The 72,089-nt window shown below is 37.2% G+C and overlaps 1 protein-coding gene and 1 long non-coding RNA gene across 2 annotated transcripts; both read left to right on the top strand.

Annotated features, from left to right (window-relative positions):
• Positions 1 to 42,677: 42,677 nt before the first annotated feature.
• On the top strand, positions 42,678 to 71,143 carry LOC145677622 (putative SERF-like protein). Its single transcript, XM_081748077.1, has 3 exons — positions 42,678 to 42,834; positions 57,807 to 57,930; positions 70,632 to 71,143. The coding sequence occupies exons 1-3, from the start codon at positions 42,828 to 42,830 to the stop codon at positions 70,696 to 70,698; spliced, it is 198 nt and encodes a 65-aa protein (XP_081604203.1). The 5' UTR covers positions 42,678 to 42,827; the 3' UTR covers positions 70,699 to 71,143.
• Positions 42,847 to 57,693, top strand: LOC145677631 (uncharacterized). Its single transcript, XR_014129910.1, has 2 exons — positions 42,847 to 44,145; positions 48,123 to 57,693. It is a non-coding gene; the product is annotated as an uncharacterized LOC145677631 (long non-coding RNA).
• Positions 71,144 to 72,089: the final 946 nt, after the last annotated feature.

The following is a 72,089-nucleotide window of genomic DNA, read 5'->3' as shown; positions in this document are numbered from 1 at the left end:
TTTCTATATTCTATTTGGTAATAGCTATTTAGATTGAAACCAGTGCTCTTCAAACTTCCCACATTTTATACTTATTTAATAAAGGGAATTAGCTACTCCAAAACAGAGACTGTAAAAAAATAATAAGCTGTTCCGAAGTTGTTTATAGGACAAGATAATAACAATATTATTATACAATTATAATAGAAAAAATGGAGACAACAAAATTCCAAAGACAAGAAACGAAACAAAAATATACAGCGCCTTGTCACTCACTCTCTTCATCTAACCCACTGGCCGGCCGACATTATCGGCCACATGTGCATCCAATCATTAGAAAACATTGCCACCGACAAAATCGGTGTCGGCGATACCGCCGACATTATCTGGGGCTTGGCCGATAGCATCTGCGTGTCGGAGGATCGGCCGATAATATCGATGGCGTGTGTAAGCTACGATTTGAGTACATTGAAGTCGATTTCACCGCCGACATTATCGATGCTTCCACCGATATTATCGTTGCCGTGTGCAAACGCACTAAGACTTCTCTTTGATCTGTATGTAAACTTTTGTCAGTTGATGCAAAAAATAAGTGAGTTTGTTCTACGCTCTACATTTCGAAACTGATTTTATAAGATGAACAGACTCCCCACACTTGAAAACAACATAGACAGATTTTTTGAAACTTTCGTACGTTGTTAGCTGCAATATTCCTGTACAGGTAATTATTCGCGGAGATGTTTACATAGAATCAAGGAAATCTTTACGATCTATGAAGAGAAAGAAAACAGACTTTGTTCTTATTTGCTGTCAATCTGCATTCCATCGGTTTCTTTTTCTCCGCGGACAATCCTAAGTTCACGCACGTGACCTAGCGAGGGAAGAAAGAGAAAGAAATCTACCTGGTTAGATTCCTATCTGCTGTTCTGCATTGTTGCAAAATGCAGCCAATATCTTAAACAGCTTTTAAATGGAAGAAAATTAATTTTTAATTAGCGCGCTATAATAATACCTTAGCAAGAAAAAGTAAAAGTGAACATGCAATATTAATACTAATAAACATTTGGCCGAATTTTGAACTCTATAAAATAAATAGTTTTTATAAAATTTTGGAAAGAAATATGCTATGTTATTATATATATTAGGGATGGCCAAAAATTTTCGGATCCGGATATCCCGGATCCAGTGAGATCCGGATCCGGATCTTGCCGGATCCGGACCTAGATCCGGATCTCGGATCCGAACCTAGATCCGGATCTCGGATCCGAATCGCAGATCCGGATCTCAGATCTTGGTCCGGATCTCGGATCTGGATTGAAATTCGAATCTCAGATCTTGATTCGTATCCAAACCTACATATGAAATTGTGATCTTATAAAATTGAATATCTAAAATTCGTTAAAACTTTTTTCGGATTCACTGATATAGTAGGTTGCTGTGCTTTTAAATGTTTCCGTAACACGTTTGTGCTACCTTTGTTCTTTATTTTATTTTAACCTTGCAATATTTACATGTTGCACTTTCTGTCGAAGTCGCTTTAGTAAAATGTTTCCAAGTTTGATTTCTTCCCATTTCAGAGTATAGTGAACTGTCTGAAAACTGATGTAAATGGTAACAAATTCTTCTGTTTAGCTCCTCTTCGAAACTTAATGTTAACTTCCCATTGATAATATTTATTTTATTCTTAGAAAATAAACTTTCTCCTTTTCTCAGATACAAATGAAATATCTTTTAGATAAGGCCCTTTTAATCGCAGGAATACTAGACAAAACAAACTCTTTATTAATAGTAGTTTCTGACTCACTAGAATCCAACCATCAACAAATGTAATAATGAATATCTTTCACTTCGAAGGTATATACAACAAAAAATATAGACTGGTTGGCGTGAGAATTTCAGGAGAGCGACGATATGGTTGTGTTCGTTGTATGACTTTATTACCTAACTTATGGCTTGCCCTTCTGAGGTCGGTCGTTTGTTGAAGGAGTAAATATAAAAGAGATTTCTATTATTTTTTCTTCACCCTCCATGTTTCTTTAAACATACATTGCAGGAGGTAACCAAAACATATCCATGCGTCGTATCATTGAAGCGTTTTGTGTTTTGTATATTAAAGTGTTCAAAAATATTTAACATATTCGCATTCGTTCATGTGATCTCAGGTTCAATTCTCGGTGGAAACATACATGAGAAAATTGAAAGCTGAAACAATATGAAAATAGTATTTAAAAGTCAGGAAATTGATATTAAAACTTTAGCTATATATTGGGACTGTAAGGCTGTAGTTAAATTAACCCACACGTTTCGTGAAGATATATTACGTCGTTATTGTTTTTTCACTATAAGCTACCAGATACATCCTCAGAGGCTACTTTACACTGTAGTAATCAACAGATGAAAACATTGGAAAAGGAATGGAAGGAAGGTTTCCAGTGCCTTAGATCAAGGCACTAACCTAGCATTTGCCGAGTATAACTGAGAAACAACCCTGGAAAATCCTTAGTCAGGATGGCTGGTCTCCGAATTCGAATCCGGTATTACCCAATTGCGAAGCAAGAATCATAACAAGTAGCCTGAGCTCGCTCCGTATTATTATTATTATTTAATTAATGTAATGTTTTAAAATTAGTGCAAATTAAACCGTACTTTATTTATTGCTGATGTTATAGTTAATAAGTCTACATGAGACATCAGTCCGCTATCAAGAAAGAATACTAGAACTGGAATTCAGGAAGCGGGGGTAAAGAGATTAATGAGGATGAGGAAACTATGCACGATGCAAAAACTTAATAATTATGACTTCGTCACAGATATATTCACTTACATACGTCAATTAATATTTCTCTGATACAGTGCACTCTTACTTTCTATAGTGGCAGGAAAATGGCCCGCTTTTGTAAACGAACACACTAAGCACGTGGGTATATGTGCAATGTCCGTGCAAAGAAATATAGGTAAAACTAGAAAAAAAATAGGGAAAGCGAGGGGAAATGATAAACCGCCCTTCAACTTAAAAAAAAAAACTAAAAATAACTAAACTTAGAGCTACGAAAGACGCGAGACGAATTTTATTGAAAAGATTGTTTCTCCTTAGTGATTAGTTCTTCTAACTATGAACATGAATTAAAAAGAAAAGAAGTAGCTAGCTCCGAGTTTCGCAAACTAGTTGAAAAGAAAATATTGGATAAAATTTAATAATAAAGAAGGCATTTATGATAATTAAAACAAACTAAATTCTTGGCACGACAGTCCTTTGGTTTCTACCAGCGGCCTTACGTTCAAAGTGGAGATGTGTAGTCAACGCATCGACACCCGAAGTCCTTATGCCGGCTTTCTAGACTGGAGTCCGCTACCTCTTACTTAAGATAACTCCCCCACGATGCTGGGTCAACATCGAAATTGTTGAGTGCCTCTCCGGAAATTGAACCCATGACCACGGGCACCGAAGGCAGGCTTTCAGTCTTCTATAGACGAAAAGCTATAGTTACCCACATTATCTAATACAGAAATAAGTTCTGATTCTCTAATAGCTGCTGATGGTGATAGTCAAGGTTCACCGAAGCATGAACCCAAACCCAAACTGAGATATTGATGTCACTGGAACGCCTGAAAAGTCATTGTGGGTAAGTGAATTGCCCGGATGTCCGGAATTGTCAGGATGAAGGGCGATGGTGATGTGAAATGCGGGGCTGTCAGAGGTACTACTTATGATAATTGGATTTATAATCTATGTTGCCATAAACCCTCTTCAAGAACATAACTGTTAATCTTAGCTTTGAAAACGTTACATAAGGAGTTTTATTGCTATTATTAGGTTGCATTAGGAATTATCGGATTTATTTTAACGCTTAATTTTTACATCTGTTCTAATTTACGAGTATTTAAATCGCAATTATACCCTTAAGGTCAATTAGTGATATTTTAAATCATGAAATGAAATGAAATCTTTAAGTTTAACGTCCCGCGGTTATGCCGGTTAGGCTAAAGGAGACGGTGATAATGAGAAATGAGTGAAATGGTGGAATGAAGGAAGTGGGAGGAAACGGGAGAAACCCGAGAATACCCACGAGCACGATGTTTGTCCACCACAAAGTCCACACGGCGCGTGCTGTGATCGAACCAGGAACCCCAATCACCGGAGGTGAACGCTCTACCACGGAGCCACCGCACCCTTCATTTTAAATCATTTCGAACCAACTTTATATACGGTTAGTCTTACTATATTTGAATAATTGAGACCAGAAGCAGTCTACACGCTAAGTCCAAAAGAATCTTGGCCGATCTCCTGATAAACCACATCTTTCAGAAAGGTGAATTGTGGCAATCCGATACCCACATGAGGAAATCTTCGGTTCAGTGTAAAAGCTTCCATAAGAACCAGCACTCTCATCAGTGAAATGTGCTTTGGTAATTTTTATTCAATGTGAAAGTACCTAACTTTATTGCTAAAAAAAATGGCATTTATTTCAAGCAAGTCGCCATTACAGTTTTCGTATTTAAACACAACACTCATGAAAAGTCATGTTAAAGCGCGACTTGCCCCTGAAAAAGAATATATATCTGTTTTTAGTTTCTCGTGTTCCCCAAAGTACACCCGGACTTAGTGCAAGTGCCTTCCGCTCGCACTACCTAGGTACAAACGGCTACGATCTTGGTACTAGCACTTGTTTCGGTTTCCAGATCTCAAATATTTATCTTTCAGCCTGATTCTATGTATGAATCCGAAATTTCAAATCTAGATAAGGGGCACCAAAATTCATAGTTTATTCTCGGTGCTCATATTGTGATTTATTAAATAATTATTAAATCTAATTGTAAGTTATACATTTGATATTTTGAGCAGACTGAGCAAGATAAATATACGTAAAAACTAGTCAATACTTATCTTAACTGTTTATGTTTTCTTAACTGTCAATGAAATAGGTGTATTGAGGAATTTTAAATATTCGTGTTTTGTATACCGGTTTCAAATATAAATATGTATGTATTTCATCTCGGTCCTGCAACCGGGTGGACTTAGATTCGACATTCGAACTCTCATCCGGATCAAATCAGATTATTTTTTAGTTAGGCAAGCATTTAATCGTTAGTGTAGATTGAATGAGACAAATAGACTTGCCAGTATTCTTCTTAATTTTCTGTTTTCTTCTTCACTGTCAGGACTTCGTGAAATTTCTTTCGGCGAATTTTTGATACTCAAGTTTATCACAATTTGGGTGGGATGTGGGTTTGGATAAGAATCAAGATCTTAGATCCGAACCCAGATCCGCATTTCAAATCCAGATCCGGATCCAGATCCGAGATTCGAGATCCGGACCCAGATCCGAGATCCGGATCCAGATGCGGATCTTCGAATCCGACCAGATCCGGATCCGGTCATCCCTAATATATATAACGTTACCCTCGCGTTCCCCCTCAGTTTTACCCCTACTATATATGAGAATTAACATTTCCCTTTATACTTATTATGGACATAACAAAATGGATACTCAGAACAGTTTTGGTTTTCAAACACTAATGCCAAGAAGCAAGCATATCTCCATGAAACAAGCATATCGTTTTCTTTCTTTCTTTCTTTCTTTCTTGACTCTTCGATCTAGTCGATCGCCTGAAGGCAAAACATCGCACAGCAAACAAGCTGCTTCGACACGTGCCAACGACAGAACGAAAGTCTTGATTTTGTACTGAAACTACACACAGGCAAAAAAAAAGGAAAATGCCCGCACGCTTCTGTGCCTTGTAACATTGTGTTTAAAAAAAACACAAGGTCAGCTGTCAGACACCTGATAAGACTTTTATACAAATCGTTGTTGTTTGAAGCCTCTTTATTCCTCATAAAAACAATATATCCAGATTCGCGAAAGCCCACAGAGATTGTATTAGAAAGTTAAAAAAATATCTTTATCATTCAGATCATTTATTATTATTATTATTATTATTATTATTATTATTATTATTATTATTAGTAGTAGTAGTAGTAGTAGTAGTAGTAGTAGTAGTAGTAGTAGAATTACCACATAATATTTTTCGTTAGTCCTTACAGCAATTAATACTTAGCAGCAGAGGTAAAAGTGCTTGGGAATGCAGGGGACGCCGTCCCGCACCTCCAAAAAATGTGTACGGCGTCCCCCCAGTTCCTAAGAAATTACAATGGGCAAAGATAGGCATGGGGGACGGCGTGATGTCATGCCGCTACCTACCGTTCCCCTACCTTTTCAGATTCACTTTATCTTTGCTTAGCAGGAAATCGATACAAGAGTTAGTAGGACAGCCACTCTTTATTGATAAAAATCGTAATTTGGCGTTATTAAAAACAAAATTTCTGTGTCTAGAGGTAGAAGAGATGGGACCATGGAAGTTACTATTGCCACGTACAAAAATGAAACCTGTATTCAACACTGACTACGTATAATTCAAGGATTTTTTTTAAAGCAAAATGCTTACACCTTTTCAAAAGTAAAATTAAAATAATTACTAAGAAATACATTCATTGAAAAACTCAGGGGTGGCAAGTCCACCGTTTTAAATCTGCTGCAGAGCGTTCGAGTCCAAATTCAAGTAAAGTTAACGCATGGAAGACTCAGGTTCGATTCCCGGTGGGAGTTCATGTGATTCGGATTCGACGTTAATTAGTAGGTCCACGTTTTATATAGCTTCGCTGCTGAAAGGGACGTTAAGTTCAAAATCAACTCAAGAAAAGTTAAAACAATGAGAATGTTTTCTACTGTTTTGTCGTATGCAATTCTATGTTAAATAAAACTACATACACTATTTGATAATGGAAGCATCGTCAGAAATACAGTATCCAATAAATAAAACTTTTCACGGAGGGTTTATCTGAAGATACATACAAATATTGAAAATAGTTTAAAAAAGTGCATAATGCGGAAATACTATTTTATCGCGTATGAACTTAAGGCTTCTAGAATAGCAAGTTCTGACCAGATATTAACACCGCAGTACCAGAATATGATCAAGGGATGGACTAAACCAGCGTTTCCCAACCGGTGTGCCGCGGAACAGTGGTGTGCCGCGAATGGGTCGCTGGTGTGCCGCGAGGAAATCGGAACAAAATTATTAATTCTATAGCAATCAAATTGCAAGACATACAGAAAAAGGTATATTTGTATTTCAAATTACTACTATGAATCTAAAATTTAAAGTTTCATACTGTGTTACTTTTCTGTAGAACATTTTTCTGTACATTTCTAATTTAAAAAAAAAGTATTTGTTATCATTGTTATGACCATTATTGCTTCTTTATTGTTGCAGACTATTTCGTAACTTGAAATTTTAAAATATTATTCAATCCTTCCGGCAAAGTAAACATGCATACGAATTACCTATATTTGTGTTTTAAAAGTAAAAGAGATTCGTTTGTTCGTTCGTTATTTAGTGATACTCCTTCTTAATGAAAGGTTGGATACAGTTTTCGAAAAAAAAGTGTATTTTTAACAACTTGAGCCCTATATCTGATTGTAATTGTTTCCTATTTTTAAATTAAAATGAAAAATAAGCATAATGATTTACCACGGGGAAAAAACAGTGGTCTAGCTTTCTTCTCTGTGAGAAGGGTGTCAGTAATCAGAAAAAAAATACTACAGTATTTTATATTTTCAAATAATAATAATAATAATAATAATAATAATAATAATAATAATAATAATAATAATAATAATAATAATAATAATAATAATAATCATATCTGTGCCGCGAGAATTCAAGTTACCCTGAAGTGTGCCGCAAGTTGAAAAAGATTGGGAAACGCTGGACTAAACCATAGTTTCCAACTTTACCCAGTGTAAATAAAGTAGGATTGAAACCCACTCTATCCAGTGTACACCTGAGCGTCATGGGGGGAGTGTATCCCTATCCCCTATAAAATTCATCTTGGATCCGCGCCTGTTGAAACCAATTCATATTTCATAACTTTATAAACGGCACGATCAAGCACTGAATCTATTGAAATCTTACTACATAAAATAATTATCGAGTGTCTACACTTTTTCTATTAAAGCTCATAGTATATTCTATCATAATATAAATTGTGACTCATGTAGTGTGTGCTAATATAACTAGGGATGCGCACGAGACAAGATTTGTGGCTGTCTCGTCTCGAAAATGTGCTGTAAAAGTGATGCCTCGACTTGAAAAATGTATATTTCTCTATTGGAAGTGCCATGTCTCGACTCGAATTTTGTCAGGAAAATCCTGTCTCGATTCGTCTCGTGCGCATCCCTAAATGTAACTCATGACAAAAATGTTTTGTTTTAAAACAAAATTAAACGGTTGAAGTGGACTCTGCCGAGTAGAAGACATCCAATTTATTAAACCGCCTCGCAACTCACTTGGCAGCACACTTAGGTTACACTCTTCACCTTTTTCCCATGCTATCTAAAGTATCGGCTAATCTTAAATTCGCATTGCCGATTCGGGTTTTCTAACAAGAATTATTATGTTGCAACTTAATTTGGATGTGAAATCCTGACTTAATTAGCATTTAAGAACTTCGAAGTCTGCATTAAAATCATGACAGAAATATAGTTAAATCTCAGTTCTAAATTTTATGTCTACCTTGCATCTAAATACTTGTGCTGTCATTTCTTTCAATGTTGGTAGGAGCCGAAGTTCCAATTGATCCCAATTTTTCGCTTTAATTCCCTCTATTTGTTCATAAAATTTTAGAGAAATATTATTATTTACAAGCAACACTTCTGAAGTGTAACACTGCGATCTTGATAAAATTTGGAAGGTAGATACTATATATGAAATAAACGAATACGTGTTTCTTATTTTCTGCGGAGAAAAGGGTTTTAAGGGGCAAGAGACCCCACCCACAATTTTGAACGTTGACGCCCCAAAGGCAAAAACCAAGGAAACCGAAGTAAACGAAATTTTACACACATATTGCAGATATAAAATGAGGGAACACGTGTTTCGTATTTTCCTGGAAAAAACGATTAGGTGGGGACCGGATCCCTCCAAAACTTTTATCACGAAATATCGAAAGTGATAATAGCAATATGACAAATGTGTGTAAAGGACACAAAGAATTGCAACGAAACTTTGTGTATGAACAACATACCAAAAAATAAAGGCACACGGTTTTTTTTATTTTGTGCTGAGAAACAATTTCAGGGGGCAAAACCTATCACCCAAAATTTTGAAAGTTAAGGCCCGGAAGGCCAGAGGAAGTGAACCGAACTGAATGAAATTGTGCACAGATATTGTCGACATAAAATGAGGGAATACGTTTTTCTCATTTTCCTGAGAAAAAAAAGAAAACCGTGTAGGTGGGACACACACACCTCCAGAACTTTGATCATGAAATATCAAATCTGCTAATAACAGAAGTGTTTGAAGGACATGACGAATTGGAACGACACATTGTGTAGGGACAATACGCAAAAAATAAACGAATACGGTTTTTCATTTATTTTCTGCGGAAAAACGGTTTTAGGGGGGCAAAAGCCCCCACCCCAAATTTTGAAATTTGAGGCCCAAAATGCAAGAAGAAGTGCACCGAATTAAATGAAATTGTGCGCAGATATTGTAGACGAAAAACCAGATAATTGGGTTTCGTATTTTCCTGGGAAAAGCGGTTGAGTGAGGCACGGACCTTCTAAACCGTTGATTACGGAATATCAAAAGAGCAAATAAGCATACGCAAAAGTTCCTAAAGAATATGGAGAATTGGAACGAAACTTCGTAAAGGGACTATTTGCAAAACAGTATATGAAACGTGTTTTAATTTTTGCGGAAAAACAGTGTTGGGGCCTAGGTCCCATCCCAAAAAAAAAGGAAATATTACCGTAATAGCTCAGAAAGGAGTGGACCCAAGCAAAAAAAATTGTGTGTAGACATTATATGTAAAATAAGGGCTCTCGTGTTTCTCAAGTGTTCCTATCCGTTTTGCTTCAAATTTGGCATACCAATAGCAAACTGGAAATAAATCGACACGTGTTTTTCTTTATGCTGAAAAAACATTGCAAGGGTTAAAGGTGCCTCCTGAAATACTATAAAATACGCTATACTGTTTGTGTTTGCTGTTACTTGATCTGCCAAATTTGTAGAAATCGGATGGAGACACGACACTTGTGAAACACGAGAGGCCATATTTTACATATCCAATATCTACATACAATTGCTTTCGCTTCGGTCCACTTCTCCCGCGACTCAACGTCTCGGTTCACTCACAATTTTTTTTCTTTCAGGAAAATACGAAACACGTATTCCCTCACCTTACCTCTACAATATTAGTGGACATTTCATTCACTTCGGTCCACTTCTTCTTGTCTTTTGGGGTCAAATTCCAAAATTGTAGACGGGGGCCTTTGCCAACCAAAACAGTTTTTAACCAAAATTAAAAAAATGTATTCGTTTATTTTTTGCGTATTGCCCATACTCGCAGAGCTCCTCCGTGGCTAAGCGGTTAGCGTACGCGCCTTTGGCGTGGGAGACCCGGGTTCGATTCCCGGCGGGAGCTCCTGTGGTTCGGATTCCACGTTAATCAGTAGGTCCACGTCTCATATAGCCTCACTGCTGAAAGGGACGCTAAACTAAAATCAACTCAACTCAACCCATACACGCACTTTGATGCAATTCTTCATGTCCGTTACACGCATCTGATATACTGTTACTAGATATTTTGATATTTCGTGATGAAGGGTTTGGAGGGATCCATGCTCCACCTGGCCGTTTTTTCCAGGAAAATAAGGAAACTTATTCCCTAATTTTGTGTCTACAATATCTGTCCATATTTCATTCACTTCAGTTCACTTCTTCTTACCTTTCGCGCGTCAACTTTCAAAATTTTGGTTTTGGGTTCTTTTGCCCCTAAAACCGTCTTTCCGCAAAAAAGAAAAACATATTCTTTATTTTTTGTCCACAGAAAGTTTTGTTGCAATTCTTCATGTCTTTTACACACATCTAACATATTGTTACTAGCATTTTTCATTTTTTGTGATCAAAGCTTTGGAGGGGTCGGTGCCCCGCCCAACCGATTTGTAAAGGAAAATACGAAACCCGTATTCACTCACTTTATGTCTACAATATCTGTGCACAAATTCACTCCCTTCGGTTCACTTCTTTTTGCCTTTCGGGAGTCAACATTCAAAATTTTGTTTGGGAGGTTTTGCCCCCAAAAAACCGTTTTCCCGCAGAACATAACAAAACCCGTATTCATTTACTTTCTGCGTATTGTCCATACACAAAGTTATGTTGCAATTCTTTATTTCCTTTACACACATCTGACATACTGTTATTATTACTTTTGATTTTTCGGGATCAAAGGTTTGGAGGGGTCTGTGCACCACCCTACTGTTTTTCCCAGGAAAGTACGAAACTCGTACCCTCATTTCACGTCTGGAATATCTGTGCACAATTTCATTCACTTCGGCTCACTTCTTCTTGCCTTTAAGGGGCCGCGGTGGCTGAGTGGTAGAGCGTTCACCTCTGGTGCTAGGGGTCCTGGGTTCTATCCCAGCCCCCGCCATGTGGACTTTGTGGTGGACAAACACCGTGTGCGTGGGTTTTCTCGGGGTTCTCCCGTTTTCTCCCACTTTATCCATTCCACTATTTCATTCATTATTCATCATCACCGTCTCCTTTAGCCTAACCGGCATAACCGTGGGACGTAAAACTCAAAGATTTCATTTCAATTCTTCTTGCCTTTCGGACGTCAACTTTCAAAATTTCGGGTGGTGGCTTTTGCCCCTGAAACCGTTTTTCCGCAGAACAAAAAAAATATTCATTTTTCTGCGTATTGTTAATACACAAAGTTATGTTGGAATTCTTCAAGTTGTTTGCACACATCTGACATACTGTTGGTAGCACTTTTAATATTTCGTGATCACAGGTTTGGAGGGGTCCATGCAGCACCCAACCCTGTTTTCCAGGAAAATAGAAAACCGTATTCCCTCATTTTACGTCTACAATATCTGTGTAGAAATTCATTCACTTCGGTTCACTTCTTTTTGCCTTTCGGGCGTCAATTTTCAAAATTTTGTGTGGGAGCTTTTGCCCCCTAATACCATTTTTCAACAGAACATAAAAGAACCCGTATTGCTTTATTTCTGGCGTATTATCCATACAAAAAGTTTCATTGCAATTCTTCATGTCCCTTATACACTTTCTACATACTGTTATTAGCATTTTAATTTTTTGTGATCAAAGGTTTGGAGGGGTCCGTGCACCACACGACTATTTTCTCCAGGAAAATATGAAATCTGTATCCTTATTTTATGTCTACAATATATGTTCACATTTGCACTCACTTCGATTCACTTCTTGGGGCCGCGGTGGCTCAGTGGTAGAGCGTTCACCTCTGGTGCTCTGGGTCCCGGGTTCGATCCCAGCCCCCGCCAAGTGAACTTTGTGGTGGACAAACACCGTGTGCGTGGGTTTTCTCGGGGTTCTCCCGTTTCCTCCCACTTTCTTCATTCCACCATTTCATTCATTACTCATCATCACCGTCTCCTTTAGCCTAACCAGCATAACCGTGGGACGTAAAACTTAAAGATTTCATTTCATTTTTTTCGATTCACTTCTGTTTGCCTTCGAGTTCAACTTTCAAAATTTAGGGTGGGAGCTTTTGCCCCCTAAAACCGTTTTCCCGCAGAACTTAGAAAAACCCGTATTCGTTTACTTTTTGCGTATTGTCCATACACAAAGTTATGTTGCAATTTTTCATGTCCTTGACACACATCTGACATACTAGCACTTTTGATATTTTGTGATCAAACGTTAGGGAGGGTCCGTGCCGCACCCACTCCTTTTTTCCAGGAAAATAGCAAACCAATATTCCCTCATTTTATGTCTACAATGTCCGTGCACAATTTGATTCACTTCGGTTCACTTCTTTTTGCCTTCCCGGCGTCAACTTTCATAATTTTGTGTGAGAGCTTTTGCCCCTAAAACCGTTTTTCCGCAGAAAAACCCTTCTCCATTTTTTTTTTTTTTTTTTTTTGCGTATTGCCCGTACATAAAGTTTCATTGGAATTCTTCATGTCCTTTACACAAATCTGATATACTGTTACTAGCACTTTTGATATTTCCTGAGCAAATGTTTGGAGTGGTCCGTGCCCCACCTAACAGTTTTTTTCAGGAAATACGGAACTAGAATTCCAACGTTTTATTTTCACAATATGTGTGAAAAATTTCATTCACTTCGGTTCACTTCTTCTTGCTTTTTCGGCGTCAAATTTCAAACTTTTGGGGTGGGTTCATTTGCCTCCCTAAAACCGTTTTCCCGCAGAACATTAAGAAAACGTATTCTTTCATTTTTTGCCTATTGTTCATACACAAAGTTTCGTTGCAATTCTTCATGTCCTATACACACATTTGACATATTGTTACAAGAACTTTTATTTTTCGTGGTCAAATGTTTGGAAGGGTCCTTGCCCCACGCGGCCGTTTTTTCCAGGGAAATACGACACTCGTATCCTCATTTTACGTATTCAATATCTGTGAAAATTTTTATTCACTTCGGTTTACTTCTGCTTTTCAGGGGCCGCCGTGGCTCAGTGGTAGAGCATTCACCTCTGGTGCTTGGGGTCCTGGGTTCGATCCCAGCCCCCGCCAAGTGAACTTTGTGGTGGAAAAACACCGTGTGCGTGGGTTTCCTAGGGGTTCTCAGTTTCCTCCCACTTTCTTCATTCCACCATTTCATTCATTACTCATCATCAACGTCTGTCTCCTTTAGCCTAACCGGCATAACCGTGAGACGTAAAACTGAAAGATTTCATTTTTTCTTCTGCCTTTCGGGCGTCAACTTCCAAAATTTTGTGTGGGAATTTTTCCCTCTAAAACCGTTTTTCCGCGGAAAATAAAAAAAACAATATTCATTTATTTTTTTGTCCACACATAAAGTTTCGTTGCAATTCTTCATGTCCTTTACACACATCTCAGATACGGTTACTAGCACTTCCGATATTTCGTCATCAAAGGTTTGGAGGGGTTAGTGCCCCACCGAACCGTTACTTCCAGAAAAATACTAAAACCGTATTCCCCAGTTTTATATCTACAATATCTGTGCACAATTTCATTCACTTCGGTACACTTCCTTTTGCCTTTCGGGCATCAACTTTCAAAATTTTGGGTTTGAGCTTTTTTCCCTTCAAACTGTTTTTTTTTTTTTCACAGAAAATTTAAATAAATATTTTCCTTTATTTTTTGCGTATTGTCCATAGACGCAGTTTGAATAAATTCTTCATGTCCTTTACACACATCTGACATGCTGTTACCAGCACATTTGATTTTCCGTGCCACGTTCCGTGCCCCACCTAACCGTTTTTTCGAGGAAAATACGAAACTCGTATCCTCATGTTACGTTTGCAATATCTGCGCTTAATTTCGTTCACTTCGGTTCACTTCTTGCCTTTCGGACATCAAGTTTCAAAATTTTGGGTGGGAGCTTTTGCCCCTAAATCCGTTTTTCCGCAGAAAATTTAAAAAGGCCGTATTCCTTTAGTTTTTGCGTATTTTCAATACAAAATGTTCCGTTGCAATTATTCATGTCTTTTACACACTTCTGACATACTGTTACTAGCAGTTTTGATATTTCGTGATAAAAGGTTTGGAGGGGTCCGTGCCCCACTCAACCGTTTTTTCCAGGAAAATACGAAACTCGTATTCCCTCCTTTTACGTCTACAATATCTGTGCACAATTTTATTGACTTTGGTTCAGTTGTTCTTGCCTTTCGGGTGTCAACTTTCACAATATAGAGTGGGGCTTTTATATTAAAACTTACGTAACTTTATGTAACTTTTTCTTTTTTATGAGATTCTTTTTTTGGGAGGTGAGGAGAGAAATGTTTTCCTCTTATATGTGTCTTTTGCCATTCATCTTTTTTGAACTGCTTAAGTAAGATCATTTTGTAACTTTTGATGTCATCCATCTCCGTCATGATAATATTATTGTCATTTTTAACAATTTGTTTTATTCCCTCATTTGCAGTCTGCCACACTGATGTATTTATTAGAAAATTGAGGTTTGGTCCAGCGCCTTTCTAATTCGGAACCAACCCAACCGCCGAGCTTTTTGGGTTGCCTGCTATTGCAGGAAAACTAAAATTGCAGGTGGTAATGCACTTTTGGAGTCGTGTATACAACATCCTGCTTTATATTGCCCTTTCCACTAAGACTTTTTTGATCAATATATTTTTTGCATCTTACATATGTATATGCAGATGTTCAAAACTCACGGATTCATTTGGCTCTAGAATTTCTAACTGAAGTCCGGTTTACTTGCGGTTTGTTGCAAATCATCAAGGAAGGATGGGAGATTTATGGGATTATGTTTACTGGTTTAAATTCATCCGGGATAATATCGAGCAGGCCGTAAGAAAAACAGCAAATATTCGCCATTGTACGTTACAGTTCGAATGAAATATTGGATATTTGAAGCGAAATTGAAGAATACAAATTAAGTGTTAGTTAAATGAAATGCAATCTTTAAGTTTTACGTCCCACGGATATGCCGGTTAGGCTAAAGGAGTCGGTGATGATGAGAATTGAGTGAAATGATGGAATGAAGAAAGTGGGAGGAAACGTGAGAACCCCGAGAAAACCAAAGTCCACACGGCGCGATCTGGGATCGAACCAGGGACCCCAAGCATCGGAGATGAACGCTCTACCATTGAGCCACCACGCCTCCCAAAATTAAGTGTTAGTGGTAACACACATAAATCACACGTTGAATAGCCGGTTTCTCGCTACAAATGACAGACGGGTTTCTTGGGTGACTTAAAAGAGTCGGTAACTGACATCTTCCACAACATCCGCCAGCGAGGTCCGATGCTTCCCTGCCTTACTCAGAAGCGATCCCGTTTCCTGCAATTTATTCACTAGCGACCATATTATATTCCTGTTTGGGACAGAACGTAAGGCAAAGTTGCGTGTAACTACCCTTTGCGTAGCAACAACAGATCCCGGTATCCAAAATCTTTTTAACGATAAAATCACTTTGTTCCAAAGAGTACATTATTGCAACTGTGTCCTGATCATATTGGTACAGTAGCACAGCATAATTCTCAATACAACGGCCCAGTTTCCTGTTTCTTATTGGCCGTCGCGAGGTTGCCATCTAACTAAGAAACTCAAATCTCCACACCGCACCTCACCTAATTTCAATTCGGTACAGTGGCGAATATTTGCTGCTTTTCTAGAGGCGTGGCCGATATTACCCCAAATGAATTTAAACCAGTAAACATAGTTCCATAAATCTTCCAACGTTCCTTGATCATTTGCCATAAACCGCATGAAAATCGGACTTCAGTTAGAAATTCTAGACCCAAATGAAATCCATGAGTTTTAAAAGAATCACCTTGTATATGTTCTATGATGTACTATATAGGAAAGGTGTTTTTAGTTGTTCCTATAACTATTCTCTGAACTTGTAATTGTTTTATTTCTGACAAAAATGTCAGCTTCATTGTGTGATGAAAAGTAGTTTATAGTAATATCCAGCAAAAGACATGCAAGAGGTATTGGACTCAAGGCAGAAAAATAAATTTGCTTTTCTTGAAATAGGTAATAACATTTTATTCGTTACATTATATGGTTTTCGTTTTCACAATATGAAATGTCATAAATTATTGTAAGTGGTAATATTCAATATGTATTACACCGAATCTACCGTACACCAAAATTTCCCCACACCGAGTTTTCCGTACACCGAGTTTTCTGTACACCGAATTTTCTTACACCGAGTTTTCTTACACCGAATTTTCCTACACCGAATTTTCCTAGACCCGTTGAAAAAATAAATGTCGGTTAGGCTAAAGGAGACGGTGATGATGAGAAAGGAATGAAATGGTGGAATGAAGAAAGTGGGAGGAAACGGGAGAACCACGAGAAACCCACGCACACAGTGTTTTTCCACTACAAAGCTCACTTGAAGTGAGCTGGGATCGAACCAAGGACTCCATGCACCAGAAGTGAACGCTATACCACTGAACCACCGCGGCCTATTATACTGTTATACATAACCAGAGGTACAGTTTATTGGCGGGACAGGACGTTTGGGCGCCACCATTTGGGCGCGGACGTTTCGGCGCTGCCGTTTGGGCGATGGATGTTTGGGCGCAAAGCCGTTTAGGCGCCAGACGTTTGGGCGCGAGGTACATAGTAAAAATCACAATTTACAACATATAAAGTATGCTAGGCACTGAAAACTAAGCGCGAATTAAGATATATACATTTCCTACCCTTCTATCTTTATCTCACCTCATTTATCTGTATATTTTCTAACTCTATCTTATTTATTCATCTAAATTAAATAGTTTAGTGCGTTTGTGGCATTTGTTGCCTAACCTCGTCATGGATTGATTTTTCGCTTGTTCACGATTCTTGTACTTCTGATCTAATTTTTGTATTATATAAGAAAGCTAGGAAATGAAGGAATCAGACGAAGTGTTAATAATTTTAATGTTAATTAAAACATATTGATTTAATTTTTGTATTTTTTTAAAAAAGTTGATAATTACAAACTTATGAATATTAAAATTTGTTTTCTTTCGTATTACGTTTGCCAAACTCTTCTTTTCCTTAAGTCCAATAAAGAACTACCAATAAGATTCCCGCGCACACGAGTTGAGGGAAGTGGCCCCGCGTAGCGTAGTCGCTAACGCTCTCGCCTTTGGTGCGAGCGGTCCCGGATTCGATTCCCGGTTGGGGCACTCGGTCAAAAAAGTGTAACACGCTCTTTCAGGCCAGCCACCCTGAATAAGGTTTTCCTTGGTTTTCCTCATTCACACCAGGCAAATGCCGGGGTGGTACCTAATTTATAGGTCCAGCCCGCTTCCTTCCTTCCCCAATCCTTTCTTCCTTCCCTTTCCCCGGATAGTGTGCTCCCTCAAACGTGACGGGCTAAATGGCCTTAGATGCCGAGAGCCCAGAAATCTAAAAATCCTAAATCCTAATCGAGTTGAGGGAAAGATATTTCGCATACAGGGTGTCTAAGACATTGATTTTAGGAACTGCAGTATGCCGTACTTCTGGCATCACTTTTTTTTATTAACATTCCAATATAAAAATCGGGAGCAGGAAAATTCGGTGTAGGAAATTTCGGTGTAGGAAAATTCGGTGTAAGAAAACTCGGTGTAGGAAAATTCGGTGTACAGAAAATTCGGTGTACGGAAAACTCGGTGTGGGGAATGTTAGGTGTAAAGAAAGATCCGTTGTAGTAGAGCGTAGGATTTATTAAAAACTCAACTTTGACGATAAATGAGCGTATTAGTTTTAAGTTCAAACTTTGTGTAGAACGTACTTTTACTGTCTACTATAACAAATTTTAAAAAATCGTGATCGTGGAATAATTTGAATTCTAGATTTCGACGGATTTTAACATTTCATGGCCCTTTCATGAAGAGAAATTTGTTTTTCGATGTCCGTTCGTGTGATTTAGCGAAGCGACCATCTCTACCAATCGACATTTAATTTAAAACTTGTTTTCATGCTGTTTTGGAGGATGTCTCCTAGAATTTTCTACTTACAACAAAATGTAGGTTACTGGACAGGTAAAGTTGAAAATTGTAGATTTTTCAAAAATGTTCTGACGATTTTATGTCTATTTTATAAATAATATTTAAATCTAAATTCTTCAAAAACGACATACACCGTAGTTTAATTATGTTACTCAAAGGTGTAAAAATAAATGCCTCAACTAAAGTATCTACGCCTGATTGGAGAAGAAGTCAATAAGGTTGCAGTACTAGTTTACCTTAACTTAAGCCAAACAAACTAAAATGTCTGATTCGAGGAGAAGTCAACTATTTGTACAACTATTATCTGATAAAACTATCCTGCTTTATATTGCCCTTTCCACTAAGACTTTTTTTGATCAATATATTTTTGCATCTTACATATGTATATACAGAGTGATTCTTTCAAAACTCACGGATTTCATTTGGCTCTAGAATTTCTAACTGAAGTCCGATTTTCATGCGGTTTGTTGCAAATCATCAAGGAAGGATGGGAGAGTTATGGGACTATGTTTACTGGTTTAAATTCATCCGGGGTAATATCGAGCAGGCCGCAAGAAAAACAGCAAATATACGCCATTGTACGTTACAATTCGAATGAGATATTGGATATTTGAAGCGAAATTGAAGAATACAAATTAAGTGTTAGTGAGAATACAATTTAAGTGTTAGTGGTAACTAACATAAATCACATGTTGAGTAGCCGGTTTCTCGCTACAAACGACAGAGAGATTTCTTGGGTGACTTAGTCGGTAAGTGACATCTTCCACAACATCCGCCAGCGGGGTTCGATGCTTCCCTGTCTTACTCACAAGCGATCCTGTTTCCTGCAATTTATTCACTAACGACCATATTATGTTCCTGTCTGGGGCAGAACGTGAGGCAAAGTTGCGTGTAAATGCCCTTTGCGTAGCAACAACAGATCCAAAAACTTTTTTAACGTTAAAATCACGTTGCTCCAAAGAGTACATTATTGTAACTGTGTCCTGATCATATTGATACAGTAGCACAGCATAATTCTCAATACAACAGCCCAGTTTCCTGTTTTTTATTGACCGTCGCAAGGTTGCTATCTAACAAAGAAACTCAAATCTCCACACCGCACCTCACCTAATTCCAATTCGGTACAGTGGCGAATATTTGCTGTTTTTCTAGACGCGTGGCCGATATTACCCCAAATGAATTTAAACCAGTAAACATAGTTCCATAAATTTCCCAACGTTCCTTGATCATTTGCCACAAACCGCATGAAAATCGAACTTCAGTTAGAAATTCTAGACCCAAATGAAATCCGTGAGTTTTAAAAGAATCACCTTGTGTATGTTCTATGATGTACTATAGGAAAGGTGTTTTTAGTTGTTCCTATAACTATTCTCTAAAATTATAGTTGTAATTGATTTATTTCTGACAAAAAGTGTAAGTTTTATTGTGTGATGAAAAGTAGTTAATAGTAATACTTCGCATAAGACATGCAAGAGGTATTGGACTCAAAGCAAAAAATAAATGTGCTTTTCTTGAAATAGGCAATGACATTTTATTCGTTACATTTTATGGTTTTCGTTTTCACAGTATGAAGTGTCGTAAGTGGCAATATTCAGTATGAATTACACCGAATCTACCTTACACCTAAATTTCCCCACACCGAGTTTTCCGTACACCGAATTTTCTGTACACCGAATTTTCCTACACCGAGTTTTCTTACACCGAATTTTCTTACACCGAGTTTTCTTACACCGAATTTTCCTAGACTCAAAAATCAAAACTTAACACACTTTTTTTTTCGTCCCATTGTAAGCATTTAATCTGCATTAAAGAAAGTGGCGAAAGGAAAAAAAGAATGATTTCAAAGTGAAAAATAATAGTTAAGTGTACATATATTGGTCATTTAGCCACTAGAAATGTGCTTGACATTCACACTTATTGCATAACTACAGTAGAAGGCCTGTTTTTTTTAAGTTTTTTAACGTAATAGGCTCACTATGTATGTAATGCAGTCTATCATATCTAGTCTGGTCTACTTACCTTTGGCTTGAAAAGTCACTGGCGTCTCTGACTTATAAAATTTGGGGGGGACATCGAAGAAAATGATTTAAATGGTAGTACCTAACCCAACTTGTTTATCTTCGATTCTTCGACTACCTTCACAGACTCCCTGAGACATATCAAGAACTCTGTTATAATAGATTCACAGCCTCTGTCGTTAGTAAATAAATTAAATTAGAATATCGAATATTTTGTACTCCAAAATATTGGGGGGGGACGTGTCCCCCTCGTCCCCCCCGCCAGAGACGCCCATGTGAAAAGTTATCAAATAAAAAGCACACTTAACTTTGGTTGAAACTTAAATTTACAAAATTTAATTGTTAATTTAGTTTTTAGAATTTTGAAATTACAGTATTTCTAGTATGTAAAACAACATCCAGTGTAATTCAAGGACTTCCACTACAGTAGACACCTTGTGATATCTTGATTCGTACTTAGTACTCAGCGTCTAACATAATGACTTTTTAATTTAACTCGCGCCAAAACGTCTGGCGCCCAAATGGCTTCGCGCCCAAACGTGCAGTGCCCAAACGGCGGGGCCCAAAGGTCCGCGCCCAAACGGCGGCGCTCAAACGTCACGTACCGGTTTATTGGATTGTGTAGGAGTGTTTGGGGGGAAGGGGATCTAAAGTGTCCCGTAAAGAAAACATGGTAGGTTTATTAGTATAAACTTTTTACTATGTACAGTGTGTGAATTTGACAAATTTAAGAGTTTTTTTTTTTTTTTAATAGTAAAATGTCAAAGGGAAATATATTTTGATACCAGAGTGAATATGCTTTGTATTGTGTAACCGTGTATGCTTTGTGTGTGAATAAACCTGACAAATGTCAACAAACTACGAAGTATGTCCCCATCTGGGGCGGCGCCGCTAAGTCTATTCTTATTACGGAATCTTACCAGGGGAGGAATTAGAATTGGCCCAAATAGCTTCTTCCTCACAATGTTTTGCGGTACTGTATAACGTTCAGGGGTATTTCGAGAGTCTTTGAACGGCTCTATGATACAGGCTCTTAAGAGTTCTCAAAAACGTGAAATATTCAAATTCACCACCTACTCTTAAGAATAACATACAAGAAGCATAATACAAGACGAACATGATGAACCACACAAACACATACACACAACGTTGAACGGAGCGTTAACTATTACGAGAGAAAACTAAAAGTTTATTATGATAAAAGAAAGAATAGACACAGAAGGGTTCTCAACTTCACCTTGAGAGCTTAAGCATCCACCAACAGTCCACTGTGCTTTAGAAAGAATAGAAGCCGAAGTGAGAATAAAGCTGACTGTTTCATATATGGCAGCAAGTACTAAAGCTTTCAGAAGAGTAATGAGTAACAAGTTTCTGCCTTATTCCATTTGTTTTTATATTTTTCTTAGAAAACTGTCAATGCGAAACATAGATCACACGAAAAAGTGACTTTACCTCTCAGAAAAGTAACTTTTAGTGAAAATTTTGAAGAAAAAAATAACTTTTAGTGACCAACTTGAAAAAAAAGGAAATTTTAGTTAAAAAAGTGACTCGCTATGAGCCCTGTTCCGCTCAATGAATTACGTAAATAAAAATATACTTTACAAAAATTAAGCTAGCGCCAAATGCGTTCCTGCATAACACTAGACTCAGTCTAAAAAATATATAATTCTTACTTCAATCGATCTCTTCATTTCTAAAAACGTTTTGACTAACCCTTCTACCGTCCGTCTGTTGCTACACCACTTGCAGAGCAGGCTCGAAACCAGCCATAGAGCTTTGGGGTCCATGAATATCTTAGGAGGGGCCAAGTCATTAAAAATTCTCTTACAAATATCTAAATTGTGCATTTTGTATTGAGGTCTGGAGGGGACATGAAAAATTTAGGGAGGGCCAGGCCCTCCTTAGCCCCCTCTGGTTGCGAGCCTGTTGCAGAGTAGCACTTATGTAGCAACTGAATCTGGTATAGGCTTATTACTATATTGTCACATTTTTCCTTATTGAGGAGGAGGTAGGTGAATGACCGCTCAAGACGTTGCCAATTTCAGTCATCTGCATCTGTCCATCAATCTCTTTTCTCGGAAACGACCGCGGGACCCAGGAGGGTAGGTATCCGCGATCTGTTTTGTCAATTGTTTTGATCGAAACACCGCCCGAAACAATAAGCTCATGTGGTTCTCGAAGCCGTACATGAGAACGTAGTCGCTTCGTATTTTGAAGTGAAATAAATAAATAAGAATATTGTCATCTTTCCTAACCGCTAAACCTTTTTTAACTTGATGTAATAAATAACCTATATGATACTGATTGATACAACTGGATTTGGGGGAGTATTCCTTTTCCATCCAGGGGTGTGTGTAAAGAAATTTGGAGGGGTGTTAGGGGGGTGTTGGGGGGGTGTAGATTACTCCCTGATCGGAAAAGTGTAATGTCCTATTGAAACAACAGATAAACGTGCAGTTAGTTGCATATTTTAAAACTATATGAATGCAACCGAAAACGTTTGAAAACTAAATATAGTTAAAAAGTTCCTTCACCTCAAAATTGGCAATGGTTTCCCCTGCCATCTAGGATACACCTATACGTATTAACTCTGGCTTAATGTCATATACTGGCAGTTATATGGAATTGAATAACCCATTGCATAATGAATGTATTGAATCAGTAAGACTTAGTTTGACACACTAAACGCTTTTAAATGCATAATCCGAGAAAAGTAAGGTACTCACATTAATACCACTCCACACTTTAAGAATTATAGTTCCACACTCCTTTCCTACAGTTCCACAAAGTGTGGAGTACTCCACTCAATTTTAGGCCCTGCCTCTTCCATCAGTAAGTTAACTTTTTCAATAGGGCCATTTAGTTACTTTGCTTGTGACTAGGCCCATCTTTCAGAATGGTCTTTTATTATTGGAAACTGTGATTTAGTTTGATCCTGGGACTTACGCCCTTCTTTCAATATATTGGGCAGTTGGGGCCCTTTTCATTATATTGAGCAGTTGAGGCCCTGGGCCCTTTTTTATTATGTTGGGCAGTTGGGGCTCTGGCCCCTTTTTCATTATGTTGGTCAGTCTTTCATTATATTGGGCAGTTCAGGCCCTTCTTCCATTTCATTGAGCAGTTGGGGCCCTTTCATCGTTGAAGACTGGGGCCTGGTTCGTAGCTGGGCCCATATTTAACCACAGGCTGATTGGTCCTTTATGGATGTTAACACATGTTGTAGGTCTATATTTGATAACTCAAAAATAGAAAAACAGCGCATTTAAAAAAATATTTTTTCTATCAAAAACGTTTATAAATAAACTAAGCCGTATTATTGGACAGTTATTGCAGAAGAAAATAGTGGAAGACGTCAAGAAAGCAGCCATTTTCAGCATAATGGTTGATTCTACCCAGGAGCGTCATTTCAGACTTCGCTTGGGATGGGAGGGGCAAGAGCGCCACTGACATAAGAATCTCACGTTTTGTACTAGTATATTAGTAGACAATCTATTAAAGCATATGTATTCCTCAAACTCTTGGGGGGCAATTGTCCCTCCTGCCCTCCCTAAATGACGCCCCTGATTCTACCCAAGATGCTTCAGTGCTCAATCAGCTGGCTATAGTAATTGGCTTCGTTATAAACGGTCAAGTATTTGAGAGGCTGTTAACAGTTGTCGTAAACAGCGACACAGCAGGACAAGGAACTTATAATTAAATCAAAAGGGTACTTTCTGCCAACATTGTTTTGATGTCTGATATTATAGGCTGCTCTTTTGATGGAGCTGCTAACTTGAGTGGATGCTATAAAGGAGTTAAAGCATTACTGGAGAAAGATAATTCTGAAATCATTTACACCCACTGCATGGCTCATGCTCAGTGGCGTAGCAGCTGCCCCCGCAACCCCCGCAGTGCGGGGGGGGGGGGGCCGACGTATAGGGGGCCCCGAAGTCTTGCGATGAATAAAGATTTAAAGAAGTAGAACTTCAACCTTACTTCTATCGGCTTTATAACTAGGGCCCCTTCTCTATACTTTGCGGGGGGGCCCGCAAAGGTGTGCTACGCCACTGCTCATGCTCTTAATTTGGCTATGACGAACTCGACTGATCAGATCCCTGAAGCTGCAAACTTATTTGATGTGGTTCAAACCAGTCTGAATTCTACAAAAGAATGGATGCTTGCAAGGAATGATTGATGCAAGCCACGAGGGGCATGACAGACTACGGAAACTTCAAAAAGTTGGTGCAACACAGTGGAGCAAAAAGAAGGCACTGAATACGATAATCAACAGTAACGAGTTTCGCTACGAAACAGGAAGCCAAGACGAGAACGACTGTTCATCATCATCAAGATTTCTTACATTTTTACTGATCCTCAATGATGTACAGGACAGACAAAATCAAAATTTCAAGCTGAGACTGCTGAATAAATGGACATAATTTAATACTGTAATAATGTGGTCTGTGTATGAGGACTTGTTTACAGAAACAGAACCTGTTTCAAAACAAAGGGACCCTATGCAGAGTCGTTTAGATGTATGATTAGGGTCATACTAAAGGCCTGACTACTGCAGGAAACATATGTTAGTCGAACTCGATTAGTGGCACTAATCACGCGTCAGAATAACTCTGCATAAGGCCCCTGCAGTATCACGGATTGTACTATCTTACGACCTAAAGACTTGTAGACAATTTGCAGCGGCAAATTCAGAAGAAAATAGAGGAAAAAGATTATGTCTGTTTAATGCTTTACGAAAATACAAAAATATTTTGTGAGAAGATAAATCAACAGCTTGCGCAATCTGGTGTAGATATAGAAATGGAAGAAAACTTTCCGCACAGAAAAATCTCAAAGAAGAAGAAAATGCCAGGAGAGCTTGCCCCAAATGAAGTTGGAAAAAACTTAAATGTAAGTGAATATGATTTATTCAGAATAAAAACTTCAACGAAATTCTGAAATGAAATCTTTGAGTTTTACGTCCCACGCTTATGCCGGTTAGGCTAAAGGAGACGGTGATTATGAGAAATGAAGGAAATGGTGGAATGAAGGAAGTGGGAGGAAACGGGAGAACCCCTGGAAAACCCACGCACACGGTGTTTGTCCACCACAAAGTTCACTTGACGCGAGCTTGGATCGAACCAGGAACCCCATGCTCCAGAGGTGAACCCTCTACCACTGAGCCACCGCGACCCCAACGAAATTCTGAATACAGCTGCTATATGTGTCAGTGATAGATTTCAGCAGCCAAAAAACTAACTACACTTTTCGGAAATTAAGAAGAATGGTGTGCCAGCAGGAGCTTTCAAAGTTCTTGCGAGAAAACTAAATATAAAACAAGAGGAAATATTCAAAGAGTTCCAGCAGTCCTCTGTCATGTATAACACTCTATCACAAAACGTTCTGCTTTTGGTGATCCTGAAGAGAATGATGCCCCTGAATCCGTAGAAGGAGAAGACGATGATTATTATGCATCTGTGCCTATTATGCGAGATGGATATCTTGGGACGGGATTCACGGCAAGATGATAATGATCTGCAAATACCTTGTGTAAAAATTGTTTGTCATATGCAGGGAATTTTGTATTCTATTTCAGTCGAGTTGTTTTAATAATTTATGCATTGTGTACAAATATGTGTTAACTTTACCAAGCACACAAATGACATGTGAAAGGTGCTTCTCAAAGTTATAGTTGGTCAAAACAAATCTCAGAGCTAGTTTGTCTGAAGACATTTTGGACACATTTTTAATAATGAGTATGAAAAGGGACATGTTAAATTTAGTGTTCGTGCACGAAGTTATTCAATTCATCATCTGAACTGAAAAGAATCTTAACTTTTAAAATTATTAGTTGTTTAGTTTCAGCAGTGTTTTCCATTTTCAGTAAAACTGTCGTGTTTATTCCACAGTCAAAAGTTATTGTTAATTGTTTAGTGTTTTAATTTTCAGCAAGCTGTTCTGTTCATTCCACAGTAAAAAGCTATTGACTATTATTTGTTTAGTGTTTCAGCTACTATATGGCAATACAATAATGATTGTAAAATATTCTCTCGAGCGTTTATGTTTCTGGAAATCCTGTGCTTTGCTGTTTGATTAAAACTTGTGACATCAAATTTCCAATGAGCAATGATAAATCATAGCTTGCAAAAACTATCAAGTAACAACGAATTTACAACTGCATAACGCGATGGATCATTGCAGATGTTCATTGTACGCTATTTAAAAATTGGTTTATAGTCTGAGGGCCCTCCATGGTGACCGCGGCCTAAGCCTTAATATACCCAGTCCGCCCCTGCGTCTATGGATCGAATCTGTGCTCTACCACAACCACCAAAAACACAATTGCTATAAGAGGCGTCTGCTTTGAGTTCGTAAGATACAGGTACGCATGAGATCTACTTAAGTTTGATCTTCAATTTGGTATGAAGAAATAGGCTAAATCAAAGATTTTTATATAGGATATACTCAGTGGCGTATTTACGATTTTGTTTTGGGGGGCTTTGCCTGAAAGTGTGAAAATTCTGCAAGATATTTCATATACTTTACTATAGTAAGTAAGATTTCGGGGGGCTTAAGCCTGGAAGCCCCCCTTAATACACCAGTGGATATACTCATAAAATGTAAGTTAAACTAAATTTCAAATGATTATATACCTTTTGCTCAAAATAATTTATATACTATGTAGTACTGTGTGTAATGTGCTACAACTATTGGATCTTGTTCTTTCTACTTTCAGATTAAATCACTCGTTTAAAAAATAGCAACGAAACCTTCATGAAGGTTAATTTTTCTCAAGGAGAAAGATAAAAACAAGCTTATTTTGTAACACGGTTGAGTGAAAGTTGACACATCTCACTTTCTCCTTAGATTCCAAACATTTTCTGTGAAAACAAGTTATTATTTCTTCTTCGTTTACTGAATTTTATACGTGTCCACTCTTCTCTCAAGGCAACGAGTTAAATATGTTTCGTACAATATGATTTCAAGAGATTTCTTTTTAAGTAGATTTAAATAAAACTTTACTTTGTGAAATTTTCCCTTTAATGAACTACTTCACTGAAACTATTTCAAAAGAAAATCTTCATAATTGCTTCATTTCATCTTTTTTTCTTAGTTTAACGTCCCACGATTATGTAGTGGGGTAAAGGAGACGGTAATGATGAGATGGATGATAATATTGAAATGAAGAAAGTGGGAAGAAGCGGGAGAATCACGAAGAAACACACACAGTGTTTGTCCACCACAAAGCTCGGATCAAACCAAAGATCCACGCTCTAGAAGTGAGCGCTCTTCCGCTAAGCCAGTGCCCCCTCTCACTTCAGTTAGCGATAATAAAATAAGGAATAAAGAAGATGACGCTATTGGAATAAACTCTGATTTTTTTTTTTTTTTTTGCAAGTATATAAATGGAAATAAAAACATACTTTCCTTAGAAACAAAATAACAATTATTACCCGTGGTCGAAGTGAGACGGTATGCTGTGGTATGCCATACCACCTCTGGTTTTTCAGTGGTAAAGGCATACCGCCTCTGGATTTTAGTGATCAAGACATACCACCACGAGAGACTAGATGCTAAATATTTTTAATAAATCCATTTTTATACACAGTAATTGACAAATAGCTTTGCACGTAAAAAGATTTTATTTCTTATGTTAAAATAATTTCTAAGTTGACAACACCGATATTTTTATTATCATTTTCCTACCTTTTGTTTTTAAAATTAGGTGCCTTCAAAGAAGTTCATCTAGTTTATACTTTGATGTGCCATATTGAATTGTTTATTTCTTATGTATGTGTATGTCTTCGTGTCTTAATTCAGATAAATGTCGTGTTTTGAGCATGAGCACAACAGAGTCTGTTGTGGGGGCGATTCTTACAGGGGTTTGGAATACACCTCAGTCGAGTGAGGAGTCAGGAAATTGTTAATATAAAAACTTGGTTTTTGAGCATTTTCATGTATAATTCAATATAATACAACATACGGGAATGTTTTTATTTTCAGAAAGTTGTTGGCGAGGAATAAAAGTGTCTCCATGGACCCCCCCCCCCGTAACTAAAGAGAAGCTCTACAGTGTTTTTCAGTCATTATGTAAATAGAAATGCAATCTTTCAGGCAACATACCTTCACTGTATTTCAACATTTAGGCAGCCGGTATGTCGAATTAAAATCGTAATAAAACATACCGCCTCTGCTTTTTTTTTTTTTTTCACTTCGAACACTGATTATTACTATACAGAAGTCGATGGTGAGGCCAAAAATTCTACTATTTCTTACAACTTCCAGTTTCGGTAGAACAATAACCTGAAATAAAATTTATTCTTCAGATACCGAATCCATATAAAAATAATTTTTCGCCTTGTATTACCGTTTTTGCTTCATGGCAAACAATATTAAAACTGGAAGTGACAGTATATTTTTACAATTTCCAGTTGCAATACAGGAGAGAGATAACAGCTATTCTTGCGGTACTGAATCCATAACAAGAACATACTTCTTGTTATCTATTACTGTCTCTCACTAGGGTGACAGTGTTGAAATTGGAAATCATATTTCTACCACTTCCGATTTTAAGAAGGGGATAAAAATGGTGATTAAAACTTATTCTTGGGATGCTAAATTCACACTAGAAATGGAGATTATAATCACTTTGTGTTTCAATGGAGATTAACGCTGAAACCGCAAGTATAAGTGTACAGGGGTGGCTTTAGGATTTTAATTTTGGGTAGACCCTCTCCCTCGCTTATGGATACATACACATTTGATTGGTTAATGACAGTAGGAAATTACTTTTACAGTAGTGGTTGATGCTATTTGTTACATAATTATCTGTCATTAATATAAAGTAGCGGAAATATATTTACTCTTTATTGTTTCTTTTACACTGACAAAAATCCGTTCTCCAGACAGCGGTATACTGTACAAATATACGGAATCCACTTGCTTACTACAGAAATCAGTATGGAGAATACGTTATCCATATGCTACATAGCAGTGTTGGGCAAATTTCAATTGAATTAACAATTAACAATTAATCTGTAAATTTAATTGCTAATTGCAATTAGCAATTGAAGTAAGTAATGGTTAATTGTTAATTGCAGTTGGCCATTAATCATGGAGAATCAATTGCAATTAATCAATTGATTGAAAGTAATTGCAGTGGAAAATAATTGCAATTGAATTCAGTAATTCAATTGCAATTGAAATTAATTGGCAATTAATTCAATTGCAATTGATTTCTACAACAATTACTTTCAATTGATTGATCAATTGCAATTGATTTTCACTAATTAATTTTCAATACTGTAGTTCAGAGAGGGCGTGGGGCAATGAAAACATTAGCCACGACCAATTGACTCACCACACGTCGTGACCCACGACCCACCGTGACCCACTCTGACCCACCACCCACCATGAAACACTCTCACCCCACCTCCATAGTATTTACGTTCAAATTCAGACCCCATCGGTCTTCCCAATGAAAACACATGTACGTTGTTGGATATATATTCACACAAAATATATCCAATTTTAGAAATGTTTCTTAATTGTTATCCCGTTGTTCAGTTTGTTTACATTGATATTTTATCTGATCCATGCGAAGAACGGGCATAACAGCTAGTACGAAATGGTAAAGTGTTTGTTATGGACCAAATTACAATGAATTAAATTATATAAATAATAATTATAATTATAATTATAATTAATAATCATTTCCTTGTTGAATTATAGATACTTTTTAGTGGAAAAAAGAATAAAATTTGAAAGTCCGAAATCAACGTAAAGTAGACTAACGTAAAGGAAAAATGTATAAAAGTTTCCATATAATTAAGCTTACAAACTTAAAATTTCCATGTAATTAAGCCTAAATTTCCATTTTGTGTCGTTTTGTGCGCCTATTTCCTCGTTTTCTGCGTCACCGGAAATGGGTCAATGTTATCCTACAAATATGGCGCAATAAGTTAATGCTGCTCCGCCAGGAAGGATTTCGAGGTCGTTTCTTTCACATCGTCTTGTGCATGTTTTCTACCGTTTCGTAAGCCTATGTCTACGTTTTGTGAGCCAATGGTAGTAGGTCAAAATGGGCATTCAATGTGGGAAGAAAAATGGTCCACTCTCCCACCAGTATCGAATTTCGATGTCGCTTTTTTCGCATTGTTTAGTGCATGATTTTTACAGTTTCTGCGCATATTTTCCTCGTTTTATGCGCCAACGAAAATGGGTCAAAGACGACCTACAAATATGGCAGAAAAAGACATATTCATTCCACTTTCAAGGTCCATTTTGACCCACTTCCACTGATGCACAAAGCGACACAAATCATGCATAAAAATGTGAAGGAAACGACCTCGACATTCGATGGTGACGGAACAGCATTAAGTTATTCCGCTATACTTGTAGGTCATTTTGACCTATTTTCGTTGTCGCACTAAAGTGGAAATAGGAACACAAAACGGTACAAAGTAGGCACTATACGATGCGAAAGAAACGACCTCCAAATTCGATAGTGGCGGAACAATGGCTCTATTTCCTCACACTTTGATGGACCATTTTGCCACATTTCTGGTGATGCTCAAAACGTGGAAGTAGGCGAACAGAACGGTACAAAATACACACTAAACGATGTGAAGGAAACGTCCTCCAAATTCGCTGGTAGCGGAACAGCATTAACTTGTTTCATTACATTCGTAGGTCCATTTTGACCCACTTCCGGTGACGTACAAAACGTACAAAACAGGCATTAACGATGCGAAAGAACCAACCCCGAAATTCGATAGTGGCAGAACAGTGAGCCATTTAACTCCCACTTTAAAAGCCCGTTTAACTCACTTCCGGTGACGCATAAGACGAGAAATAGGTGCAGAAAACTTTTTAAAAAAACACTAAACGATGCGAAAGTAACGATCTAGAAATTCAATAGTGTCGGAACAGTGGGTCATTTTCGTCACACTTTGGAGGCCCATTTTGACACACTTCTGGTGACGCACAAAACGTCGAAATAGGCGCACAAAAGGGTACGCGATCTGAAATTTACGACCTCGAAATTCGATAGTGGCGGAACAGTGGGTCATTTTCGTCCCATCTTGGAAGCCCATTTTGACCCACTTCCGGTGACGCACAAAACGTGGAAATAAGGGCACGAAACGGCAACAAAATTCACTAGTCGATGCAAACGGAAGGACCTCGAAATTCGGTAGTGGCGGAGCAGTGGGTAATTTTCGTCCCACCTTCGAGGCTCATTTTGACCGTCTTCCAGTGACGCACAAAACGTCGAAATAGGCGCACAAAAGAGTACGCGGTGTTAAATTAACGACCTCGAAATTCGATAGTGGCGGAACTCTTGGTGATTTTCACCCCATCTTGGAAGCCCATATTGACCCACTTCCGGTGACGCACAAAACGTGGAAATACGCGCTCAAAACGGCGAGAAACTAGCACTAAACTATGCGAAAGAAGCGACGTCGAAATTCGTTGGTGATGGAACAGTGATTCATTTTCGTCCCAACTTGGGGACTCATTTTAACCCACTTCCCATGACGCAAAAAACGTGGAAGTAGACGCACAAAACAGCACAAAACGATGTGAAGGAAACGACCTCGAAATTCATTGGTGGCGGAACAGCAATAACTTGTTCCGCCATATTTGTAGGCCCATTTTGACCCACTTCCGGTGATGCACAAAATGTGGGAATAGGCGCATAAAGCGACACAAAACACGCACAAAAGATGCAAAACTAAGTACCTTGAAATTCGTTGGTGGCGGAAGAAGTTAATGACGCTGTGAGCACCAATATAAGTATATACTGTAGTTCTTACCAGGCGGAGCGGTGGCTCAGTGGTAGAGCGTTCACCTCCGGTGCTTGAGGTCCCTGGTTTGATCACAGCTCGCGCCGTGTGGACTTTGTGGTGGACAAACACCGTGCTCGTGGGTTTTCTCGGGGTTCTCCCGTTTCCTCCCACTTTTTTCATTCCACCATTTCATTCAGTTCCCATCATCACCGTCTCCTTTAGCCTAACCGGCATACCATGGGACGTAAAACTAAAAATTTCATTTCATTTTTTGTAGTTCTTACCATCAAGGCTGAGAACTGCACGGTCCAATTGTTTAGCCAAAGTAGAAGCGCAACCGGGATAATGATGTCAACCGGCTCGGCTCGGTTCAACTGAGCTTACAGCTTGAGCTGGCTTGGTTGGGATGACCCATTGACTGAGCTCAATTGAGCCAATGGCTTGAACCGGCTCGGTAGAGACGAGTCATCGACTCGGCTCGATTGGAGCCAACGGATCGAACCAGCTCCGTTCAAACGAGTCCATAGGCTGGGTTCGAGTCAGCTTAACTGAGCCGATGGCTCGAACCGGCTCGGTTGGGGTAAGCAATCAGCTCGGTTCGGTTCGGCTCGTGTGAGCCATCTGCTCGAGCTGGCTCGGTTGGATGAGCTGTTGGCTCGGCTCACTTCTCGGTTCGGCTCGATAAGTGAATGAGCTGTGAGCGAGCCGCTTCAGTCGTTGACATCCCTAAACCCGGGTCGAGCAGTTTTGAACATGTTTGGCTGGAGCCCTATAACTTTTAACAATTTTTGGCTCGAGCCCGAATACTTGCTCCTCCTGAACTCAAACCTAGAACCTCGTGACCGATGTCCCTGCCTCCTGAAGATTTCTTGACAAGCGAGATCGACAGTCAACTAATTTTTAATTCAGATACAAACCGCCTATATTCCATGTTTATACAGGTATATGGTGTTATAATAATAATTAGTTATAGTAGTTGTAGTAGTATCATTGATAATTATGTTGTCTATGTAGGATACTTGAAGATAGTAGTACTTGGAACTATACAAAGGATTTAGCTCGAAATGGCTCGACTCGACTGGAAACTCGATCCGAATTCGAGTCGAGTTGGGGGAAATTTTTCGAGCCAAGTTATCGAGTCGAGCTCAAAGATGTCTGCTTCGAGTCGAGTCGAGTTTTAAAGAAAACTCGCTCGAACTCGCTCGTTCCCATTCCTATTGTATGCATGACGGGCATATAGAGTCCTTTCCAGAGGGATAGAACCATAAACATAATATATTTAAAAAATAGTTTCATGGCTTTCTTTCCAGGGAGGCGAAGGGATTATAGTTACCCCGCATTTCTTATAAGTACCTTATTTGAAACATGTAAAACAGTAACAAGTGAACAACACAATATACACACATCTTCTGATCTTCAGTTTTAATTGCTGATTTCAATTGCAAGTAACAATTACAATTAACAATTACATGTTTCAGTTGTCAATTGCAATTAACAATTAAATGTTTTAATTGCACACTTTGCGATTGACAATTAACAATTAAAAGTTTCAATTGCCTGGTGACCAATTAACAATTAACAATTGACGAAAATTTAATTGCAAATTTTATGATTGAATTCAATTGCAATTAAAATTAATTGTCAATTACAAATTGAAATTAATTGCAATTAATTTTCAGAGCAATTACTTTCAATTGATTGATCAATTGCAATTGATTTCAATTGATTTTGCCCAACACTGCTACATAGGCACTGCCGTTAGATGTTACATCATGCCGTTGCAGGATGTCTGACATCTAACAGTTTTCCATATATTACATGCATATACTTATGTTACATTCCTCAGCTATATGTTATATACGTCCATTTGTATGTGAGATCCTGACCGCCTATATTGTTTCATATGGAAAGTACGTATAGATGGAACACTTATACGAAAAATATTATAAAACACAAGTTTTCAGTTATACGTCTGCTGTACGTTAAGTCCAAAAACTACAGGAATTACGCATGTATCCTACCTTTTTAAGTACGCCACCTACAATTCTTTTTCTCAGAGTAGCTTTTATATATTTTTTAAAAATTTTTGAGTATGCCCGTCCCTACCTGGTCTACCCGCTAAAGCCACCACTGCTGGTGTAGTTATACCAATTCTGATTTCAATAGGGTGTTACGAGTTGACGTGGTTTCTTCTCTTGAGACAAAATCTATTCCAGCAAACAGTTTGTCGATATATATTACCGTTTTTGTTGTATGGCGATCAACAATTAAACCGGAAGTACTAGTAAATTTTAGCACTTTCGGTTTTAGTAGAGTAGTACAGGTGAAGATGCTATATTTTCATGAAACGCTGAATCGATTCCAAAAACACTTGTCCGTATTTATCGCCGTTTTTGCTCAATGGCGTTCAACATTGAAACCGGAAACAGTTTTCTACCATTTCCGGTTTGACTTGAGGGTTAGCTGCGGAGGTGGAATCTATCCTGAAATGATGGATAGATTCCCTTTTCCATGCATTTTATAAAAGGATTAATTATTATCTTATTAAAGATTATTGTTAGTTATTTTTCGTTATGTTCTTGCATTCAATCAATTCCTGAAGCCAAGGGTACCGATTTCTCTGTAAATTTGGTGGGGCCCATTCAGATGCAGCAGGCATATATGAGAATTTTAAGACAATTTACACTCAAATTATGCCAGATATTGTATATTCACAAATACAATGAGCGGGCCCACATGAGCTTTGGGGGGTGCGGCCACCAAGGATCGGCGCCCTTGCCTGAAGTCTATCATGATTTCACATTCTGAAACGTAATTTATGAATATTCCCTGGATGTTCTACTGGACATACCACTTGCAGAGCATTTTTGTTTCCATAACGAAATAGAATGAATAGTTATGAGAGCAATGCTAAGCAAATATAGAATAAATATAGGATGTTTCAAAACAACATCGACAACGTTTCGGAGGTGATTTCTGACAAGATAAGACAAAAAATGTAGACCAACCGGGTGCACAAATGCTTCTTTTCCGAGTTATACGAAGCTGCCGAATATATATATATAAAATGAACTTTAAAGGTCCATAGCCCCAAACCTATGGAACCTACCGTAGTTGGGTAAGACTTTACTTTGGAACTAGACCTAATATGTGCGCTACCCAAATAATCATATTTCAGAATCCTACGGTACTCACGAAGCAATTTTTATAGAGGTAGTTTGGCTATGGGTATATAATTTGAAGTACTCCGCAACTACCTCTTTAAAAATTGTTGCGTGAGTACCTTAGGATTCTGAAACATGTATTTTTGGATAGCGCACATATTAGATCTAGTTCCAAAGTGAACTACGGTAGGTCCCATAGTTTTGGGGCTATGGACCTTTAAAGTTCATATTTTCATGTTTTCGGTATCCTATAACTCCAAAAGAAGCATTTCTGCTCCTAGGTTGGTCTATACATTTTGTCTTATCTTGGTCTCAGAAATCATCTCCCAAACGTTGTCGGTGTTGTTTTCAAACACCCTGTATATAGAGGTAACAATTGTATATTATACTGTCTCCCGACTTATATCGATATTCAAAATTTCATCATTGTATGAAGTCGCGAAATGAGTTGAGATTGAAAGATTTGATCGAATACACGATTGAGCCATTATAAATAAAAAGAACATGTAACAGTAAAAACTATAAAAAAATATATGAACTGACTTTTAAAAAACACTAAAAAGCAGAAAATAATAATAAAACAGAAAATAATCTGTTACTATCTATAAAAAAAATTTGAAGCTGTGCTAAACCGAATAAATTAATGCGTATATAAAATGAACTTGAGTAAATCTACTGGTATGTCGTCGTTTCCAGTGGCTTTCCTCCTTCGCATATCTTTGATGGCTTGTACTACTTCACTTTTCTATATACTGGGTCTTTTTTCTTCATCACCCATCTCTTCCTCAGCTTCGATAGCAATATCTTCGGGGCTGTTCTTCTGATCATACATATCTTTTATATATTCTTCCCAAATTTCAAGGATTCTTTGATAGTCAGTGACTACATCACCTTGTTCATCTTCGATTCCAAACGTGCGGATACTTTTGTTATCTTTCCCTTCTAATTCTTGTGCTTTCTGATACGTTAGATCATGTCTGCCGCAACATTCAAGTTCCATTATTACTTCACATATATGTTCCATGTACTTTTCTTTGTTTCTTAATTCATTATTCAGCCTTCTGTATTCTTTTATGTTCGTGGTTTTCGCCCTTATATATATAGATAGATAGATATATAGATATATATAGATATATATATATAGATATATATAGATATAGATAGATAGATAGATACAGGGTGATTCAATAAGAACGTACCAGGCCTATATCGCAGCTAATACTGCACGTAGAGCCTTCAAACAAAAAATTGCATTACCAAATCGTATGTGTAGAATGTAATAAAAATAGTAGCGAGACCAGTGGCGTCTCGTGAATACCTCCAACGGGGGGCAACTTCAAAATTTGAAATGGGAAGTGGTATAACTGTTGGAATCGTTCGAAAGGACATTAAATGCCAAGCAACTTTTAGAGGACAAACTTTGTCATATCCTGTCCCATTTAGCCGCTAGTGGCGTTGTTGAAGACTTGTATCTGACTACCCGTAGCAGGCCTTTATCTCAGCTAATAATGCACATAGAGCCGTCAAACAAACAATTGAACTATCAAATCGTATGTGTAGAATGCAATACAAATAATAGCGACACCAGTGGCGTATCGTGAATATCTCCAACGAGGTCATCTGCAAAATTTGACATGGAAACAGGGGTTGGTTGTGCCTCCACTGAAACAAGCGCACAATGGGAGAAACGTCGAGAGGAAACACGTTGGCATATTTCTTCCTCTGTGGCAGCAACACGATCGCATTACGAGGTCAAAGTCAGACGATGCGAGGTTTTCTGCATGCGGAACCAAAGGAAAGAGTAAATACTGGTCTGAAACGAGCGGGACGTACAATTGTACATACGCGGAATCACACCGTGTAAGTGGCGACAACAATGGCGTCAGCAAGAGGCTATGACGGGGGGAGGATACATACTGTAACAGTAAGCAGAGGTATAAAATGAGAAGAATAGCCTTTAACAAATAAGAAAATCACTAACCCGTTGTACTTTTCTACTATTGCCATTTTAATTTCCATATTAACTGTCATTTCTTATATTATTTTTTTAAAAGATTTTAGTGGTAATGATTCAAATTAATATGGACTTATAACTTCAATTATATGTAGCGTCTCATAGTTGCCTACAAAACACTGAATGGAACTTCAAATACTGGTACAAAGACTATCCATCAAACACAGTACCAGAATAATTCGTTCATGTTTCATCGCCTTCTCATTTTTTTTTTTTAAATCACTGACACAATTGTGACACAAACCGATTCTAAAGTGTGTGTATAAAGGTAGGAAAGCGGAGCAGAGCATTATTCACTACTTTTTTTTTTCATTAACATTTACCATAAAGTACTGCAGAGGTTTGAGAAAAGCCTTCTGGTCTCATCCTAAACGAAGGGAAAATCCCAACCTATACCTCCTCGCGGGTGAAAGCGGGCAACGTCTTAGGCGGCTAATAATGTACGTGGGGACCGGCTGACTCCCGGGATAAGGAGTCAGCCTCTGCCAAGTGTCTATGGCCTTTTCGGAGGGCGGATGAGCAGGTGGAGGTCAGGGCACCTTCTTGTTCTTAGGAAGAGAAAATGTCCTAAAATGCGGATGCACCATCAGGTGGTCACCGGCATGAAGATATGGTGGTGATAAACACGTGGTTTGAGAAAAGAAAAACCAAGCTATACACGTGGAAAAGTTCAGGAGATAAGAAACGCTATGAAATCCATTACGTTCGTGTCAAGCAACGTTTCAGGAACAGTGTACGAGATGTGAAGACACTACCGGAAGTGAATATCGATTCGAATCACAACCTCCTAGTGGCCGAAGTGCAAACCTGGTTAAAGTCAATCAAGAAAAATGTGGGGAGAAATCGAAAATGGAACTTACAGTGTTAGAGCGACTCGGAAGTATGGACAGTGATGTGAAAGTACAGATTGAAGAGAAATTCTATGCAATTGGTGATATGGTAGCTAATGTAGAAAATAGTTGGGGAAATGTTAACCAGATTCTACTAGACACACTCCGCAATAACGAGGATGGAAAGAGCACGGAGAAAAACATGGATAACTGATGCGATGCATAAGAAAATGTAGGAACGCAGAAGGGCGAAAACCACGAACATAAAAGAATACAGAAGGCTGAATAATGAATTAAGAAACAAAGAAAAGTACATGGAACATATATGTGAAGTAATAATGGAACTTGAATGTCGCGGCAGACATGATCTAACGTATCAGAAAGCACAAGAATTAGAAGGGAAAGATAACAAAAGTATCCGCACGTTTGGAATCGAAGATGAACAAGGTGATGTAGTCACTGACTATCAAAGAATCCTTGAAATTTGGGAAGAATATATAAAAGATATGTATGATCAGAAGAACAGCCCCAAAGATATTGCTATCGAAGCTGAGGAAGAGATGGGTGATGAAGAAAAAAGACCCAGTATATAGAAAAGTGAAGTAGTACAAGCCATCAAAGATATGCGAAGGAGGAAAGCCACTGGAAACGACGACATACCAGTAGATTTACTCAAGGGATTGGGAGACAATGCAATGAAAATACCAACTTTACTCATTAACAAGATCTACCTGAGTGGAGAATGGCCAAAGGATTTTCTTGATATTACAATGATTGCATTACCCAAGAAAAAACAAGCAAAAAAAAAAAAGTGCAGCAATCACAGAACCTTTAGCCTTATTTCCCACTGGAAAGTTAATTGCGAGCATACTGAACAGGCGGTTGGAATGAAGATAGAAGAGATGTTAGATGAAGATCAATTTGGATTCCAGAAAGGAAAACGCACTAGAAATGCTATTGCATTGAACAGAATTATACCATAACAAGTTTTTGATGAACAGGGTGGTCCGGAAGTGGGCGTAACCTACCTTTAGTTTCAACAGTATAGTGTTAGTAAAGGTAGAATGTATATGCACAGTTACCTTGAAGTCTTAAGAGTTTTAAGAGTCAAACATCGGTATGATCACCATCCATGTCGTAACAGCTGAATTCTGCGTCAAATTCTTGCAGATGCTTCCCGGAGATATCCCGGATCACGAGGGTGAAGGCGTGTTCCACAGTTGCTCGTAATTCCTTCATTGTGTGATATCGAGTGTTTCTTACTCGTTGCTTTATGAAATCTCAGAAAGCATTGTCAGGTGTCGTCAGATCGGGACTTCTTGGAGGCCAGGCAAAGGGAACTGGTGAAGATGCACAACCTCTTCCAATCCAGCGGCCAGGAAACGTCTACGCAGAAAATCTGCGAGAACTTGGCGCAGAAGTTAGCTGTGTTAAGACATGGATAGTGATCATACTGATATTTATGACTTAAAACTCTTAAGACTTCAAGGTAACTGTATACAGACATTCTACCATAACTAAGACTATACTGTTGAAACTAAAGGGGGTACTCCTACTTCCGCACCGCCCTGTAAAGAAAGGATGCGTTTGTGCTTCATCGACTGGCATAAAGCTTTCGACCGGGTCAATTGAACGGAACTTCTAAAAATATTTAAAGAAATCGGGGTCAAATGAAGAGACCGACAACTCATTCGCAATCTGTACATAGGACAACAAGTGATATTGCGCTTTAATGAAGGAGAAACTAAGAGTGTGGAGGTTGGAAGAGAAGTCAGACAAGAATGTACTATGTCGCCCAATTATTCAACATTTACAGTGAATGTTTAATGAAGAAACCATTAATAAGAATGGAGGATTTCAAGATTTAAGGGCAGATCATTAACAAGGTCAAGTAGGCCCTATGCGGATGATACTGTTATTATAGCTAGAACTAAAGAAAACTTACAGTGATGACTGTCAAAATAGTTGGAAAACTATGTGGAATGGAAATCAACACCAAAAAATAGAATATCATGAAAATATCCCGTGAGAACACGTCCTTATGGATCAGAATAGAACAAAGAGAACTTGAATAGGTTCATCATCCCAAGTATCTGTGAAGTATTTTGACGAGAGACGCTTACTGCAGCAAAGAGATTAGGCGAAGAATAGCCATAGCCATAGAGGTATTAAAAAAAAAAAAAAACATCACTCTTAACTAGCAGGCTTAATATTGGACTCAGGAAGAAGTTGGTCAAGTGCTATGCATGGAGCATTGAACTGTATGGTTCAGAGACTTGGACATTATGGAAGTTTAGACAAGAAAATCTTTAGAAAAAATGAAATGAAATCTTTGAGTTTTACGTCCCACGGTTATGCCGGTTAGGCTAAAGGAGACGGTGATGATGAGTAATGAATGAAATAGTGGAATGAAGAAAGTGGGAGGAAACGGGAGAACCCCGAGAAAACCCACGCACACGGTGTTTGTCCACCACAAAAAAGAAATCTTTAGAGTTTCGAAATCTGGTGTTGGAGGAAAATGGAGAAGATAAAGTGGACAGAGAGAGTAACAAACGAAGGTGTTTCAAAACAGATAGGAGATAAGAGGACGCTTCTAGCCATATCTTGGCAAGTAATTGTCTTCTTCATACCGCCATAGAAAGAAATATGGAAAGAAAGCGAGGAATAGGAAGAAGAAAGCAACTGATCAATGTTTTGAAAAACAGAACAAAATATTGGGAGTTAAAAGAGAAAGCTGAAGATCGAGAAACGTGGAAGAAACATTTTCAGGTCCAAATCTAAAATTAAGAAAACAAAAATCATTAGCCCCAGAATAATAATATACAACAGTTTAATATTTGATTTTTTAAAAAACTTTGTATTAGTACTACAAGTCTAGTAGTTTCGAGAAATAGGTCCCGTATGTCTATATTTACCCGGACATGTCATTTCTCGGGCCTTCCAAACTAGTGAAATGTCCTCTTCTTTGGGTGCACAAAATTCGTAACAATTAATATTTGTAAATAATAGTAAATGTTAAATTTTCAAGAATAGCCAGCTGTAAGAATATATTTCAGTAACGTGTACCTTTTTTTTAAAAAAATTGCGGAAATTACATTTTGTCAATATGCCATTAAGAACGGAGTATAATTTTTGTGTGAATTTTATAAATTTTCTCTTTTCTTAAATTGTCCTTACATGATAATCCTAGTCAGGGATAAAAGTGGATCTGAAAATGTAGGGGGATGCATGACGTCAAGTCGTTCCCCGTGCCCATCTTTGCCCATTGTAACTTTTTTAGAAGGTGGGGGACGCCACAGATATTTTCTGGAAGTAGGGGGACGACGTCCCCGCACTTTTACCCCTTATCCTAGTAATATATCATTTGCTATGTAAAAATATTGGAAAATATTTGTAGAGGTGGGCATTCAACAGTAATCGTGGGCTTCATTCCATATCAATCTTCGCAAAATTAGCTGATTGCAACGAAACGCAAATAATACAAGTAATAGAAGTTTCCAGTAAAAATAGAGATTTAGGGCCTTATGCAGAGTTGTTTTAACGTATGATTAGCGTCATACTAACGACCTAGCTACTGTAGAAAACATGTTAGTCGACCTCTTTAGTATGGTAGTAATCACTCGTCAGAACGACTCTGCATAAGGTGGTTAATATTTAAATCAAAAATAAACGTAAAACATTGATATGAAATGTAAATTAAAAATTTCTTCTAACCCATTTCAATATTTCAGGTGTCAAGGAAAGAAGTAGCTTCAAAATTTTCTCGAAAAGAAAAAAAAATACACATATGCTAAGTCATATAGGTGTGAACATGAGATAAAATTGTTGTAGGTAGAATATTTCAATACAGAGAATTTGCATGAATATCTCATATCGCGAAAAGAATAAGTTATATATAAAAAAAAAATCTCAAACCAGAACGCAAAATTTGTCTTGCTCTGACGTTAACGAATATGGAATGATGCCCAGATGGAGAGAGTGTCTGTTGTTACGTGAACTCTCGATACGCCACTGTTATATGCATTGCTGATATATTGTTATATTGCAGCTTGAGTACGAAACCACTTACTCTATGTACTCAATTTTCAAGGAAATATATAATAATAAGACTCCAAACAAACGCATGAATATGAATCCTTACGCTCGTATAGAGGCCGCAAAGAAATAACGGAACCACGCAAGTGGTCCCATATAACATGTTTCCAGATGTTAAAGTTTTCATAGAATAAAGATATTACAGTCTCATGTGCGCTATATGCAATGTTCCGTTATATTATTGTTTTATAATAAAAGACGGAACGCAGTATATTTATCAGTAATCCTAGCGATACGATTTCAATAATGTAGTTTATCTGCTAGAATATTAAACATTTTCATTATAGAAGTGGTTCTTCTGTTCATCATCAACAGCAGAAAATACAGCAGTGAAAGTATGAATAGACTGAGCAGACTGGAGATTAGTGGGCTATGATATAAAGTTGACGAGGAAGGACAAGAAAACTTGCTGGAAAGTTCGTGGAAGGCCAAGTCTCGGATTTTGGGGTCGGATCTCTCGCCTCATAAGATCCAAAAATGACTCGTAAGTAATGTAATGAATTCAGTTTATAATGTAGTCTTTATGAGCCAGAAATATTTCTGAGGGAACGCGGTTTAGGTAATAATTTTACTGTTTTTCTGAAAGACTGCCATGTCCCATTTTGGCATTCCGTGATATTTGACATAACGTAATGAGAATTTTTCCCTTGAGAAATTCGCATCCTTTTAAGTGGCTAGTAGCTGTTACAGAATAAGAAGAGTAATTTTAAGATATGGGTCGTAGATGTTAATTAACTAAATTCGATTTTTTTTTTTTCATTTCGGTAACCGAAATTAGCAGTTCTTAACGATTTCTACGAAGTTAAGATGATGTAGATGGATTCAAATCTTATCTATAGACGTGTGGATAATGTAATTGCGCTGATTGATGAAAGTAAATAGGTGCAGTTAGTTACTGAATTTAGGTTGAGAACCTGGGTGCCAATATGAAAATTTATTGATGAGCATTACTTCATGATGATCAATACTTCATTAACTTGTTAACAAGAGTATTGTTATCTAAACTTCGAGAAAAAAAGAAAAGAAAGAGAGCGAAGTATTTTTAAGACATTGGGAAAAGCAGCTCCCTCACCAGCACCTTTGACACCCTAGTATCTATACGTTGCTTGCGTTTGCTTTTTCACAGGGTTGGTTGGTTTGAACTTTTTTTTTTTTCAACAGATTTAGACATTTGTGCCGTATCGCCGGACCACTTTGAAAACTGAAAAAAAGCACGAAAGTGTATTGCATTCGGTTATATTTTATTGGATTACATTAAGTTACGTTAGGCGTGCAGTATTACTTTAATACGGATCCATAATATAAGTATTCGTAGTAGTAGAAGCAGGAGTAGTAATAGTAGTAGTTGGAACGAGTTAGAAGCCCGGCAAAGGTTGGTTGGGTTCTGTTCTCGACATGAAATGGGCAAATTAAAGACTTGCCAATTTTTTTTTTTTTTCTGTACCTTTTACAATTTCTGGATCCGTATAGTAAAACAACTGTACCTCTCTGCGAAATATTCCATCCGCCTCCACATACAGTGCCGCTAACATAAAAAATAATCAACAAATGCAACCACGTTCTTAACTTTTATTATTCCCCTTACCTGCCTTGTGCTCATCCTTTCTCACAAACTTAAATAAATTCTCCAATTGACTCGGCAAATTTCCTAAAGTTGGTCCGGCGGTACGGCACTTAACCCGTAATAAAGGTAGAAAATAACGCCCTGCAGGGCTTTTAACCCGCCTTCACTCGCTATCGTTCGCTCGGCAATACTGTGTGTGATGAAGGAGACCTACGTTCTAGAAACTCCCAAGTAACATGTGGTGCCTTCCATTTCAACTCAGGCAAAAAAATATAAAATTGTACCATCACCATCTCAGATATTGTTGAAACTTTTTTTATAGCAACTAGACATATTTTTAAGAGACCCATATTTTTTTGTTTTGTCGAAAAAAATTTTCCCGCCAAGTAATGGGCCATCAAAGACGGGGAGTACAATTTATGAATTGTAGAAGACATGGAAAATGGTCAATTTCGGAGCCTCACCATTCGGCTATGGAGACAGGTAGAGTTATAATTCTTGTTGTGGTATGTACATAGGGATATAAATAAACTATATTTTATTATAGTTTGGTTTGCGCATGCGTATCTTTTTGTACATAAATTAACAAATGAACGTCAATTTATCTGAAAAGTCGAAGTTTGCGAATTTTTTTCGAGCACTTCCGGTTCGAATTTTAAAATTGTTTTCACGGTTGGTAAGACCTAGTTACCCGCTTTCCGAAAAAAATTTTGCATCGCTTCTGTGGTCAACCGTTTTGTAGCAAAAAATTCGAGAAATTGTAAAATTTTCAAAAATCGCCATTTTTGGGCGCCATTTTCTCGAAAACACCATTTTTTAAAATTCTGAAATTTTGTCAGACGGTTCAACTTTACCTGAATAATAAACACACCAAATATCATTCTCGACCAATGCTTCATGGATTAACTGCAACCTTTTAAAGTTAGCGAAGTTTCGCTAATTTTGATGTCACAGTTAGCAACACTGGGAACAATGAAAGTGCAATGATTTGATGATGTTTGTGGTTCACATTCATTAAATGAAGAATAAATGGTTTTCTTGGCTGTTTTTTTTATTATTTTGATTAAAAAGGCTCTCTGAAATAGTAAAATGAGCCTCCCTCTACTCCTCCGTTTTCTTAAACTGAAGTAATCTGAGGTGGAAATTACGATTACGAAACACACAAATTTCAAGTTCACTTACTTAAAATGGTCTTCGGAAACAAAATTTCACTTTTTTTTTTTTTACATGGACCAATCATTTGCTTGGTTGTTGTCTTCTTTGCTAATAGCATGTAACCGTGCAGATGCTCCAATAGATGCTGGTTCACTCATAACTCATCCAGGAGTGGATCTAGGGGGACGATTGCCGCCCCCCCCCTAGAAGAAGAAACTTTCTTATTTATATATAAATAAAACCCATCCCAGAGTTTGGAGCTCTTAAAAGTAGCTCTAAGTAGCAGTATTACAATCCCCCCCCCCAGAAGTTCGTCCTGGATCCGCCCCTGCGTAGCACATTGTCGATAGTCACAAAACACTTATTTTCACTTCTCTTATGCTCTTCTGGAAACCTGTACCCTGCTGAAGGTTCATGTGGAAGCATAAACAGCACCCTAACTTCACGTAATTCATGATTTATTCACAATATTTCTGCTTCGCACCACTGGTTATCATACGTAGCGCTGCATATATAACAAAAGTTCCTTTTTGCAGATTTCTTAAATCTACACTTTGAATTGCAAAAGTTCGATTTTGGGGGAAGTATGAAGGTAGTTCATGGTGACCCATTACTGCCATAAAAACTTCGCAATTTTCCGAAAGCCGAAGATAACTTCGTTGAATACCAGTCATCGGTCGCATACTTTCCCTTTTTTCTTCCGGAAGTCGTCGAATTCAGTTCCAGGTAACAAAACGAGAGTAATACCCGGAGTTTGTACTTGCACTATACTCACGAATTCTCCTGCGGTTTTAGTGGGGACGCGGTGGCTCAGTGGTAGAGCGTTCACTTCCGGTGCTTGGGGTCCCTGGTTCAATCCCAGCTCGTGCCGTTCTGCATTCCACCATTTCATTCATTTCTCATAATCACCGTCTCCTTTAGCCTAACCGGCATAACCGTGGAACGTAAAACTTAAAGATTTCATTTCATTTTTTTCTTCTGCGGTTTTAATACTGTGTATCTGTTTTAGCCTAAGGCTATGGTGCGTTGCCACATTCTTTGTCCCCCTCCCTTCCCCACTACCGTCGCAGAGACCCTTGAATGGCCGATTTCACTGCAAAAACACTGCTTTATCGGACCTGTCTGCATCTCGAACATCTGAAAGCGATTTTTAAAGTAGGATGCAGCACCATCAGAAATCACTGACACGGTTTGGGAAATTGTAGACACCTATTTTCACGTATTCAAACCTTTTTCTATAAAATATATTTTCGCTTTTCTTCGAGTGTTTAGAATCTTGTCTATGACTATGAGTACATGAGCCGAATCGTGTGTTTTATCGTCGTTTATTACAACAAAACTGTCAATTGTTTCATATTTCGGTGATAACTCTGAATTTCACTTTGCAGAATAACAATCCAGTTTTCAACGAAGTCCACATGAAGTAAAATAGAATTTGTATCTTGAAATTTTATACGGTGGTTTTCGGTAGCAATTGATTCTCTTTGGATTTTCTTGATGTAGTCATGAATTACAATTCTTACAGTTAAACTGGCAATGTACGATACGAAAACAGAAAGTGGCACAGTTATTTATTTATTTTTTTTTTAACGAGATCATTATCCTCCCATATGGCATACGTAACCACTTTCATTTTCATCAGGATCAATAATTAAAGACACCACACTTATTTCTTCCACTCCAGGACATTCACCACATTCTTGAAGAAGACAGCTGTCATTTTCTACGGATCATACTACTAAAGGAAATAGGTCACTCATGACAGCTTCAATACAGGTTGCACCTTTGATTTGTAGCAACGCAGTAGCAGCTAACTTAAAATTTGCACAATACACACACACACACACTTCCCTCTCAGGTTGCGGACTGACACACTTTAGTCGAATACTATAAAATTCCGAGTGACCGATTTTTATGCTGGGATTGTTCTGTTTAAAAATTCAGTAAATTTCTTTGGAACGCGTAAGAAAACGTTTCGATTTTTTTTTAACTTTTTGTCATTTTTCGATCACTGTAATGACATCACACTTATTTGAGACTTTGTCTGGAGCATTCCAAATCATACTGAGGTAATACTTTAGGCCTTTTATAGATCATCAGAATTCATTGGATGGCCATTTCAAGTAAACTTAAAATTTGTGTGTTTCGTAATCGTAATTTCCACCTCAGATCACTTCAGTTTAAGAAAACGAAGGAGTAGGGGGGGGGGGGGCTCATTTTACTATTCCAGAGAGCCTCTTTGTTCAAAATAATAGAAAACTAGCCAAGAAAACCTTTTATTCTTCATTTAATGAATATGAACCACAAACATCATCAAATCATTGCACTTTTATTGTTCCCAGTGTTGCTAACTGTGACATCAAAATTAGCGAAACTTCGCTAACTTTAAAAGGCTGCAGTTAATCCATGAAGCATTGGTCGAGAATGATATTTGGTGTGTTTATTATTCAGGTAAAGTTGAACCATCTGACAAAATTTCAGAATTTTAAAAAATGGTGTTTTCGAGAAAATTGCGTCCAAAAATGGCGATTTTTGAAAATTTTACAATTTCTCGAATTTTTTGCGACAAAACGGTTGACCACAGAAGCGATACAAAATTTTTTTCGGAAAGCGGGTAACTAGGTCTTACCAACCGTGAAAACAGAATTTTAAAATTCGAACCGGAAGTGCTCGAAAAAAATTCACAAACTTCGACTTTTCAGATAAATTGACGTTCATTTGTTAATTTATGTACAAAAAGATACGCATGCGCAAACCAAACTATAATAAAATATAGTTTATTTATATCCCTATGTACATACCACAACAAGAATTATAACTCTACCTGTCTCCATAGTCGAATGGTGAGGCTCCGAAATTGACCATTTTCCATGTCTTCTACAATTCATAAATTGTACTCCCCGTCTTTGATGGCCCATTACTTGGCGGGAAAATTTTTTTCGACAAAACAAAAAAATATGGGTCTCTTAAAAACATGTCTAGTTGCTATAAAAAAAATTTCAACAATATCTGAGATGGTGATGGTACATGCTCTGCCTGAATTGAAATGGAAGGCACCATGTAACAATTTTTAATATTTTAAGCACTGTTTTTTGAATGTTGCAAGGTGGAGGAACACCTTCAGACTGGACTGAACTTAACCTAAAAACCCAACCGAACCTAAGCTAAGCTAACAATTTTTAATGTTTTAAGTAGTTCTTTTGTAGGTTTGAAAGTGGAGGGGCAACTCTAAACTTAAGTCGCCTGTTGTTTTATAAAGAAGCCGAGGTTGCTTAAATATATTGATAGAAATTGGCAAAATCTTTCGACTGCCTACGTAGCATCCAACATTAGCTTGAATTGGACTTCCAGTTTTAATTTAATTGAATGATATCTACATAGTAAATTTAATACCGTACCTCAGTTTTAGCGTACTGATTATGATATGTTGACCATAAAATTTTACATGCCAAGCAATAACGGGAATGCTTTGCATTTAAAGTAATAACAGGATTTTTCCAATAGCTAAGGCGGGAGTCCAATTTATGTATAATTCTGTATAATGGTTTTATTTGTGCAACTGTTTGTTTTTGTTCTACAGAAATGACTCTTAACTATTATATTACAAAGTTTCTAAAGATCACTACAACGTATTTTTTTCATCAGGAGTCCTTCGTGAGTGAGTCGACAGATTCATCGTATTTGTGGCCAATTAGTCCCGATTTCGAGTCCAAATGGAGAACAATTTCTCTCGGATGTAAGCCGAAATGCGGTTTGGATTCCGCTTTAAGCTTATGTGATCTCTTGCAGCATAACCCCGTTGCTGCATAATAACACCAAGGCGAAGCAAACCTATTTCTGTCCATATGTAATATAAATAGAGCAAATTATTTATTTAAAAAAAAATGGTTTAAACCAAAAATACTTAAAAAAAATAATAAAAACCATCGTTTTTGAAAACCCTGCTTTCTCAGGTTTTGGTACTTGCAACAGAATTGTGAAACAATCTTGAAAACATTTAGCTTTTAAGGCATTAAAAGCAGAAGTTGTTCAATATACTGTTGTATAGTGAATAGTCTACTTCAATTTGCAGGTTAACTTTATAATGCCTGCTCCCGTTGGTATGAGCACTCAAACAAGAAATTACACACTATTAATTTTATGAAAATCGATGCGCAGCTGGGGCGCGTTTTGTAAAGTTTACCTCCATGTATTACGAAAGGAATTAAAGATTTAAAAAAAGGCGTTCGATGGAACCCATATTCTTAATATTGATGTTAATCCGTACGACGTGCTATAAATCAATAATATAGCGTAGTTTTAATACATTACTCTTGTGAATAAGAATATTGTATAGGCGTATTACGTTAATAAACATTTTTGGAACTTCTGCAAAAACTGCACGAAGAATATTGAGCATTACTCCAGAAGACTGTTGTACCAAATTTTGACAGTTTTTTTTTTATATTTTTGGGTAATTTTGAGCTTTCAGGTTGGTTCTACTAAATTTTGATAGATATCTTACATTTTCAGGTTAGGTTACAGCTTTCAGTTCTACTTTTCAAAATTCATTTCAACATGCTGTGCACTGATAGAAATTACTTATATTCATTCTTTCACAGAAAATACTTCACATAGTATTTTACCTATAAATTTTCTGTTTGCTAGAACCGTCTGCTCGAGTGAACGGAAATATTGTTTTAATTATATTTATCGTAACAACTTCTCCATGTGTTTGTGTGAGGGAGAGGCGCTGGCTTAGCGCATTTATCTCGGGTGCGATGGGTCTTTTGGTTCCATCCCCGGCAACGTGAATTTGTGGTGGATAACGTGTTTGGGGTTTTCCCAAGTTTCTCCCACACCAATTTTTCATTAATTATTAGTTTCCTTTAGCCTAGAGGGCATATTTGTAGGACGTAAAACTAGTAATTTTATTTAATTTTCATTTCCATGTGCTTAATCTCTACGTTTTATAGTTATCAATGGCTAATCAAGATGAGAAACGAAACACTTTAAGTTAAAACGAAATAAATAACTTTTTTAGATTATGCACGTCTTGTTTCGGTTACGTTTATTATGTCTATTTATTCACTATATACGTGAGTTATAGGATTGTTTATTAATTGGCCAGCTATTTTTCATAACATGATTTGTATTCTTTATATACAGTTAGTTTATGAGCCAATGAGTATGTGAATTCTATGATTTCACTGTTCTTCGTACATACATTGAGCGATCGAGGATGAGAGCAGGAACGGTTCTCGAAAACATCTCAGGGATAAGTACGTTGTTACTGTAAGGTTAGTTGTCATTTATTTAATTTGATGATTTGCGTAAACCACTTTCTTCTTGTCTACTGTTTTAATTTTTTCTCTACTTTTTAATAGACCACTGATCGCAAACTAAATTTGATAAATTTATTTTTTCACAAGATACAAACCTAAAGATCACAAATATTTAGCAGTATTTATCAAATGTAGAAATTATGAACACCGAAGTGTCAAAATGAGAAAACATCTCAAGAAATATTTCCTATCTAAACTGTTCGAAGAAGACATCTTTTTTCTGAGAGTTCATTTTCTGCAACACGTTATGGGTTCCACGAACATCTTTATTATGCATACACCCCCATCCCATTTCACTAGTCGCTAAAGATATGAATTTACTTCTATATGTTAATAGAATACAAATTCATAAATAATATATGTATGCACACAGATTGTTAATCGGCACACGAAGTGTGGTAACTGTTATATTACCGAAGTGGTCATATATCGGATGTTCTAAAAATAGTGCCCACGGACCACAGAGCACCATTCTACAAGTCAAAATAAAGCAAAAAGTATATATATTTATATACTTTTCGAGTCCTCCTCTGGAGACACAAATTGCACTATGTGGCAACTCGCTAATAAAAACCCATAGATTAGGCCTGTACCAATCTATCAAATAGTTACATCAATTCATTCCAGATGGCAGCTAAAGTCGATATTGATTGACGCTAGCATCATGTATTAGTATAGCAATCGTTTCAACTGCTTGTTACATTCGTGAAGTAATAATAATAGCTCCAGGTTAATCTGCGACGTTGCCACATTGCGAAATATTAATTCCCCATAGCGGCCGAAGGAAGCCCCGGAGGGCATAACATCACAACATTTTTGCTTCATTTTGGCTGTAGAATAGTGCTCTGTGGTCTGTGGGCGCCATTTTTAGAACACCCGATATATAGAGTTATATCAAATGCAAGCATTTCATTGTCTGTAATTTTTACAGGTATTTTTAATTCATGTCAAAATTCTAGATTTGATGCTAACGTGAGGGGGTAAACTTGACAATACACATTCCAGCTGCGCATCTATAAGTAGGGCCGCTTTCAAAAGGTATAGTAGAGTATGGTAAGGGTAGAAACGGGTTAGCTTAAGGTTAGGGAAGTTTTGATCCATTTCCATAAAATTAATAGAGTATAATTTCTCGTTTCTGAATGAGTATACTAGCTGGAGCGGATATTGTGAAGTTAACCCTATGACAGTTCTATCGTCCACTTTTCTTCTCGGAGGGGGAAGGGGGTTTAATTCGGTATTTGGTATTCTGAGACTGATTCTTATAAAAGTAGTTCCGTTACGTTATTTTTAAATTATTAAACATAGTTAAATAATTATAATAATATTATTACTATTTAGTCTGCGTTGGGAGTTAGAGGGCGTGTCCTTCTTCAATATCTAAACTATTTACTATACATTAAATCATCTTCTAATTTATCATCAAAGTCTAGTATTCCACTTGCTACTTTTATTTTGTGGGAGTGTTTTGTTGTTCAGGGAATACATTTCGCGAGAGTAACGTTTTCCTAGTTTGCCATTTAACTTGTTCATGTTAATAGAAATTCAATATCAAGGTTAGTCTTGTGTTCATACATTGATTTGTAATATTTGCATTACTCAGCGGAGAATGTTTTAATCCCAGATTATGACATACTTCCAGATAGTAGTGTTTTGTTTTTAGTGGTATTAGCACCCTTTTGTGATGATTCTTGGTTGTAAGCATTGTGATTGGTTGCTGTTGTAATGTTATTGTACGATGTGTATGACATTGTCTGTAATAGTTGTAAGAGGTATCCGGTCTCTGGATACGTTTAGCACGTGGTTTTTTAGTTTTGTTCAAGATGGATGTTACAGTATTGTGTATTTAATGTATGTGTTTTATTGGTAATGTGCATGAGTTGCAGTTGGTTACTTGAATATTCAAATTATGATATTTTAATTGTATTTTTGGAAGAATAAGAATGAAAATGAAAGTAGGAAGAATTAAGCCATTTCCTCAGTTTCATCATTCAGATAAACGTTTGAAATTCTATTTATTTTAACGGGATACCAATTAACGAACTTTACCTTATATATATACATTCATATATATACACACCACAATTTGTTGCAACTTTATACCGGTAGTTAGTATAATTTCGTAAGTTAATTTCCCTTAAGAGTGGGCATCTTTACGATGACATTCTGTATATATGAAACATACTAACACTATCCATACCAGCGTACGCGCTTTTGGCGGGGAGACGCGGGTTCGATTCCCGGCGGGAGCTCATGTAATCCGGATTCCACGTTAATCATAGGTCTCGTCTCATATAGCTTCGCTGCTGAAAGGGACGTTGAACTCAAAATCAACTCAGCTATCCATACCAGCCCTCCTCGCTGATCTAGTGGCTTCTGGTGAACGTGGTCCCGAGTTCGATTCTCAGTGGGAGAGCACAAAACTTTAATTTCAATATCATTCACTTCCGTAAATTTAATTATACACTTCACTGAGCAGAAACATGGAACTTCAGACTAATTTTTCATTTTATCTTTTTTCACTATTTAATACCTCAATTTCAAGACCTACTTCACCACGCCAAACATTCCTAACCTTCCTTGGCCACTCAGAAATTCTTTCGTCAGCAATCTACAACCGAGATACCGTATCATCGAACAGTGCAGTCATGCATGAAACCCAGCAAGATTTTATATATGTGTAAAGCACTGTAAAATTTTCTACTTTGGACATCTTACCATCTCCCTTGAAACAAGAGGACGGCTTTCTCGACCCGGCTTAAAAGCGTTTACCGAAGGCCATTAAACTTCCACATCTTTATGAGTAGTAATCGATTGTTAGATGCTACACGTCCTTCGAAGAAATACCGTATACCGAAATGTAAAATTTGCCCTACTAGTTTGGCCTGCTCCAGTGCCTTACCAGAAAAAACACATTTTCGAATATTCCTGTAGTTGGAGTTATTCTACCCTAATTTACATCCCTAAGTGTATCTGCCTTCTGTATTTTTGAAACTCAAATTCTCCATCTACCTGCCTCCGAATACACAGCTTGCCACATCAGTACCTTTTACCATATCTTCCGTGTCAATGGCCTCCAAATCTTTTCCTCAGTGCCTTCCATGTCCTCAGAAAGAGATGCCGCTTCTCTTGTAATGACCATTGTTCGTTAGAACTGTATGATCTCCCTTATTATTATTATTATTATTATTATTGACATTTTTTTATTACAAGTAGTAATAGCGTTAGTATTAGAAGTGTGTTTGCGTTATCATTAGAAAAAAAGAAGACATACGATTAACTACTTCGTAGTATATTTCTTTATATGTGCAGCACTTAAGTAAATCAAAACCTTTTCTACCAGAGTAAAAGCTATTAATTCTTATGGGCACTGAACGACTGAGTTTTTAGTGCTGTATAAATTAGCCTTTCTTAACTCAGAAACTGCACATGATAATGTATCTTTTCAAGTTTCGACAGTATTAATCATGATTCCTTTTCCAGACAGCTTAATTTTAAGTTGTAAATAGATTGAAGCCAGTGCTTCTTCCAGACATATTTTTTTGGGGCCCCCCGGAGGTTTGAGAGTACCCCCTGGAGGAGACCAAAATAATACGTCTATAATATAATAGAATAGTACCTGCAGTTCCCCTCGGAATACTAAGTGTACCCCCCCCCCCCACGAAAATTTTTCCGGAAAGAACGACTGATTAAAGCTACATTGTCCTCCAGCAAATGAGGTAAAAGACTTATTATTTTGTATGCGTTCATTATTTTATGAAACAACTTAGAACATGCGTTCACTTACACTATTTCTGACTGGAAATGAGTGTATAGGATAGAAAGAGTAGAAATAATGTGAGCGATAATTTTAGGCTAAATTTCATTTAGCATTATGACGTTAATAATACTGTTGTTAAGGTCATAATGTAAAGCTTAATTAGTATCAATTTCATCGTAATAATTTTTAGCCTTACAAATAATAATTCTCTAAAAATGTGCATGAGGAGGCAAGAGTGGCTCAGTGATAGAGAGCTCATCGATGATGCGTGGGGTCCCTAGTTCGATTCCCGGCCAAGTAAGTTTGTGGAGGACAACATCGTATCCGTGGGTTTCCTCCCACTTTCACTCCAATTCTTCCAGCATCATTCACTTGCTTTAATCATTGTCTCATTTACCCAATTGTGAGACGTTAAACTCAGATTTCATTTTTGTCATATGCCATATGCTTATGTTGCACTCAATGAGATCTATCAATTAATATGTCTCATATTTGATTTTTTTTTGAACACTAATTAATATAGAATTGAGTCGTTTACCGAAAATCGCCCCATTTATCACATATTGCTTGGAACGACCATTGTTCAAAAATTCTGGTAACTTGCACATACACACACACACATAAAGTACACCTCCTGTAAACACAATAGTCTGATTAGAAATATCCATTGTATATGTCAGTGGTGGCCATGAAGCCAATGTGTCGTATACCAAATCGAGAAAATCAGGATGCATACGAAATGCAATCTCAGAAATGCGAACTGGTACAAATATGAAACAAGCTCCATTAGAAATTGAATGAAGTGATCTTTAAAATAGCTGTAGAAATTCTTACCATCTCAGTCTCAAATACCACAAAGTCATGAAAGAGAGAAGCAGTTTGAAGTCTAAGAAAGAATTGAACTAAGAGTCTCATCTGGACTGATATTTATTTCTGGACTGGTCTATATGTATAGCTGTACGAATATGAACGTAATGAGACATGAGGGAAAACTTTTCGTTCAAACTCCTTTCCTACTTGATATATCAGATTGTGTTGAAATAACGAATCTATATTTATGGAATTTCCAAATCAGTATTGAATATCGATTAAACTGTTGAACTTGTATTCAACTTTCTTCTACTGAATTCCGCGTCGTTATATTCTAAAAAAATTGTGTTAAATGCACTTTAGAATTTTTTTGTACTTTATATAAAACAATTTGTAAGTCATTAGGGTGGTCCAAAACCAAATGCAAAATATCAGCTTGTTCAAAATAATCCTCTGCAAGGCTTATTTCTTTCCCCTAGTCATAAGCTACTTACCTCCTAAGTTTCAGCCGTACAGGTCACTTCAATTTGAACCTTTTTGTTCATGTAGTATTACCAACGATCTAATGCTAGAATTTTTGGGAGGTATAAATTTTCAAAAATATAGCGTATGCCGACCTCCGTATATACTCGCTCATTCGTAAATGTAAGGTAAATATGTGCTGCACTATACAGTTGTTAGGTGGGTAATGGGTATACGCCCCATAATATTCCTGTATACTATATTATAGGTGTCAAGTCCACAATGTAATGTAATACAGCAGCTGTACTAATAGCCGGGTAAATAAAAGTACGTAGTTTTTATTAAGCCTGAGTTTAGGATGACTGCGCGAAACCAATATTATCACACGTTTGCGCTGTTTTTCAGCCTTGTTTATGTGAAACTAGGATGGAGCTCCATTTACCAGCCGAGGCCCTCTCAGTGACATTAATTTTTGTCGTTCTGAAATCTTACCCAGAGGACTCTATTTCCCGTAATGTAGCATTTTCAAGACACCTCTGATTTTTGTCTGAACATTTATCAGGATTAGCATTTTTTGACGACAGTATCAGAAGAAACAAAGAAAAAGATGGTCCAAAGTCTGCAGAGGAGAGGTTACCAAATATTCCACGACGATTTAAGCTGACAAAGAAACCCGAAGAACTTAGTTTGGAGGATCTAGTAACAGAGAAAACACTGACGATTTGTGATGTCCTAATAAAAAAAGGTTAAGAGAAGTCTCAATCTTTTCTCAAGCAAACTCCACAACACGGGCAAGATAATTTTTTTTTTTTTCAAGAATTTTGTGAATTTTCAAAACAAATGCCTATGGTGAATGATGTAGCTGAAAGAGGTATCAGTCTTATCCAAAAGTATAATGGAGCCTTGATAAAAGACAATGAACAGAAGCATTTTATTGTTTGATTGGTTGAAAACCATCGTAAAACCTTTCCCACTCCATTGAAGAAAGCGTTTTTGTAATACAAATAGTGACATTCTTTGTTTTGAGAAAAACTAAGGGGTAAAAGTGAAGAAAAATGCGGGGATGCCGTTACCCCACTTCCAATGCGTCCCTTTTCAGATCCACTTTTATTTCTGAAAAAAAAAAAAAAAGCAAAATGGAGCGACCTGTAGTTGCATGTGACTTAATTGTACCGAAATTTAGTTATTTGTATACATCAGAAGGAATAAAATAAGCCTTGTAGACGCCCGACTACTGTTAGTTTTGTTTTTTGGGGACCTCCTTTATATATATATATATAAATGTATATCCTTTTAAACTTCAAACTAATAAACAAAAAAACTGAAATTTTGTACCGTGCAAATATCAGCAGGGAGAAATCGTTTATAGTACTTTGTGATACCACCAGGTTAACCCTTATCCGGGCAAGGGGGCCTGCAGTAGCCTTTTTTTTCTTTTTTTCTTTCTTTCTTCTCAATAACCATAAATATTTCGATGACATAGAATTCTGAATTCTTCTATCTTTAGTTCAAGTGAGTCATGAACATATCGAGTTGGTAAATCCCCAGTTGCCGTCTACGTTACAAAAATCTTGCCCGGGCAAGGGTTAATAATGTTGCCAACCCAACGTAGCCATATTTTTTTCAAATGGCACTACGTTAGGTTATTACATATTTCAAATCTACAAGTTTAACAATATCACAAACATCTAAAGTTTGCTAGCCTCCACAGCAGTAATAACGCAAGTGAGAAGGACGACACAATGAACATCCAAAGTACTTTGGTGTCTAATATTATGATCCTGATATGATGGGTTTCGAATACGAATAAAGTTACCAGGAATTGAAAATTTGACTTCCTTCAAAAGCCGTAATTTCGAAAAACTGTAAATAAATACCCCATCCAATTGCATAGATGCTTTTCAATAGATGTGAAGTTTATAATGATGATTTAATATATTTCGCGTAATCAGAGCCTCAAATTTTCTGTTCATATGTATAACAAAATTGGTTTTCAGTGAGTCGGATTAAAGCGTAGAATGATAAGCATTTATTGAACGAACGTTTGACTAAAATAATCTTTTGGATGATCAACTTTAGATTAGTGCCTGTTAGTTTTCAGCTTTGTATGGATTAAATAGAAATCTGGCGAAAATCTCAAGTGAGATTTTAACATTAACATTTTGAATTATCTAACAAATTTATTGTAAACTTTACTGTTGTTAATAGTAATAATTTTGACAACTCATGTTCGCAATTTTGTTGAAAACAAAGCAGATGGAATTCTAGATTCTGCTATTAAAAAATAAATAAATACCATAAACTTTAATTTCGTTGCAGTGATTATTTATCTAGGTGTGAAATCGACTGTTATCCATATTGAGATTCTGTTCCATCAATTTCAGGTGGAAACCAGCGTGAACTTGCTCGGATGAAGAACCAGAAAAAGCAGTTAGAAATGCAGAAGAAGAAGGGGGCCAATGATAAGAATTCTAATAAGGGTCTGACTCTCGAGCAGAGAAAACAAAGGTGAGTAATTTCGTTGATTTGTATAGAAAGTAGAGAATGAAATAATTTATTAGGGATTATTATAATATATAAGACCTTACATCTTACTATATACATTTGAAACTATTTCGCGAATTATTAACTATATTATTCAACCTTTTACTTCGTGGGGAAAGTGTAGCATGTGTGGCAACATTGTCTTTACCAAATTATAGAAACGAGATACAGAAAATATTTTCATCATTGAGCAAACTTATTCATAGATTTTGAAGAACTGAGAAAACAAGCTTATCCTTCTTGTTGACTTGTTTGCAAAATATATCACAGAATTATAAATTGATAAAATGATAGTGCAAAATGCATTGTAATATTAAATAATGCATATCTTTAAATGTTGCCACAAAACACATTTTTTTAAAAGACAGATTTCTTTGCTTTTCGGGAAAAGCAATAAAATAGGCGATTTTCTAAAAATAATCTTATCTGGATGGACACCCTATATATATATATGGTATCTATTGCCACCCCGTGTATCTTCGAATCGACTGCAAATATGAGAAAACGCAAAAACACGTCCATCATTATTTTAAGAAGCTTGAATTTTGAGCTGTAAAAGCCCGACCCCCATATAGGGGTACGTAGGGTCAACTTGAAAATTTAAATAGCAAAGGGGGTCGAGTAATATATCGTTGGAAAGGTCTCGACATGAGAAATATTTTGCCTAAAGTTTCAAGTCCCTATATTTACTCCATCCAAAATGGTGGGGGTTCATATTTCGTGTCCATAAAGTCCGTTGCCACCCAGTGTATCTTCGAAACAACTGCAAATATGAAAAACACAAAAACACGTCCATCGTTATTTTAAGGGGCTTAAATTTTGAGTTATAAAAGGTCCACCCTCGACACCCCCAGATAGGAGTACGAGTGGTGGTGGTAAAGTCCTTCACTATAGGCTCCAGCGTAGTGTTTGGTACATCCGAGTACCGGTTTTCACAAAAATGACATGTGGTGCCACCATAGCTCTCTCCACCACACCATGACTGATGCGGAATGATGCCATTCAAGATTTTCAGAATCTTAACCTCGGCCTCTCGAAATGATGAGGCAGACTCCCTTATTTTCGATGGTGAACAGTTCTGATCGGTGGAGAGAATCTGTGCCCATTGTTCGCGTATCGGTGAAGGAGGTCGCATTTACGCTTCCTTTACGTCCTCAGACGCAACGTCAAAGTATCTCATTGACCATCGAGAAAGTTCGAAGTCTAAGATCCCCCTTGAGTATGATCTGGAGATGTTCATATCATGGTTCGTTACTGCCTGTTTCTTAACGGGATTTCTCCTCATACGCACCGCCACTGCTTTAACAGCTTGCAGTTCGTGGATGGTCTTCTACGGGAAGGTCCTAAACGGACCCAGTACAGGGTTTGAAAAAAGTTAAAAAAAAAAATTTAAAAAAAAAATAAAATAAATAAATAAAAATAATAATAATAATAATAAAGAAGCCCAACCCACCTGAGCCCGTATGGATTTTTTCGAGTATTTTCGGGTTTAATTGGGTTTTCTCAAAATATTTCAATGTCACTGGGGTAAAAGTGTTAAAATGTGATTTATATTTGAAGATTATCATTTTATCATTGTCAGAACTTGCAACAATTTTCGATTCAATGCTGTTTTGAAAAAAAAAAAAAAATCGCCATTTTGAAATTTTATGTTGGATCGCCGCCAAAATATATACAGCTAATTTAGAATGTCTCGTGGTTATACTATGAAAATTTCAACTTAAAAGACCGAAAATTGCGCTTTGTAGCGTACATTCCCGCTATTTTGAAGAAAAACAATGGTCGCCATTTTGAAATTTTACGTTGGTATGCCGCCAAAATCTGCACAGGAAATTTAGTGTGTCTCGAGCTTGTATCCTGAAAATTTAAACTTACAAGACCGAAAGTGGTACCCTGTAGTGTGTGTGGTACAGACAGACGAACGAACACATGTAGATCGAATCATCTTAGGAACCTCAGTGACGTTCGCAAATATGAACACTAAATATATTAATTTAAAACAAAGATATATAATTCATGTTTTCTAAAATAAATGTTTCACAATGTCTTACACAACATAAATATTTTCCAGCGTAAAATAAATGGTTTTATTGTTGAAGTTCACTTCCGATACATTGTGCGTTCAATTATGGGAATTTCCCTAGGACTTGTTGCACGACGTTCTTTCCAGAAAACCTAATTTAAAACAATTAACAAAGATATAATTCATATTTTATGAAGTAGATGTTTCAAAATGTCTTGAATAAAATTAAATATCTTCCAGCGTAAAATAAATAGTTTTATTGTTGAAGTGTTATTTCCGATGCTTTGTGCGTTCAATTGCGGGAATTTCCCGAGCACTTCTTTCGCGACGGTTTTTTTCTTTTTAAAAAATGCAGCTTTTAATGTACATCCAAACATCCACTAGTATGGAAGTTTGAATTCAGCACTTGAATTAGTAAGTGTTAGGTAGCTTTCGGAACTCTGAACATTAAGCTTCTTAAATTTGACGATAATTTTTACGCTATTGCTGGTGTTGATTCTACAGAATGCTTATTTGAAGGGTAGCAACAAATAACTGAACTAAACTGTTGTTGGAAAACCACATTTAAAAATTACTTTTGCAGCTTCCAGAAACATGTTCGCTGCCATTAAGTACAGTTTTCACTTTCTTGGGGAGCTCACGTGGTTCGGACTCCACGTTGATCATTAAGTCCACGTCTCATATAACCGCTACTGAACAGGATGTTAAACTGAAAAAAATCAAGTCAAAATATTCCTTATTATTAGAAAGAAGAAAATACATTTTAGGAACTGTTCATTTTTGTTCAATTAAAGAATAACTTGTGAAGGACTTCTTTTCTTGAAAAATGTTCTCAGTTCCAGAGCGGCTGACTAACATATCGAGCCTTTGCAAGAAGAAACAAAAGTACGCTCGAATTGTGGCGCTCTAATAGGTTAATTTTTGGGCCATTTTTAGTGGCAATTCTCACGCAATTTCTGTAGCTTTCTTAATTCCACGGGAAGACAACCAATACGTACTCATGGAACGACAAATATTTTATGGCACCATTTTAATTCTGTGAACCAATAATACATACAAAACTTTATATTTCCAAATGAAATTACAGTGAAACTTGCTTAAACGAACTTGAATAAGACGGAAATCCGTCTATAGCGGACATTTTTCAAAGTCCCGGCAGCTCTTATGGGAATTCCTTTACAAATAGTTTCTGTAAAACGGAATCTTCCGTAACGCGGAAATGGAAAGCAAAAATAGTCCCAGGGAACCTTTGAAGCATTCATAAACCGGAATCTCTTTTTCGCAGTGGAAGGCTGCAACAGGTTACCTTTCATCTCTCTTGTGCGTGTCTTATTTGGAGGTGAAGAGATCAATATGGAATGCCACTTAATAGAACAAGTGAACCCTCCTCCATTAGTTCTTACCTTTAAATAATGTATCTCAAAATACCGCTAGAGATTTGACCTCGTTTTCCTATGACGATCTTTTGCTGTTCGGAAGCACTGAAGCAGATGATTGACAGGTTATTTTTCATGTACCATTTTTTCTATCTGCATTTGCTTTCAATCCTCCAGCTGTGAACTTCACCTGGTCTTAAAATAATGCTGGAGTCCACAAGTCTTTGTGTTGGAGGCTCTCCAAAATCTGAGAATCTTCATTTACAGCTGGTGCTTGTTCACGGTTCACTAAATTTGCCCCAAGCAAATGCATTTCGAACATAATGACAGAAAGTTATTAAAAACAGAACTAGAGGGGGAGTGGAGCGAAAGACAAGTACATTTCTACAGTGTTCTGAGTTTGTGTTCAATATCGTGTTTTTTCTTCTGTGGTTAAAACAAGCTGTTTTTATAGTGTTTTTATTTTAGCCGTACAGACAATGGCTAAAAGACACGTGACTCTCACTTTGGATGATAAAGTACAAATCATTGAATCCAAGGAAAAGGACAAAATTTCGGTGAAAGAAGTCATGTGCCGTTTTAAGTGCGAAAAAAACAAATTTATGATACACTTAAAAACAAGGACAAAATTCTGAAGTGCTGGATGGAAGGGAATGGCAAAGCGAAGCGGGTAGGAAAAGTAACGGGCAACGAGAAAATAAACGAACTGGTATGGGAGTGGTTTGTAAGTGCCAGATCGAAAAACTTGCCAATTTCTGGTCCTATCTTACAAGCTCAAGCTCTTTCGATTGCCAAATCTTTGGGGAAAGTTGATTTTAAAGCATCGTCGGGGTGGTTGGACAGTTTTAAGTCTAGGCATAATGTTGTGTGGAGAGACGTTTGTGGTGAGTCAAAAGATGTCGATCCGAAAGCAATTGAAGAGTGGATCCCCAAGGTGCGTAACTGACACAAAACTATGAACAAAAAGACATTTTTAATGGTGATGAAACGGGTCTGTTCTTTCGGGCACTTCCGAGCAAGTCGTTGGCATTGCGTGGGGAGAAATGTACAGGGGGGGAAAATGTCGAAAGAAAGACTCACTGTGTTTTTATGCGCGAACATGACAGGAGAAATGGAAAAGCCTCTTGTGATTGGGAAATCTGCAAACCTCGTTGCTTTAAAAATTTAAATGTTAAATGTCTGTCAGATGTGTGGCGAAAGAACAACAGTGCTTGGATGACAAGTACCATTATGGAAGAATGGTTAAATTGTTTCAATGCGAAGATGAAGAAAGAAAATCGTCACGTTCTGTTATTCTTGGACAATGCCCCATGCCATCCTCATATAAAATTGTCCAATGTTACTATACCTTGGTTTCCTGCGAATACTACAAGTGTGTCACAACCTATGGACCAAGGTGTAATTTTCACCTTTAAAAGTCACTACAGGCGATTGGTGCTGGAATCTCTAGTAAGTAACATGTCATCAAGCAATTCTGCAAGCCAGTTAGTGAAATCGGTGTCTGTACTTGATGCTGTAAATTGGATTGCTGTTTCTGCTAAAAGAATTAGAAAGGAAACCATAGCTAAATGTTTTATGAAAGCTGGGTTTACGGAAAATTCTTCTTCTGAAAGTTTTGACATACCAGAAATAACGGAGACTGCTGAAGCCGTTAAACTCTTGTGTCAACAAAATGGACAACCGGATGACGGAACAGCTTACATTTCAAGTGATCAAGATATAGCAACTTATTCTACGATTGAATCGGCTGCGGATCTCTTGCATGGACCTGAAACTGAAGAAGAAAAAGACGACGATATCAACGAAGTTGAAGAAATCACAGAACCTAAAATTGGTTCTTTAAGAGAAGCTCTTCATTATGTTTAAGACCTCATTGAATTTGCGGCTGACTCAAATTATTCAGACCTTCTAGAACCATTCTTTTCTGCCAGGGAAGTGTTACAAAAGTCTTGTCACAAAGAACAAAACAACTTACCTTGAAAAAATGTGAATAAGCATGGGGGGGGGGGGAATAATGATGGTAAACTGCAACTAAAAATAGTTTGTGTAACTTTCTAAACTGCATCTTGAGTTTCAGTAGATTTTCTTACATCTATTTGAAGCGTACACATCATTTGAAGTGTTTTAGTACTGTGAGAATATTAAGTGTTGTGTGTCCTGAAAACTACAAAAATACAGAATATTTTACGTGCCTTGTGTGTGTGTGTGTGTGTGTGTGTGTGTGTGTGTGTGTGTGTGTGTGTGTGTGTGTGTGTGTGCGTGCGTGCGTGCGTGCAGAGTATGAAAGACTGTATTTTGGAGTTCCAGAGCAAATATAAAGGTAAACTATAAAACCATTTCCATCTGTCTTATTTTTGTCGCTATTTATTTTCAGATTTGTATAAAACGGAAATCTGTCCAAAACTGAAACAAAACTTGGACTCGTAGCTTTTCCGCTTTATACAAGTTTCACTGTATGTACACTCATGTCCAAAATTATTGTCGCATGTCTATAAATATGTTATTGTAGGAATATAATTTGATAACGAATTCGCCCGGTATTTCTTATAATGTTAGTATGTGTATAATCGACAAAGACATGTATGTGGAAAATTTCATATCAAAAGAGCAGTAAATAAGAACAATAAAACGAAAATAAAACTTTTTTGTCCATTTAGCAACATTTTGTTTTACTCATTCTAATTTTCGTATTTATAATTATTTTCCTATGAAATTTACCACAAATAAACATTTTCCGATTATACACATACTATCAGTATTAAAAGTACCCTACACAATCATTATCAAATTATATTCTTACTAGAAGACAGATATAGATATGCGACAATCATTTTGGACATGAGTGTACATTAATGTGCAATTCCAAAAAAGTGGGGGGGCAACTGCCCTCTTTCCCCCCTAATCGCCGCCCGTGACCAACAATAAAACTATTTATTTTACACTGGAAAATATTTATGTCGTATAAGACGTTTTGAAATATTTATTTTATAAAACACGAATTATATATCTTTGTTTTAAATTAATATATTTTGTGTTCATATTTGGCAAACGTCACAGGCTCCAGGGATGATTCGATCTACATTTGTTCTTTCGTCTGTCTGTACCACACATACTACAGGGTATCACTTTCGGTCTTTTAAGTTCAAATTTTCAGGGTACAAGCACGAGATACACTAAATTTCCTGTATAGATTTTGGCAGCATACCAACGTAAAATTTCAAAATGGCGGCCATTCTTTCTTCAAAATAGCGGATATCCACGCTACAAAGTCACGTTTGGTCTTTTAACTTGACATGTTCAGAGTAGAAGCACGAGACACTCTAAATTAGCTGTATATACTTTGGCAGCGATCCAACGTAGAATTTCCAAATGTCGGCCATTTTTTCAAAACTGCAGTGAATAGAAAATTGTTGTGACAAGTTGTGACAATGATTATCTTGAAATATAAATCACATTTTAACACTTTTACCCCAGTGACATTGAAATATTTCGGAAAAACCCAATTAAACCCGAAAATACCCGAAAAAACCCATATGGGTCCAGATGGGTTGGGCTTTTTTTTAAAAAAAAAAACTAGTTTTTTCAAACCCTGACTCAGTATCAAAGAATCGCTGGATTGTGCGGTATATAAACATGCGACTGTTTTCCAGTTTTTTAAACGTGTTGAAAATTTCATTCGCATGTTTTCCAGCTCTTTGTGTAGCGCTATCAGTGCTATGCGGTTTTCGTAATCACCGCATTCCATTCTCCCTATAGGGTTATGTGTAGAAATATATCCCTTTCTACAGCAGTACTCACAATGTCATCGTACATTCCAGCACCATATTCATTCATTCTCCTCACAACGAATAGTACTGCAGCTGCTGGAAACCGTATTTATGGCCAGACTTGTTTCATCTTGAGTTAAAGCCTACAATTTGTTAGTTTTAAAGGCATGTAAGTATGTAAAGTGATTATAGATATCTGGTAAGTTCTAAAAAGACAAAAGAATGGTAATCGTATTCGGGGTCACGGTTTACTTTAAAGCAGGTTAAATAATCAGGCAACGACTGCAACAGTCATACATTGAGTAGGGTGTTGCTTGTATATCTGTGAACCCAAGTTCGTTCACGGTCCAAGAAATTCGTCATTCTTCAAGTAGGTAGTGTCAGTTCCATATAGAGAAAAAAGATACGTAGTTTTGAATTTACATTTTCCATTCGAAATTAAAAACTGCTGACGGAAAGTTGCAAAGTTTTCTACATTGATGTACTTCGCCTTATTAAAAAGAAAATAGCCTTCCTACCTCACTTTCAAAACCATGTGCTACTTTTGTAGGAGGATTTGTTCCAGAAGCTAATTCTTAAAAACTGTTTATTCGTTTTCTACAGGCCTCATTCATAAAATACTGCGTCTACGGTTATGAGAGTTGAGTTGATTTTAGTTTAGCGTCCCTTTCAGCAGCGAGGCTATATGAGACGTGGACCTACTGATTAACGTGGAATCCGAACCACATGAGCTCCCACCGGGAATCAAACCCGGGTCTCCCACGCCATACGGTTATGAGAAAAAACCCTTTAAAAAGAGTGGATTTCCAGAACTTGATGCAGATATAAGTATACGATATGTCCAAGTTGCCCCAATACTACTACCTGACGGTAGTTTTCAGAAGCACTTCGAAATCAGAAGAGAAAACATGCGAAGACTATTCGCCTGATAGATTGCGACTTGAATTCGAAAGAGTGGCGATATTCTTAATCTAGATTGCGTTTACTTTCCATTTACCATTGTTACTATAGAGCGTCTTCTCTCTTAGATTGCAGTACAGAGTAAATGAAGTGCGCTGTTGCCACATTTCTTCCGCAGTATGTTTTCTTCTGAAGAAAGACAAAAAGTGACCGAGTCTGTAAATAAAGCTTTCCTTAAATTCATATATTTTGAACCCTTTTGTCGTTTCATTGTCAGATTCACTTGGAATGGTTAATTGGAGGATATGAAACATCAGTCTAATAATTGCGTGCTAGAGATTTCCTTTTATGATGGTTTATAAATCGTTGCAATAAAATGTCGATAAGAGGAATACGAAATCGAAAGAACATATGAAACGAATAGAAAACATATGATTGAAATCAGGGGCGGATCCAGGGGGGTGATAGCACCCCCCTCCCACAAAAGGGAACTTTCTTATTTTATATATAAGTAAAACTCATCCCAGAGCTTGGAGCTCTTAAAAGTAGCTCTAAGAAGCAGTATTACAACCCACTGCCCGTCCAGAAGTCCGTCCTGGATCCACCCCTGATTGAAATAAGTGACAGACTAAACAGTTTCACACAGAAATTTCCTGTAACAATTGTGGGGCAAACTAAGGAATAGCAATAGGTAAAATACTGCTACTGAAGTTGGATAAGAGTGAAAACTGGAGTAGTGCGATAGTGATACGTGTCGAGAAAATATGACGTACGAAAACGTTCATTCGTCTGTATTGCGAAAACTCAAAATACCCGCAAATCCAATTCCGTTCGTCAAATAAAAGTTACATCGTAAAGTATACTGTGAAGGCGGCTGTTCCCACTTCCGATGGTTTAGATCCGATTTTATCCGCGGAACAACAGTATGATATTTAAAAAATACCAGGTGGTCTAAATGAAACATCGCACTATAATAGAAATTATAAATGCAGTTGTGAATATTAACGAAAGATTTGTATTTATAAAATAAAATATTCATAATTGATTTTGTTCATATTTGTGAACAGTTGTGAATGATAAGATTCCTCCTTGAAGGTTTAGTAACAGTGCTCTGCGAGCTTATTGACTGATGCCACACGCCAATTCGGGTGACGCGGACTATAGAAAGTATTTCTATGACCATGTTTCGTTCTTATGAGCTATTCCAGCAGATGCTTCTGGTCTCACCCGCTACTCTCCCAGCAACGCCGACGACTTGCGAATTAGACAGTAGATGATATGAAGAGGGTCTCTAAGGTGCAGCCCAGTGTAGGCATGTTTGCATGACAAGAACTAATCCCATGGTGGTTGTACACGTATGCATAACTAGTGTCCAGTATCGATATCTTTGGCAAACTGGGTACATCCCAGATTGTTCCATTTCTTTCCCCATGGGACTGGTATCTTCAAGGACATTGACAAGCCAAGCTATCTTGTACGTCCCTGTACAGAAGCGGCTCAAAGCATTTGCAGCATCTTCCGTTTGTCCCGCACACTCCCCGGTTATATCTTCAGGGTTTGAAAAAAACAGTTTTTTTTTTTTTGTTTGTTTTAATGGCCACCATTTTGAAATTTTATGTTGCATCGCAGGTAATTTAGAGTATCTCGTGCTTCTACTCGGAAAATTTCAACTTGAAAGACCGAAAATTGCGCATTGTAGCGTGGATAAGAGCTGTTTTAAAAAAAAAGAAAAAGAAAAAAAAGGCCTCTATTTTGAAATTTTACGTTAGTATGCCGCCAAAATCTATGCAGGAAATTTAGTGTGTCTCGTGCTTGTACCCTGAAAATTTAAACTTAAAAGACCGAAAGTGGTACCCTGTTGTGTAGTATGTGTGGTACACCAAGAGCGAATAAAGCTAATGGAGGTGAAATATTCGTCTAATGATCTAAAGGACGAATGAACAATTGTAGATCATCCCAGGAGCCTCAGTGATATTCGCCAAATGTTTTGTTGAAGTTCACTTCCGATACTTTGTGCGTTCAATTATGGGAATTTCCCGAGCACTTGTTGCAAGACAGTTCTTTCCAGAAAATGAATTTAAAGCAATTAAAGATATAATTCATATTTCATAAAGGAAGTGTTTCAAAATGTCTTAAATGAAATTAAACAATTTCCAGCGTAAAATAAATGGTTATTGTTGAAGTATTCACTTCCGATTCTTAGTGCGTTCAATTGCGGGAATTTCCCGAAGTATAAAATTGCATATTTTACTTCAAACAGGCTATAAGCATACTCCATACAGTAACCATTTTAAGATATGTTTTTTTTTAGGTGTTTTTGTTGACTTTCAGTCAAGAAGGTACAGCATCATCCCTAATTATCGTAGGATTATGGTTCATACGTCGTTTTGTTCAGAATAGAGTAGGCTTTCAGACGGTACCAGTCACATGTCCCTATCATTTACACTCATGTCCAAAATTATTGTCACATATCTATAACTGTCTTCTTGTAAGAATATAATTCGATAATGATTTTGCAGGATACTTTTAATACTGATAGTATGTGTATAATCGGAAAATGTATGTTTGTGGTAAATTTCATAGGAAAAGAATTAAATACGAAAATTAGAATAAGTATAACAAAATGTTGCTAAGTGGACAAGAAAGTTTTATTTTTATTTTATTGTTCTTATTTACTGCTCTTTTGACATTAAATTTGCCACATACACGTCTTTGCCGATTATACACATACTAACATTAAATACCGGGCGAATTCGTTATCAAATTGTATTCCTACAACATATTTATAGACATGCGACAATAATTTTGGACATGAGTGTACCTGATGGAATTTTTTGAAGGGAAATCGGGATTTTTTAACAAAAAAACTTCAAAGTTTGGGCACCCCCGGGGAAACCTGAAAACCTGAAAAAATCTTGAAAAATACTACGTAGTGTACTAATTACTTGTGACAAATTACAATTTCCTGTCTTCAATAGTAAGGGCAGAAAAAAATTTTACCCATGATGGTAAAGCATGAAAAATCGACCAAAATTTTCCTAAAATGCACCCTACAAGATTTAAAAATTTCCTGACACGTCCCTATTATTGTAGGATGATGATTCATACGTCGTTCTCTTCGAATAGAGTAAGCTTTCAGACATTACCACCACATGTCCCTCGGACGTCCCTAAGGAGGGAAAAATTGAGGAAAATAGGTTTTTGTGAACTTAATTTTTTTATTTTGGGGCTTTCTGGCGCGGCCCGGGGTAAACATACAGATCTGGAAATAACTTGCAAACATAGTACTTGTGGTACTAATTACTTGTGACAAATACCAATCTCCTATCTTCAATACGAAGGGCGAGAAAAATATTTTCCCATGTGGGAAAAGCGCTCCAAACTACAGTAGTAACAGAAAGGATATTATGTAAAAAAAATTCCTGATACGTCCCTAATTATCGTAGAATGATGATTCATATGTCGTTTTGTTAAAGTACCACTCAGATGTCCCTATCATGTACCCGAGCGGAGCAATAATCGCGAAAGTGGGATTTTTGGTGAAGAAATATATTTTTTTTTCTTTAGCCCCTCTGAACCCCCCTTCTGTGTTGACGAAGAGATCCGAAAAAATTCAGATAAAAACTAAAGGGTCTACTAATTGTTTGCATAAAACTTCAGAACTTTAGGGTTAAAGAGAAGCTCACCAAAAAATGTTTAAGGGTAGACCTCACTAAAAACGGGAATTTGTAAAGTGATGACGTCATACCCCTATGTTCCGACGCTCGGAAGCGTATAGACCCTTCCAAGGCTTTCTTCAATGCCTCCTCTCTTGTAAAATAAGATTTCAAAAAAAAAAAAAAAAAAAAAAAATCTGAACTAAATAGCTTTCTTAGTTCTCTTTTAATCGAATTTTGAAGACACTGTCTTTTCGTAGTAAAAACTACGATATATCTTAAAAGGGTTAATTTGTTCTATAATTATGTCAAGCTAAGGTAAGGTTTCTTATTCATTCAGAACTTTATAAAGGACATATGTTGAAAGGTGTTGTATACCTTAATGCGAAAGCATATAATTCGCCCAAGGAAAGACTAAAATCTGATAAAAATCACTATCAATGTGATCACCTTAGTTGTACCAACAATATACTAACAAAAAGCTCAAAAACCCAGGCGGGTTTTAGTGTTTTTTTTTTTCAGGTGGGTCCAACCCGAAAAAAAGTTTTTTTCGGGCTGGGCCCACTTGGGCAAATTTTGTGCATCACCCTGGGATCCATCGGGCAGCTACCGAAATCCGAGTACATCCTTGCTGTGTCGAATCTCCTATACGGAAAGCGAAAAGACTGCCCACGAACTAGGTGGGGAATCTAACTACCAATGCTGTATTTGGGCGGAGAATAGGAAGAACAGAACAAATCAAACAAGTACTTCACATACTTTAGTGTTTTTCCTTCTTTCGCCCCTCCCCCCTAACTATCTGCTGAAACCGTTTATTGAAGAAGCTTACATTTTGCGTAGTGTTCTGTGATATAATGTTCTCACAAATTTATGGTCGGTAATTTTTGTATTTATGTTCATAATACTATGTAAGATATATATTTTATGACCTTTTCTTCCGTAGGGATGCTGAAATGATGCGTGAGAAGCAGAAAAAGGCTTCTGAGAAGTGTGGCACCACCGCCAGTTAAAATAATTTCTCTGTATTAATTCATAATGGTTATTCAAGGTGATAGGTAATATGTGGACATCAGGGAATTTGTAATATCCAAGTATACAATCGGAGCTGTTACTTGCTAAAAATAAAATTCCAGCTGGTTAATTTCCAAATCTGTAAAGAAGAAAGTCTGATTTGTAACTTATAAGCACTTAACTCATTGACTTGTATTTGTTGTAGTTTTTTCATGTTCTTGTACGATTTTATCTAGAAAACAATAGGCTGAGATAACTTTCAAAATTTATTCTATTCACCTAGAATATTGTATATACACTACTGTATGTTAGATAAAATGCTTTGCAAAAGATTAATTTGGTTCCATTAAACATGATATATAATAGAAAAAGTTTCAAAATGGACATTCTAATTACTATTGTACTTTATTGCACAATGAAATAAATACTCTCAGCCATATGGCAGATCGTCTTTTCCTTATTTGATCACCTCTCATGGAGTTTTGACTTACTGAGTATGTTTAATCAGTGGATTTATTTGCTCTATTACGAGTGAGAACAAAATCCCGCAGAAAAAATGAAAAACTATAGATGTATTAAACGTGACATTATAATCTATTTTCTACCATGATATTTTTTTTCTAAAGAAACTTAGGAGAATAACACGAAATAGGATGTCTTAGTTGGTTTGATTTCTAGCGTCTCTCTTTAGCACCGAAACTGTATGAGACGTGGACCTGTAGCTAACCATAAACGGAGACCCACGAAAGAGAATAAATATCCAGAGAGATCAATTCTCTTTGTAACTTTTTATCATGATCACCCATGTGTGAGATTTTAGTAAATCATGTATGGAGGGAGGGATCAAAGTTCGTGCAGTTATCTTGGTGACGAACTAAGACCTCCCTTGGAAATGCATTTTATAGTTAGGTCCTTGTATGTTAACCATGCAAATTCTGCACTCAGAACAACTTTTTTGCAGATAAATCACTGAAGGTGCGATGATGGACAAGCTTGAGGCACAAAACGTCGTTAAGTTCCTCCATCTTTATGGGGATAAAAGTCCATTCTATGAGGTGGTATCCAAGTGGAAACAGCAATTTAAAACTGAAAACTGACCTCCGCACACACCTCTAGATCTGGAAGACAATCTTTCACTGATGATGCCGCCTTGACGGAGAAAGTTGAGATCATAATGGAAGACAGGAGGATAACTACTAAAAGTGTTGTGTGCGCGCAATGGGTATGAGTTATTGATCTACCTGGAATATTGACAACCAGCTGCATCTTCAAAACGTGTCAGCACGGTGGCTGCCACGACTGTTCGCACCTTTCCAAAAGAGAAATCGTGAGGACGCTGCAAGAGAAATGTTGCATCGCTGTGAGGTGGATGAAGAGGACTTTTTCGGTA

Source organism: Thermobia domestica, chromosome 2 (genome assembly GCF_964235325.1).
Source record: "Thermobia domestica chromosome 2, izTheDome1.hap1.1, whole genome shotgun sequence".
Lineage (NCBI taxonomy): Eukaryota > Metazoa > Arthropoda > Insecta > Zygentoma > Lepismatidae > Thermobia > Thermobia domestica.
Note: the sequence above shows the minus strand (reverse complement) of the source record. Positions and strands in the feature narration are given on the sequence as shown.

Bases quoted from the DNA above. Each gene is read 5' to 3' on its own strand.
- LOC145677622 (XM_081748077.1), top strand. The intron at 57,931-70,631 runs GTGAGTAATTTC...TTTCTTCCGTAG, and splicing joins CTCGAGCAGAGAAAACAAAG to GGATGCTGAAATGATGCGTG.